The sequence below is a fragment of the Salvelinus namaycush genome, chromosome 21 (assembly GCF_016432855.1).
Source record: "Salvelinus namaycush isolate Seneca chromosome 21, SaNama_1.0, whole genome shotgun sequence".
Taxonomy (NCBI): domain Eukaryota; kingdom Metazoa; phylum Chordata; class Actinopteri; order Salmoniformes; family Salmonidae; genus Salvelinus; species Salvelinus namaycush.
The window spans coordinates 41,211,464-41,283,552 of NC_052327.1; the positions used below are offsets into that span (position 1 = coordinate 41,211,464).

Genomic DNA, 72,089 nt, shown 5'->3' on the forward strand with positions numbered 1-72,089 from the left:
CACCCCCCTATCCACATCGACGGGACAGTAGTGGAGAGGGTAGTAAGTTTTAAGTTCCTCGGCGTACACATCACGGACAAACTGAATTGGTCCACCCACACAGACAGCGTTGTGAAGAAGGCGCAGCAGCGCCTCTTCAACCTCAGGAGGCTGAAGAAATTCGGCTTGTCTCCAAAAGCACTAACAAACTTCTGCAGATGCACAATCGAGAGCATCCTGTCGGGCTGTATCACTGCCTGGTACGGCAACTGCTCCACCCACAACCGTAAGGCTCTCCAGAGGGTAGTGAGGTCTGCACATTGCATCACCGGGGGCAAACTACCTGTCCTCCAGGACACCTACACCACCCGATGTCACAGGAAGGCCATAAAGATCATCAAGGACAACAACCAACCGAGCCACTGCCTGTTCACCCCGCTATCATCCAGAAGGCGAGGTCAGTACAGGTGCATCAAAGCAGGGACCGAGAGACTGAAAAACAGCTTCTATCTCAAGGCCATCAGACTGTTAAACAGCCACCACTAACATTTAGTGGCTGCTGCCAACATACTGACTCAACTCCAGCCACTTTAATAATGGGAATTGATGGAAATGTATGTAAAAATGTATCACTAGCCACTTTAAACAATGCCACTTAATATAATGTTTACATACCCTACATTACTCATCTCATATGTATATGTATATACTGTACTCTATATCATCTACTGCATCTTGCCATCTTTATGTAATACATGTATCACTAGCCACTTTAAACTATGCCACTTTATGTTTATATACCCTACATTACTCATCTCATATGTATATACTGTACTCTATACCATCTACTGCATCTTGCCACTGCCGTTCTGTACCATCATTCATTCATACATCTTTATGTTCATATTCGTTATCCTTTACACTTGTGTGTATAAGGTAGCAGTTGTGGAATTGTTAGGTTAGATTACTCGTTGGTTATTACTGCATTGTCGGAACTAGAAGCACAAGCATTTCGCTACACTCGCATTAACATCTGCTAACTATGTGTATGTGACAAATACAATTTGATTTGATTTGATTTTTTATTTGATTTGCATTGTTTTAAGCTAAATTGGATTGTTCTAAAAGCATGCTGTCACTGTTAATAGCCATTCTATTCCTTGCAGAACATAGGTCATTGACGAACATTCAGATTCAGATTGTTTAATAGTCACATGTACAGGGTTGCAGGTGTGATTGCAGGGTACAGTGAAAATCCATTACATTATGCCTTAATGGAAGTTCAGTTCTTTTTTTGTTTGGTTTCTGTCTTTCTGTTTGTATTAATTTTTTGCTGTTTCAATGTTAATATAAGTTAGAGAGAGAGAGAGAGAGAACAATGAAGTGGACTTGAGTTTGAACTTGCACGCTCACTACTGTAATTTCCTGTGACCAGAGATACAATACCTGCCTTCCCCAGGCATCCCATCATACACAGGCCCTAGGTTCCCCATGTGACTGGGCTGAGGCACTCTCCAAAGGGCTCATAATCAGACACATCTCCCTACTGCCAGGTGACCTGGTCCAACACACCTCCCTTTGTTATCATTATTTTCCTACACTCAACTAGCCTAATGATGCTAGTCTTCTTTTGTTTCTACACAGACACATCGGTTGTTGAGAAAGTCGTTTATGCAGAATTCTGCAGAGTGAATGAGAGAGTGAAGAGAGAGTAAAGGGAAATGCATTGACAACCAACACGCTGAACTGACAGAATATGTAATATACTGAACAAAAATATAAACGCAACATGTAAAGTGAGGGTCCCATGTTTCATGAGCTGAAATAAAAGATCCCAGAAATGTTCCATACGCACAAAACGTTTATTTCTCTCTAATTTTGTGCACACATTTGTTTACATCCCTGTTAGTGAGCATTTCTCCTTTGTCAAGATAACCAATCCACCTGTCAGGTGTGGCATAACAAGAAGCTGATCAAAAAGCATGATCATTACATAAGTGTACCTTGTGCTGGGAACAATACAAGGCAACACTAAAATGTGCAGTTTTGTCACACAAATCAATGCCACAGATGTCCCAAGTTTTGAGGGAGCATGCAATTGGCATGCTGACAGCAGGAGGGTCCACCAGAGTTTTTGCCAGATAATGACATTTTTATTTCTCTACCATAAGTCGCCTACAATGTCGTTTTACAGAATTTGCCGGTATGTCCAGCCGGTCTCACAACCTCAGACCACTTGTAACCAAGCCAGCCCAGGACCTCCACATCCAGCTTCTTCACCTGGGGGACTGTTTGAGACCAGCCACACGGAAAGCTGATGAAACTGAGGAGTATTTCTGTCTGTAATGAAACCCTTTTGAGGGGAAAAACTCATTCTGATTCTGTGCCCCTGCCCAGTCATGTGAAATTCATAGATTAGGGCCTAATGAATTTATTTGAATTGACTGATTTCCTTATATGAACTGTAACTCAGTAAAATTTTTGAAATTGTTGCATGTTGTGTTTATAGTTTTGTTCAGTATAGATGAATTAATAAAATCATCTTGGACACACGTCTTTTAGGATAGGTCTGAACGGCCTTGCTTTCAGGAAGAAAGATTAATTAAAACACGCAAAAGAGTTGGGTCAGCATGAATGGAAATGAAAAAGAAGTGTATAGACTTTTCATATATGCTGTTTTATTTCATCTCTTTAGTGTCTTGAGCAGCAAACTGGTACAGGCATCGCCGTGTTAAGTAGGGGTGCTGAGGGGTGCTGCAGCACAAGCAGAAAAATAACAAATAAATATATATGAATAAAAAAAGTTGTTTTTGAAAAATTATATTTTTTCACAAAAGTAGTGCTGGGCCAATTAATAGTCCTGTATTAGAGGACCGATATAGCCGTCTGCAGAGCGAGCAAAACTTTTTTAATTCAATCCCCATCCATCCATCTATTGGCCAGCATGCCCTCTCTCCCTCTCTCCTTTTCGATATCAGGGGAGTTCTTTGCTTTAGAATGAGATGAGTAATGTGGTAGAGTTTTGTAGATTGGGAGTAAAATGGGCTAATCCTGCCGAGTATAGAATCTGACAATCGCTAGAGTGACAAATTAGAATGTACTATATTATAAACTGGGTGGTTTAAGCACTGAATGTTGATTGGCTGAAAGACATGGTGTATCAGACCGTATACCAGGCTGATGACAAAACATTTATTTTTACTCTTCTTATTACGTTGGTAAGCAGTTTATAATAGCATTAAGGCACCTCTGGGTTTGTGGTATATGGCCAATATACCACGGTTAAGGGTGCTATCCATAAGAACAGCCCTTAGCCGTGGTATATTTGCCATATACCACACCCCCTTATTGCTTAATTATTTCATGGTAAGTGTTCACTGAGTATACAAAACATTAGGAACACCTTCCAAATATTGAGTTGCACCCCCTCTTTGCTCTCAGAACTTCCTCAATTTGTCAGGACATGAACTCTACAATGTGTCCAAAGCACTCCATAGGGATGCTGGCCCATGTTGACTCCAATGCTTGACACAGTTGTGTCAAATTGGCTGGATGATCTTTGGGTGGCGGACCATTCTTAATGTTTTGTATACTCTGTGTATATCCTTCTATTTAAAAGCATACCAGGTATGGATGCTGCAAATTGTTTTATCTCAGTTCCATATATATGTGTGATTTCATTGTCATACACACGCCTACTCACAGGTGTGCAGTCCATATTGGTTTACATGATACTGCTTTTAACCCTTGTGTAGTCTTAACATTCTGTCCCAAGGATAAAAAAATTACCCACCTTCACTAAACCCCTAAAATAAACCAGCTTAATTGAATTTTAAACCATAAATCTATTTTGCATGAAGAAACAACCTGTCATTCATCACAAACTTTGTGAATATCAGGATTTTCCCTCTTCACAATGCAAAAATACTGCATTTAATCAGTGGACACCACTAATTTTTATTACAACACACCTATCATAATTGTTTTCTTTACTGAAGTAGAGGTTCATTATTATTATTGCTAAAGGTACTGCATAGGTGTAAACATACATTTTTTAGGAAGAGATAGCACTTGTGTAGCCTAAGAAAGTAGCAGAAATGTGCAGAAAATCGTTTTGAATGCATTTATTTGAAGGGAAAAGTCTTGAACTTTTTTGGCAACATAGTGATATATTCTTATATACTGTACAATGAGTAATTCAACTACAAAATACTAGTCTTCTGCCATTTTTTGAGCCATTGCCCCCCCCCATCAAGGTGTATAAACAACAACAATAAATAAGAATAAAATAAGATAATAGATACAAAACAAAAATGTGAAGAACTCAATCAACTCTAATTAACACATGTAGGACAGTATGCAAGTGTGTGTGCAAGGACTTTGCAGATGTATTTGTCACATGTGCAGCACATAGTATTTGTTTTCCAGTCCTTCTTTGGGGGGCAGAATTGGCATCTCCTCCTCTTGCCTGCCCCAGCTGCTGCCTCAGGTGGATCAGGACAAGATTCAGCCCCGTGAAAAGCTTTCACAAGCGATACAGAGGCTGCTGTGCAGGGGAGGCACTCCCTTCTTTGAATGTCTGAGGTTACAAGTGCCTTTCCCAGCTGCTCCAGGAATTCCCTCCTCTTGTTCCGATTGTCAGGCATCCAGGTAGGGTTGATCTTGTTCTGTATCATTGTATGAGGACAGATCAATGATGTTATGGAAGATGGCCAGGGGCCAGCGGGCAGTCATCCTCCTGCAGCTTTAAGTTCCAATCACCTTGTCCAGGTTGTCCACGCCTCGTTTGTTGTGGTTCTAGTCCAGGATGATGGCTGGCTTCCTGTACTCACGATCACTGATCTCAGCCGTTTTGTGCAGTGTGCTCAGGAGGACCACATTCTTGTTCCTCTTTGGGAGGTAAGAAATGAGAGTGGTGGCAGGGGTGAAGGTAAACTTTGATTAGAAGGCATCTCTCTCCCCTTGTTGCGAGGAGTGCAGGGGGGAGCTCAGGCTTGTTCTTTCTAACTGTCCAACCTTGGTTATCTTCCTCTTCAGGAGCTGCTGGCTGAGTTCAATCAGTAGCACACATAATCTCCAATTCTCATTGTGTGTGTGTTTGTGTGTCTTTGTGGTTTTTGTGGTGTGCAAATTATTTTACATCTGCTGGGTCAAAATGACCCTAAAACAATCTTTCTACCCTGGTGGTGTACAGCTTCCATGGAAATATGAACAAAGGTGATGTTTCACTTTTTCTAATGTTGGGGTCACTCTAGGAAAAGTAAAACAATTTCAAGTTGAAAAAATATAATTTAGGGGGTTTTCTCTGCTGTTAAACATAGTGGCGGTGTCACGCCCTGGCCTTAGTTATCTTTGTTCTCTTTATTATTTTGGTTAGGTCAGGGTGTGACAAGGGTGGTTTGTGTGTTTTTGTCTCGTCTAGGGTGTTTCTACTGTCTAGGTTTTTTTTTGTATATTTATGGGGTTGTGTTCATTCTAGGTGTTTATGTAAGTCTATGGTTGCCTAGATTGGTTCTCAATTAGAGGCAGGTGTTTATCGTTGTCTCTGATTGGGAACCATATTTAGGCAGCCATGTTCTTTGGGTATTTTGTGGGTGATTGTTTCCTGTGTCAGTGTTTGTGCCACACGGGACTGTTTCGGTTAGGTCACGTTTATTGTTTTTGTATTTGTGTTCATGTTCAGTTTTCCATATTAAAACATGGACACCTACCACGCTGCGTATTGGTCCGATCCTTGCTACACCTCTTCAGAGGAAGAAGAGGATGACAGCCGTTACAGGCGGGTCATTTTCTACCCTTAAGATAACACAAATGTTAATGAGTATTCACAGAATGTAAACAAATGTGGCATCACATCAATACTGTATCCTGGGTGGAACGGTCACACACATCTGATCATAATCAAGTCAGTTAAATACATAAACATACCTGAATCCACACTTTAGAACTGTTTGGCTTCTCTGCCACTGTTGACAGGCTCTGCTATTCTCATCCCCATCATCTCTGCTCCCCACTCTGTGAAGGCAGGGGACACAGCAGGATGGATTTGGCACAGAGGCCACACTCCTTGCCCCAACCCTGTCACAGTTTCCCAAAGAGGAGGGGGTAAACTGCTAATGTGTGTCAGAGACCACAAGAAGATATACAGCATGTTTAGGACCCTCTAATTTGCCTGACCATGTGCCCTGATGTGGAAAAACTTTTCATGCCCTCATTACTTGATATACAGTGGGGTCTGACATTTTTGACACCCTTGATAAAGATGACCAAAAATGATTGTTTGAAATAAATAATTCAAACACAGAGCTAAATTGTATGCTAAAACTGTTTTCGAAATTATATTATTTTATACTAATACAATTGCTCAGAAACAATTTTTTAAAATTAGTAATGATTGCTTTCTCTCAAAAAGGTAGGGGTCAAAATGATTGACTCCCCTGTTTTCAATAGATTTCAATTTCTCACATTGGGAAGATAACAGCACTGAGCCTTTTTCAAAAATATTTTATAAGTTGGAGAACACGTTGGGAGGGATCTTAGACCATTAATCCAAACAGAGTCCTTCAATGATCCTTGCTATCCTTAGTATGTGCTTATAGACTGTGCTCTTCCATTGAAACCGTGTGGTTTGAATTGGTCCAGAGACTGAGATGGCCATTGCAAAATGTAGATTTTGTGGCCAGTTAACTATTTCTTTGTGGATTTTGACGTGTGCTTGGGGTTATTGTCTTTAGGCTAAAATGTCCTGGTACTTGGTAAAGTTCATGATGCAGTTGACCTTAACAAGGGCCCAAGGACCAGTCTAAGAAAAATAACCCCATAACATCAAAGATCCACCACCATATTTTACCTTAGGTATAAGGTACTTTTCTGTTTGCTTCTTTTTTTTCAACACCAAACCCACCACTGGTGTGCGTGGCCAAATAGTTATATTTTAATGACATCTGACCATAGCACCAGTGCCAATCCAAGTAGTGCCAATGCCTTTTATCAAACTCCAAGCGGTGCTAAGGTCAGAGTACCAGAGTACCAGGACATTTTAGCCTAAAGCCTGGTTGCCTCTGCCAGGAGGCTGACATGCAAGTGGATCTTCCAGCAAGACAACAACCCCAAGCACTAATTAAAATCCACAAAGAAATGGTTAATTGACCATAATATCAACATTTTACAATGGCCATCTCAGTCTTCGGACTTGAAGCCCACTGAAAACCTGGGGTTTGAATTAAAGAGGGCAGTCCATAAGAGCACACAAAGGATATCAAGGATCTGGAAAGATTCTCTATGGAAGAATGGTCTAAGATCCCTCCCAACGTGTTCTCCAATCTCATAAAACATTTTAGAAAAAGGCTCAGTGTCGTTATCCTCATGTTGTTTGAGATTTTTTTTGTATAACTTTTTAACAAAATTGATTTCTCTGAGCAATTGTATTAGCATAAAATAATATAATTTCCCATTTAAAAAAATAAATATTATTATTTATTTTATGTATTTTTTCACTAATCTTTATCAAGGGTGCCAATAATGAAGGACCTGGCTGTAGCGGTCAGTGTCTCTGGATGTGTTGTAATGTTGAGGATGTGTTGTAATGTACCCCTGGATCGAACCAGGGTCTGTAGTGACTCCTCTAGCACTGAGATGCAGTGCCTTAGACCGCTGCGCCACTCGGGAGCTCTGTAGGTAAGTGATCACCTGAAAAGCTGCTGACAAGAGCTCAGCTGGAGATTGAAGGGTGTCTGTGGGCTGGGAAAAGAGGGGCTGGAAGACAGGAGTGATTGAGGTGGGGAAGGTAAGAATCAAAGTGGAATCAAGGCACCCTGACATGCTGGGCATGCCCAGCGTTGTCTGGTCTATATCTCTCTCCACCAATCTCCTTTCCTTACCCTCCAACCCTTTCTCTTCCTCTTTCCCTCATACTCTCCTGATACTCTTCCTCTCCCTCTCTCCCCCACCCCCCTCCTTCCAGCAGGATATGCCTGCCAGCAGTTCTGTCCATTATCTCGACTCCATTAGCCTTGCAACATCTAGTACCTCAGAGTCAGACGGCTGTGTGATGTTTCCCCCATCTTGTCCATATGTGATCTTGACAGCATGGCTGTGTCCACAGGTAGAGAGGGGGGATGGGGAGATGTAATCAAGGCATTTGCCTCATCCGTCACGCTTCCCCCTGCACTATAGTGCTGTCTGAAGGTCTTTCTGCCCATTACATTGTTTTCTTGCCTTTTTCCCCTCCACTGAAATGTCACAGGGAAAAAGGCACACAACATTCACACCCATAAATTATGCAGCCTACATTACTCCATCCCCGTCCCTGAGAGTGGAGGGGACATGGCAGAGGAGGCCTTACACTCAAGGGACACCAGGAGCACAGACAAATACCACAGAGTGTATCACATGCGCAAACACATTCACTCACGCGCACACACACACACACACACAGAGAGAGAGATACAAGCCTCTCACCCCTAATGCACAAATATAAAACATGCATAGAAATCTACCATTCCAAAATAACTTACCACAGAGAAACGTCACATACACATGTATGTACAGCATGCCCACAACTAATTCAAATTCACATTGGAAATCATGGCAGTTACACACCACCACACTCTGTCTGTGAGGTCACATATTTCTATAGCGATGCTTGGGAAGATATAAATAAAAGCAGACACGCCATATTAACTGTGGTAAAGAGGCATCTGTACTCCTACACACAAACTGTATTGAACACACTTGTGAGGGCATGCATGAAGACAAAAGGCTGATAGACAGATGGAGCATCAGAGTGGGCCCTGAATGGAATGAATTAGATTTTATCACGCCAGAAGGGCAGGTCACACCGCCAGGCACTTTGACAAACACAGTGGTCTGGAAAGGGATTAGAAAGAAAGGTCAGGGAATGCAGGAGTGAGACAGGAAGGAGAATTAAGTCATCACATGCTATCTGAAGTTCAAACAAAGCACCTTCCGCCCACAGCCTTATCTCCTCGGCAGCAGACACACTGGCAGCTCACTTTTTCTGTCTGACCAAATCAAAGCAAGACAAAGCATCAGCTGGATATTAAACCCCTGTTTCTCATTGGTGTTTCTTTCTCTCTCCCTCTCTTTACTCTAGTACCACTCAGAGCTCCTTTCGATGTATCACCTTCCTCCCAGCACAATACCAGTGTATCCACATGCTCCCTGTGCTCTCCGTGGACATATTCTCAGCAGCAGTTGTTTGAAAGCCTCCCACACGTGTGGATGGCCTAAGAGAGAAAGACACACGCACAGAAAGAGAGAGAAATGGGAAGAAGGAGAGAGAGAGACAGAAAGGGGTGGGAGGGAGAGAGAGAGCATCAGAAAGGGAAGAGCATACAGACATGATGCACTCCCATATGTTACCCTAGGAGGCAGTGTTGTCTTTAGTTTGAGGGGAGCGTGGATGAGAGCGAGAGAGGTAGCTTCTGCTCCTGCCACCTCTCTTGTGTTTGAGAAGACATGATCACTAGCCACAGACAGTAACCATAGTTACATCACTGATAACAGTAATAAACCTAGTTTGCACCTGAAATAAGGATTGTTAGTTGTCAGCGCACCCGTAAGCTATCCAATGAGAATAAGTTAAAGATTAATTTTCTGTTTGACATGGGCAATCATGGTGACCTTCGTCTTAGAATTAGTATTATTTTAGTTTTGGAATAAAACAGCAAATTGGTAGGCTCAGTGACCATCATTTGTTTGAAAGTGAGAAATGGAGAAATGAAAATGTATGAAAGTAACCAATGAGTGAGAGAGAAGACAGGAGAGACACGATATCATCAAAGGCAGAGTTATTAATATTACTTTATGGTTACAGCAAGTAATTCAGCTGGTGCCTGGTATTATATGATGTAAAGAACATCCATTTTGCAGAGAAAGTTAAACTCTTTAGTGTTGTGGGTGACACTATAGCATGGTGACTCTATAATATAACATCAGGTAATCACTACTATACAGTGTGTGCTACACCTGCATTATTCCTATAATTTCCTCATTCAGGTCTTGGGTTAATTACACATTGCTACTGTATTTTATCACCCATTAACTTACTTATGTACTGTGTATTAGCGCAATTGCTTGAGAGCGTCATTGGGTCAGCTGTGCTCTGTGTCAGTCCATTATGGTCTATTACTATAGCTTCTCCTAAATGACCATTCAGGTCATCAGTTTGAGGCTAACATAATGTAGTGAAGAATGTGTCACCAGAGTACCATGTCAGGGGTAAACTCACTCACAAGGCCTCGTGCAGAGAGCTGAAAACCTGTGATTATATTTTTATTGCGGAGATTGTACAACTGAATTGAAAACCTTCCCCCCTCTTGTTCAATTACCCTCTCTCTCTTTTTCTCTCTCTCTATCTCTCTCTCTTTCCTCCCCTTGTAAAGCTTTGGTGCCATGGCAGAGTGACAGGCCTTAGTTCTCACTGATCTGTGAGCACGAGCGACAGCCACTGATCCTGTTTGGAGTGGTGCCATCCCAGTGCTAACCATGCCCAGAATATCTCTAGCAGAGAGAGTCATTGAAAAGGATCAACATTTAGCTACGTGCAGAGGGGAGACAGGCTGATATGGTAAGGACTCAAACAGGGGAGGTGGGTGGCGTGGCAGTTGGTGAGGAGGGATGCTGCTGCTGGGGATGGTGCCAGCTGGAACGTGACTTACCTTAGCAGGGTCCAATCCATTTCACATCAGCTGGGTTTGGTATCTACTGCTGCGATCCGGGACCAGGCCACAAACAGTTGACCTGGAAGGTGAGACATTTTTCAGGATACACATAACACCTAATGGCAGGCTAGCTGATACACATAGCCTGGCATGGTAATAAACTGTGTTTATACAAATAAATATTTGCAACTGTTACCCATGTGGCTGACATTGGGGCCCTAGCTACCTACCATCACCGGTCATGTTTTTTTTATTTTATTTTTTATTTCACCTTTATTTAACCAGGTAGCGACCTGGCCAAGATAAAGCAAAGCAGTTCGACACATACAACAACACAGAGTTACACATGGAGTAAAACAAACATACAGTCAATAATACAGTAGAAAAATAAGTCTATATACAATGTGAGCAAATTAGGTGAGATAAGGGAGGTAAAGGCAAAAAAAGGCTGTGGTGGCGAGGTAAATACAATATAGCAAGTAAAACACTGGAATTGTAGATTTGCAGTGGAAGAATGTGCAAAGTAGAAATATAAATAATGGGGTGCAAAGGAGCAAAATAAATAAATACAGTAGGGGAAGAGGTAGTTGTTTGGGCTAAATTATAGATGGGCTATTTACAGGTGCAGTAATCTGTGCGGTGCTCTGACAGCTGGTGCTTAAAACTTATTGTCAATAGGGGGGCGCTGTTTTCACTTTGGAAAAAATCGTGCCCAATTTAAACGGCCTCGTACTCTGTTCTAGATCATACAATATGCATATTATTATTACTATTGGATAGAAAACACTCTGAAGTTTCTAAAACTGTTTGAAATAAATCTGTGAGTAAAACAGAACTCATTTGGCAGCAAACTTCCATACAGGAAGTGAAAAATCTGAAAACGAGGCTCTGTTTCAGGGCCTGCCTATTCAACTGGCTTTTATTTATCGATATGTATGCACTTCATACGCCTTCCACTAGATGTCAACAGGCAGTGGAAGGTTGAATGGGGTGTCTAGCTTGATCTGAGGCCGAATAAGAGTTTTTGGAGTGACAGGTCCGGTATTTTCTTTGTCTTCGACGGCGCGCGGGGGAGCTCGACATTGTCTTCTGAAAAGCGTTCGGTATACACAGCGAATATCTCCGGCTCTGATTTTATTTGATACATATGAGAAAAACATCATAAAGTAGGTGCTTTTGTGTGTTTGGCTATTGTGGTAAGCTAATATAATTCTATATTGTGTTTTCGCTGTAAAACACTTAAAAAATCGGAAATATTGGCTGGATTCACAAGATGTTTATCTTTCATTTGCTGTACACTATGTATTTTTCAGAAATGTTTTATGATGAGTAATTAGGTATTTGACGTTGGTGTCTGTAAATATTATGGCTGCTTTCGGTGCAATTTCTGATTGTAGCTGCAATGTAAACTATGATTTATACCTGAAATATGCACATTTTTCTAACAAAACATATGCTATACAATAAATATGTTATCAGACTGTCATCTGATGAAGTTGTTTCTTGGTTAGTGACTATTTATATCTTGGTCGAAATTGTGATAGCTACGTATGCAGGAAAAAAATGGTGGGAAAAAAAAGTTGTGTCTTTTGCTATCGTGGTTAGCTAATAGAAATACATATTGTGTCTTCCCTGTAAAACATTTAAAAAATCAGAAATGATGGCTGGATTCACAAGATGTGTATCTTTCATCTGGTGTCTTGGACTTGTGATTTAATGATATTTAGATGCTAGTATTTACTTGTGACGCTATGCTAGGCTATGCTAGTCAGCTTTTTTACTGATGGGGGTGCTCCCGGATCCGGGATTGTGATGAAGTAGAAGTTAAGCTCGTCTGGAGGTTAGTTAGCACAGTGTCCAAAGAAGGGCCAGAAGTATACAGAATGGTGTCGTCTGCGTAGAGGTGGATCAGAGACTCACCAGCAGCAAGAGTGACATCATTGCTGTATACAGAGAAGAGAGTCGGCCCAAGAATTGAACCCTGTGGCACCCCCATAGAGACTGCCAGAGGCCCAGACAACAGGCCCTCCGATTTGACACACTGAACTCTATCAGAGAAGTAGTTGGTGAACCAGGCGAGGCAATCATTTGAGAAACCAAGGCTATTGAGTCTGCCGATGAGGATGTGGTGATTGACCTGGCCAAGGCTTTCGACTCTGTCAATGAATACGGCTGCACAGTATTGTTTCTTATCGATGGCGGTTAACTTCTTCTGGCTGCAGGGGCAGTATTGAGTAGCTCTGATAAAAGGTGCCCATTTCAAACGGCCTCGTACTCAATTCTTGCTCGTACAATATGCATATTATTATTACTATTGGATAGAAAACACTCTCTAGTTTCTAAAACCGTTTGAATTATATCTGTGAGTAAAACAGAACTCATTTGGCACAAACTTCCTGACCAGGAAGTGGAAAGTCTGAAAACTATGCTCTGTTCTAGGTCCTGCCTATAAATGGGCATGATACGTATTAGTATACATGCACGTCATACACCTTTCCCTAGATGTCAAGAGGCAGTGAGAGAAGAAATGGAGTGTTTATCTTGGTCTGAGGTGGAATAAATCCTCTTGGAATGACGTGTCACCCATTTCCTGTTTTCTGGAAAGCGCGAGGATGGACCTGGAATTGCCTTCTGAAAAGCTGTCGTTATAGGCGACTACTATCTCCGGCTTTGATTTTATTTGATACATGTGACAATATCATCGTAAAGTATGTTTTTTCAATATAGTTTTATTAGATTATTGAAATTTATTCGGGACGTTAGGCGTGTTGCGTTGTGTGCCTTTGTTCAGGAAGGAGAGCTTCGCGCCACTTGGCTAGTGCGCTTGCTAATTCAAGAGGGAAAAAGGACGTTCTAAATCCAAACAACGATTGTTCTTGACAAAGGACCTCTTGTACAACATTCTGATGGAAGCTCATCAAAAGTAGGACCCATTTCATGATGCTATTTCATATATCTGTCGAACTGTGTACTATTAGTTTTGCACCCAGGTTTTGGGCACTCGCTCGCCATAACGTAAGCCTTATGTCGTAATGAAGTTATTTTTAGAATTCTAACACTGCGATTGCATTAAGAACTAGTGTATCTATCATTTCCTATACAACATGTATTTTTTAGTAATGTTTATGAATAGTTATTTGGTCAGAATATGTGAGTGTCAGAAAAATATCCGGACGTTGTGGGAAAAAGCTGCTACGTTAGCACAATGTATAACCACTGATTTCAGCTCTAAATATGCACATTTTCGAACAAAACATAAGTGTATGTATAACCTGATGTTATAGGACTGTCATCTGATGAAGCTTATCAAGGTTAGTCAAAAATTATATATCTTTTGCTGGTTTGTTACGATCGCTAACTTTTGCTGCTGGTAAATGGCTTGTGTTTCTGGCTATTGTGGTAAGCTAATATAATGCTATATTGTGTTTTCGCTGTAAAACACTTAAGAAATCGGAAATATTGGCTGGAATCACAAGATGCCTGTCTTTCATTTGCTGTACACCATGTATTTTTCAGAAATGTTTTATGATGAGTATTTAGGTATTTGACGTTGGTGTCTGTAATTACTCTGGCTGCTTCGGTGCTATTTCTGACGGTAGCTGTGATGGTAGCTGCAATGTAAAACTGATTTATAGCTCAAATATGCAAATTTTTCGAACAAAACATAGATTTATTGAATAACATGTTATAAGACTGTCATCTGATGAAGTTGTTTCTTGGTTAGTTAGGTTGGTTTTGTGCATGCTACCTGTGCTGTGAAAAATGTCTGTCCTTTTTTGTATTTGGTGGTGAGCTAACATAAATATATGTGGTGTTTTCGCTGTAAAACATTTTAAAAATCGGACATGTTGGCTGGATTCACAAGATGTTTATCTTTCAAATGCTGTATTGGACTTGTTAATGTGTGAAAGTTAAATATTTCAAAAATATAGATTTTGAATTTCGCGCCCTGCACTTGAAGTGGCTGTTGTCATATTGTGCCCGGCTTCGGGCTTGCAGCCCAAAGAAGTTAAGCATGTCCCAGTTTAGCAGTATGAGCTCTGAAGATAGATGGGGGGCAATCAGTTCACATATGGTGTCCAGAGCACAGCTTGGGGCAGAGGGTGGTCTATAGCATGCGGCAACGGTGAGAGACTTGTTTTTGGAGAAGTGGATTTTTAAAAGTAGAAGTACAAATTATTTGGGTACAGGCCTGGATAGTAGGACAGAACTCTGCAGGCTATCTCTGCAGTAGATTGCAACACCGCCCCCTTTGGCCATTCTATCTTGTCAGAAAATGTTGTAGTTAGGGATGGAGATTTCAGAGTTTTTGGTGGTCTTCCTAAGCCAGGATTCAGACACGGCTAGGACATCCGGGTTGGCAGAGTGTGCTAAAGCAGTGAATAAAACAAACTTAGGGAGGAGGCTTCTAATGTTAACATGCATGAAACCAAGGCTAGTAAGGTAATCTAACCAAAAAACTCATCATAAACTTTGCTAAAAAATACATGTTGTACAGCAAATGAAAAAAAAAACTTTAGTACAAAGCACAGCATGCAATAATCTGAGACAGCGCCCAGCCATTCTCCGCCATGTTGGAGCCAACATATTCCACAAAAATACGAAATAACATCATAAATTTTCTCTTAACTTTGATGATCTTCCATCAGAATGCAGTGCAAGGAGTCCTAGTTCCACAATAAATCGTTGTTTTGTTTTAGAATGTCCATTTCTTCTGTCGAATTAGCAACTTTGGCTAGCATGGTGGAGCGCACATGTCCATGAACTCTTGGCGCATGGAACGAAAAATTCTAAAAGTCATAATAAACGTCGAATAAACTGGTCAAACTCAGTTGAAAATCGATCTTTATGATGTTTTTCTCATATGTATCCAATAACGTCCAAGACGGAGCATTTCGTTGTGTCTACCTAATGCATTGCAGAAAACAATATGGTGCTCTCTGGTGCGCAGAAAAATACTGCCAATATGGCGGACCTGTCACTCCAAAAGCTCTCATTCGGTCTCACATCAAGCTAGACACCCCATTCAACATTCTACTGCCTCTTGACATCTAGTGGAAGGCATATGAAGTGCATACAGATCCATAAATTAAAGGCAATTGAATAGGCAAGGCCTTACACAGAGACCCATTTTGAGAATTTTCACTTCCTGTTTGGAAGTTTGCTGCCAAATCAGTTCTGTTTAAATCACAGATATAATTCAAACAGTTTTAGAAACGTCAGAGTGTTTTCTATCCAATAGTAATAATAATATGCATATCGTATGATCTAGAACAGAGTACGAGGCCGTTTAATTTGGGCACGATTTTTTCCCAAAGTGGAAATGGCGCCCCCTATTTCCAAGAGGTTTTAAGGAGAGGCATGCTTAGCCGAGTGATCATAAGGATCCAATGAGTAGTGAGGTTGGTTGGGGTCACGGCGATTCAGACAGCTAGCCGGGCCATGGGTAGCAAGCTGGCAGAAGATGGAGGTCTGTTTTTAGCCACCTCGTGCGTTTCCGTCGGTAGATTAGTGGGGTTCCGTGTGGTAGAGGGGACCAATCCAATTGGCAAAATAGTTATAGTTATAGTGGCCCAAGAAAATTGGCCGATAGACCTATTCAGATAGCAGCCGATAAGACCGCTAACGATTAGCGGGCCGCAGATGGGCGTTCAGGTTACGTCGCGACGGAGGGGCCAGTTGGATAACTCCCTCAGGCAGATAACGTCGGTAGTCCAGTCGTGAAGGCCCAGTGGGGCTCCGCATCGGCAGTAAAACAGGTCCGGATAGGTGATTGTAGCCCAGGAGTGGCTTATGGAACTCTTCAGCTGGCTAGCTCCGGAATAATCAATGTTTGCTCCGGGACCAACGTTAGCCAATAGTCACTCGGATAGCAGCTAGCTAGCTGCAAGATCCAGGTGTAAATGTCCAGAGCTTGCGGTAGAAATCCGGGGATATGGAGAGAAAATAGGTCCGGTATACTCTGGTCTGAGTCGCGTTGTACAAAACTGGCAATAGCTTTTCGAGCTAAAGGATAGCTGATGACCGCCAACCGTGGTTAGCTGAATATTAACGTTAGCCAGCTAACTTCTGGCTAGCCTCTGTTGTGGTTTCATATTTGAGATGAAAAATACTTTTAAAAAATTGGTGAGGCGGGTTGCAGGAGAGTGTTTTGAAGTTGAGTTTTTAGAAAATATATATATAAAAAGATATGCGAAGAAAATATGTAAATATATTTATACACTGGACATGACAAGACGAGGACAAAGGACGTCTGACTGCTATGCCATCTTGCAATTGAATTGAATGTAAATGATGCTACCTGAGACAAGGCATTCTCTTTTTGCTTTAAATTCTAGCCCTTTTGCAACCAAGTCATTTCAACACATGTGGTCTTATGCGGCTCTTATCAAAAGTAGTGCACTATATGAGGAATAAAGATCTCTCTCTTTATAACAGGGAGTCTCAGTTATGGGCAATGCTGGGTTGGGTTGCAAAGTGGCAATGTTAGGTTGGGTTGCAAAGACCATACTCTTAGAATTGACAAGTAATTCCTTAATTTCTTGCCAGGGTATGCCTTATCTTTAAAGGGGACATTGCAATGCCATCACAGATATGTACACTAGTTGCCTACATTCAGCTGAGCTAAACATGCAGTGTACCTCTGGAGCATTAGCTAACAGGGTTGTTAAAAGGCAGTGTTAATCAAACCACTGAGATCACGCTGTGTTACACACTCATTCACAACGCTCCTCATTACTTTCCTATTACCCCAGCAGTGTCTTCAGACCCTCAAAGACTCTCTGACGTTAAAACCTATGAGGTGAGGAGGAGCACAGGGATATTTCTGGTCCTCTAGAACGCCTCAGAAGCCTCTCTCTTACTCTGATTGATGACCATCATTACACAGATTTTTTAATGTTTTGAAGGACAGGAGAATCTAGGAGAATACATGTCAAACACTGTACTGAGTTTATGTCTAGGGCTGCTCATTGGGTTAATTTCATTCGCATTCACTCACTCATAGACGGGAACCAGTGTCAACAAACGTCAAATATATCATGTACTGACATTAAGGTCTGAAAAGCACTCACCCATCAGGTCATGAGTATTTTTTGGATGCCCTAAAAAGATTATGATCACTTGCCCAAAAATGTAAAGTAGCTATTTTCACCTATACACAGGGGAAGAACCAGAAAGACCAGACTTTTGGTGGTTGACAGTAAAAAAGCCACAGAGCAGGCCACAGAACAGGCTCAACTTGTGTGACTGCTCAGGTCACTTGCCCCAGGCAACAGGGTAACCCTTATTGTTCAATCCCTGCTATATGAACAATGTATATGGCAAACCCTTGTCACAAGTTGTGACAACCAACAAAACCAACAACAGTTAGTGACAATAAAGAAAACTCTTGGTTGATACTGCTTGACACTTAAAAGGAAATTTAAACGTCATATTCATCATCTCCAGCACCTACCCCAACATCAACATACAGTACGTGAAAATGGCACGTTTCTATGTTTTGTGGAAAAAAATGATAGCAGGAGATAAGTGTTTCTGACGACATCATCAATGTGCATCATATGATTTTAACCAATTATGGGTAGGCATTGCCTACTAATTGGTTGATAATGTCATTGGAAACACTTATTTTCCTCTTTCTTTTTTATTGCAAAATATAGAAATGCACCCTTTGCACATACTGTATTATGATGTTGAGGTGGTGTGGTTGAAAAATTGTGAAATTTCCCTTTAAAACATTAAGGAGTTGATGTGACAACACTGGTTGGATGTTTAACTATTGCAAGCAATCACAACAGTTTACACGCAACATCCGTTCTCATCAGTGGTATGACAATGATCAATTTGTTTACTTAACTAGACATGCTTGGATTTTGTATGTAATTCCAGCACTGCGCTAAGCAGTACATCTGAACCATTCTCTGATTAGTGCAAATAAATCATGTCCACACTGTTGGCAACTTCATCACAACTGAACCAAACTGTAAAATCCCAATAAGTATTGTCTTTATGGAACAACAGTTGTCAATAGACATTACCGTCAGGCGCTCAAGCCATTAGTCTCCTGCAGGGCACTGATTTGGTGGGCCAGCTGTGAGGATACAGCACTGTGTCTCTTTGGTGAGATCCAACGCCTCAAGGCATAGGGAGGGAGGGACGGGGGGAGGAACGTCATAGAGAGAGAGATAGAGATGGTGTGAGAGACAAAGAAGTAGAGAGAGATAGAGGCAGAGTGAGAGGAGTGAAATGGAGAGTAAGGGTGAATAAGGGCTGTTGTGCTGAACAAAGTGTGGTATGGCACCCCCACAGATGTGTTTATTAATGAGCTTGCTGGCGTTTAATTTCCCTGTCACCTTGGCGACCCCATATCGAGGAGACAAGCGGCGCAGTGGGACCGCCACAGCAGTGCCGTCTGGGAACAGGGGGCACCGTCACCAGCACAGCCTGCTGGAAGAGACAGGGACTTCTTAGGATACTGACTTCTGAGGGCTGGAGAAGGTTGGGCGCTGCAAGAGAGGAGGCCTGCTGACTCAAAAGTGTTGCTGAGGGAAATGACTGTGGAACGGTTGGGTGGAGGGGATGAAGAGTAGGATGAGGTTGAGGGAAATGACGGAGCTGTTTGAGTTGAGGATGAAATCAATTTTTATTTGTCACGTTTCGTAAACAACACGTATAGATTAACATTGAAATACTTACTTACGGTTCCTTTTCCAACAATGCAAAGTTAAAGATGTTTTAAAAAATATTTATACAGTGCCTATATATATACTGCACAGTGCCTTCGGAAAGTATTCAGACAACTTCACTTTGGTCAGGTCAGATTACCTGTTTTGAACAATGGATGCCAACAATGGACAGAGAGCAAGAGGAGTAGGAGGGAGAGGAAGAGGACGAGTGCAAAGAAGAGAAGGAAGGAGAGCCATCTCTGATGAGATTAGGGCAACACTTGTTGATCATGTGATCAACCACAGTTTGACCATGAGAGAGGCTGGACTGAGAGTCCAGCCCAACTTGAGTTGATTTACAGTAGCGTCCATAATTCGAACCTTCAGAAATGAGAACAGGTATGCAACTATCTAATGACTATTTTAGCATTACAGTAATGTACTGTAAAATAAGTATGGCTGCATAGTATTGCATAAACATTTGTAACTCTAAGCCATCCATTTACTGCACTGCATTGAATGAATGAGGTTGGTTATCATGCTGTACTACATTTTTTGGTACATTGTTTACAGTTCCTATGCTGAACACATACTGTGTTTGAATTCTGTACAGAGTGGAAAGGCAAAGACATCATGGAGGATGAGGATGCTTGTTTACAGATGTACAAGAGACTGCAATTATAAATATGGTTTTGGCCAACAATGCAATTAGGATTCGAGAGATAAGAGAGCATATCTTGAATAATGACACCATATTTAACAACATCAATGCTGTAAGCCTGTCGACCATACAACTCATCCTCCAACGGCACCGAGTGACGATGAAACAACTTTACAAGGTGCCATTTGAGAGAAACTCTGACAGAGTCAAGAATATGCGACATGACTTTGTAGAGGTATGTATGCAACACTACTTCCAGTACTTCAGACATATCATATTTACTCATCTGTATATCATTTTGTCTGTTACAGAGAGTATTGGAGCTGGATGCCCATGTAATTCGGTATTCATTTATTTATGTGGAGGAGGTTGGCTTCAACCTCACCAAAACCAGGCGCCGCGGAAGAAATGTAATAGGACAGAGGGCAAATACCAATGTCCCTGGACCGCGTGGGGGTAATATAACTATGTGTGCTGCCATCACTCAAAACGGGTTCCTCCATCACAATGCCACACTGGGTCCGTACAACACCGGCCATATGCTCACTTTTCTGGATGCAATTTACACAATGCTTGTCCCTGATCCAGATCAGGAGCCTGCTAGATTTGTGGTTTTATGGGACAATGTTAGTTTTCACCAGGCTGTTCTGGTCCAAAACTGGTTTGCCACCCATCCACAATTTGTAGTTTTGTACCTACCCCCATATTCACCTTTTCTAAATCCCATAGAGGAATCCTTCTCAGCCTGTCGCTGGAAAGTGTATGATCGCCAACCCTATGCCCGCATGCCGCTTCTCCATGCAATGGAGGACGCATGTGGGGACATAGAGGTTGCCTCTGTCCAAGGTTGGATACACCATGCTAGGAGATACTTCCCTTGATGTTTGGCAAGAGAAAACATATCTTGTGATGTGGACGAAGTATTGTGGCCAGACCCAGGACGGAGAAGAGATGACGCGTAGCTTAGCACTGGTGACTGCCCCCCCCCCCCCCTACCAATTCCTGGACTGCCCCCCCGGCACCCCACACACACAATTGTGTTCTTTACTGTATTCTATAGAATATACTTTTGGTTTACATATGTTTATGGTTTTGTTGTATGCTACTGTATACAACAGTAATGTTTGGCCTAATAAATATTTTCTGTTTCTACATTGCATTGGTGTTTACAGTGTACTTGTTACCCCTCTCAGCAGATTACTTTGAATGTAGAACATTGTATTGAAATGTAGATATAAGCCTATGAAAGACCAAAGAGCTTTAGATTTAGAACAACAGTGTTTACATGGTATATCCAAAAATGTACTATTATGAAAGCAGTGTTTGCCATTTGATGCAAATGCTTCATTCTGACATGTGTTTATGGCATTTTGAATGCAGTGTTACATTTTGAAGGAGATGTGAAGCATTTTGCATTTTGTGTGTGCAGGTTTGGGAATTGTGTGTAGAGTTTTGAAAAAAGGAGACACTTTTGAAAACGTGTGTAAGCAGTTGGAAAAAACTGTAAATAGAACAATTTCCTCAGCAATCTACACACAATATCCCATAATGACAAAGCGAAAACAGGTTTAAGAAATGTTTTAAGGTCCCAAAGAACATAGTGGCCTCCATCATTCTTAAATGGAAGAAGATTGGAACCACCAAGACTCTTCCTGGAGCTGGCCACCCAGCCATGAAACTGAGCAATCGGGGGAGAAGGGCCTTGGTCAGGGAGGTGACCAAGAACCTGATGGTCACTCTGACAGAGCTCTAGAGTTCCTCTGTGGAGATGGGAGAACCTTCCAGAAGGACAACAATCCCTGCAACACTCCACCAATTAGGCCTTTATGGTAGAGTGGCCAGACGGAAGCCAGTCCTCAGTAAAAGGCAAATGACAGCCCAATGGAGTTTGCCAAAAGGCACCTAAAGACTCTCAGACCAGAAACAAGAATATTTGGCCTGAATGCCAAGCGTCCCATCTGGAGGAAAGCTGGCACCATCCCTACGGAGAAGCATGGTGGTGGCAGCATCATGCTGTGGGAATGTCTTTCAGCGGCAGGGACTGGGATTGAGGCAAAGATAAATTAACCAAAGTACTGCTCCAGAGCGCTCAGGACCTCAGACCGGGGCCAAGGTTCACCTTCCAACAGGACAACGACCCCAAGCACACAGCCAAGACAATGCAGAAGTGGTTTCTGGACAAGTCTCTGAATGTCCTTGAGTGGCCCAGCCAGAGCCCGGACTTGAACCCGATCTAACATCTCTGGAGAGACCTAAAAATAGCTGTGCACCAACGCTCCCCATCCAACCCGACAGAGCTTGAGACGATCTGCAGAGAAGAATGGGAGAAACTCCCCAAATACAGGTGTGTCTAGCTTGTAGTGTCATACCAAAGAAGACTCGAGGCTGTAATCGCTGCCAAAGGTCCTTCAACAAAGTTCTGAGTAAAGGGTCTGAGTAGTTATGGAAATGCTATATTCCCATTTTTTGTATTTTTATTGTTAGCAATCTTTTTTCTTTTTTTAACGTTTTTGCTTTGTCATTTTGGAATATAGTTTGTAGATGAGGGGGAAAAAACTATTTAATACATTTTAGAACAAGGCTGTAACAAAATGTGGAAAAAGTCAAGAGGCCTGAATACTTTCCGAAGCTACTATATGTACATATAGGTAGTGGTAAAGTGACTAGGCAAAAGTATATATAATAAACAGTAGCAGCAACTCATGTGGTGAGTGTGAAAGTATGTGTGTGTGTATATGGCGTTTGTATGCGTGTGTGGGCGTATCGATTGTGTGTGTTGGGGTGTCAGTGTAAGTATGTGTGGGTAGAGTCCAGTGTTTGTGCATAGAGTCACTGCAACAGAGTTAGTGCAAAAAAGGGTCAATGCGGGTAGTCCGGGTAACCATTTGATTAATTTCCTGTTTAGCAGTCCTATGGCTTAGAGGAAGAAGCTATTCAGGATCCTGCTGGTTCGAGACTTTGTGCCCTGGTACCGCTTGCCATGTGGTAGCAGAGAGAACAGTCTATGGGCCTTCCTCTGACACCTCCTGGTATAGAGGTCCTAGATGGCAGGGAGCTCGGCTCCATTGATGTACTGGGCCGTACTCATCACCCTCTGTAGTGCCTTGCGGTCGGGTGCCTTGCAGTTATCATACCAAGTGGTGATGTAGCCAGTCAAGATGCTGTCATTGCTGAAGCTTTAGACATTTTGGAGGATCTGAGGGACAATGCTAAATACTTTCAGCCTCCTGAGCGGGAAGAGGTGCTGTCGTGCCCTCTTCACAAGTCGTGCCCCCTGCCCTCTTTGTGTGTGTGTGGACCCTGTTATTTCCTTAGTGATATGGATTAGCTCCTTTGTCTTGCTGACATTGAGGGACAGGTTGTTGTCCTGGCACCACACTGCCAGGAGTCTTACCTCCTCCCTATATGCTGCATCATCATCATCATAGGTGTTCAGTCTTACCACCGTCGTGTCGTCAGTAAACTCGTGGGTGAATGGGGAGTACAGGACGGGACTACGCACACACCCCTGAGAGGCCCTCATGTTGATGGTCAGAGTGGCGGATGTGTCATTGCCTACCACCTGGGGGTGGCCCATCAGGAAGTCCATAGAGATTGCTTCCTCTGTGGATCTGTTATGGCGGTTGGCGAATTGGAGTGGGTCCAGGGCACAGTGACTATGGTTGTCTACTTAAAACAAGTTGGTATTGCAGACCGGGTCAGGGATAGGTTGAAACTGTCAGTGAAGACACTTGGCAGCTGGACAGCGCATGCTCTAAGTACACGTCTTGGTTTTCCGTCTGGCCCCGTGGCCTTGCGAATGTAAGCTGTTTAACTTCTTATGGCTGCAAGGGGCAGTATTGAGTAGCCAGTTAAATCGTGCCCATTTCAAACGGCCTCGTACTCAATTCTTGCTCGTACAATATGCATATTATTATTACTATTGGATAGAAAACACTCTCTAGTTTCTAAAACCGTTTGAATTATTTCTCTGAGTGAAACAGAACTCATTCTGCAGCACATTTCCTGACCAGGAAGTGGAATGTCAGAAATCGATGCTCTGTTCAACTTCCTGCCTATACATGGGCATGATACGTAAGAGTCTACGTACACTTCATACACCTTCCCCTGGTTGTCAAGAGGCGGTGAGAGAAGAAATTTCGTGTTTATCTTGGTCTGAGGTGGAATTAAAGCTCTTTGTATGACGTGACCGTCCATTTCCTGTTTCTGGAGCGCGCGAAAGGGGACATGGATTTGCCTTCTGTTTAGCTGTCGTTATGGACGACTAACATCTCCGGTTTAGATTTTATTTGATACGTGACCATATCATCGTAAAGTATGTTTTTTCAATATAGTTTAATCAGATTATTGAAATTTTTTCGGGAGTTTTGCCGTGTTCCGTTCTCTGACTTTGTTGACGTTGGAGAGATCCGTGCCACTTGGCAAGTGCCCATGCTAAATCAAGAGGGAAATTTGCCGTTCCAGATCCAAACAACGACTGTTCTGGACAAAGGACACCTTGTCCAACATTCTGATGGAAGATCACCAAAAGTAAGAAACATTTTATGATGCTATTTCTAATATCTGTCGTGCATGTGAACTGGTCGTCGGCGCCCAAGTGTTTCTGGCTATTGTGGCTACGCTAATATAACGCTATATTGTGTTTTCGCTGTAAAACACTTGATAAATCGGAAATATTGTCTGGAATCACAAGATGCCTGTCTTTCAATTGCTGTACACTATGTATTTTTCAGAAATGTTTTATGATGAGTATTTAGTTATTTGGCGTTGGTGTCTGTAATTTTTCTGTCTGCTTTCGGTGCAATTTCTGACTGTAGCTGCAATGTAAACTATGATTTATACCTGAAATATGCACATTTTTCTAACAAAACATATGCTATACAATAAATATGTTATCAGACTGTCATCTGATGAAGTTGTTTCTTGGTTAGTGGCTATTTATATCTTTATTTGGTCGAATTTGTGATAGCTACTGATGGAGTAAAAAACTGATGGAGTAAGAAAAGTGGTGTCTTTTGCTAACGTGGTTAGCTAATAGATTTACATATTGTGTCTTCCCTGTAAAACATTTTAAAAATCGGACATGTTGGCTTGATTCACAAGATGTGTACCTTTCATATGCTGTATTGGACTTGTTAATGTGTGAAAGTTAAATATTTAAAAAATATATCTTTTGAATTTCGCGCCCTGCACTTTGAGCTGGCTGTTGTCATAAGTGTACCGACGTCGGGCTTGCACGCCAAACAGGTTAAAGATTTTACTCACATCAGCTATAAAGAGCGAGATTACAAAGTCGTCCGGAACAGCTGGTGCTCTCGTGCATAGTTCAGTGATGCTTGCCTCGATGCGAGCATAGAAGGCATTTAGCTCGTTTGGTATGATCGCATCGCTGGTAAGCTCGTGGCTGGGTTTCCCTTTGTAATTTTTGATAGTTTGCAAGCCCTGCCACATCCGACAAGTGTCAGAGCTGGCGTAGTAGGTTTTGATTGTAGTCCTGCATTGGCGCTTAGCCAGTTTGATCGTTTATTAGAGGTCGTAAGGGGATTTATTATAAGCGTCCGGATTAGTGTCCCGCTCCTTGAAAGTGGCAGCTCTAGCCTTTAGCTCAGTGCGGATGCTGCCTGTAATCTGTGGCTTCTCGTTGGGATATGTACGTACTAGGGATGCAACGGTACACAGTATGTTGTCGAACCGTTCGGTACGCCCCCTACGGTTCAATACGCACACGTGAACCGCGGAATTTTCAATAATTTCCAAAAGTGCTTATTGCACTGCAGACTACACGCACGTCGTACATTCAGATCCATAGAACCAGACGTGCAGTTTGTGAACAGGCTTGGCAGGCATCTGCTTGGGGCCACAGGCCGTTAGGGGTCTCCTGAGGGCTGACAAACTTTACTCCGCAACAATGTCTCAAAATGTGGAAACCACAGTGACCGCTACCCCCTCCCCCTTAATCAATCAAGTTTATTTTATATAGCCCTTCGTACATCAGCTAATATCTCGAAGTGCTGTACAGAAACCCAGCCTAAAACCCCAAACAGCTAGTAATGCAGGTGTAGAAGCACGGTGGCTAGGAAAAACTCCCTAGAAAGGCCAAAACCTAGGAAGAAACCTAGAGAGGAACCAGGCTATGAGGGGTGGCCAGTCCTCTTCTGGCTGTGCCGGGTGGAGATTATAACAGAACTATGCCAAGATGTTCAAAAATGTTCATAAGTGACAAGCATGGTCAAATAATAATCATGAATAATTTTCAGTTGGCTTTTCATAGCCGATCATTAAGAGTTGAAAAACAACAGGTCTGGGACAGGTGGCGGTTCCATAACCGCAGGCAGAACAGTTGAAACTGGAATAGCAGCAAGGCCAGTCGGACTGGGGACAGCAAGGAGTCACCACGCCCGGTAGTCCCGACGTATGGTCCTAGGGCTCAGGTCCTCCGAGAGAAAGAAAGAGAGAAGGAGAAAATTAGAGAGAGCCAAGATTTTCAAAATGTTCATAAATGACAAGCATGGTCAAATAATAATCAGGAATAAATCTCAGTTGGCTTTTCATAGCCGATCATTAAGAGTTGAAAACAGCAGGTCTGGGACAGGTAGGGGTTCCGTAACCGCAGGCAGAACAGTTGAAACTGGAATAGCAGCAAGGCCAGGCGGACTGGGGACAGCAAGGAGTCATCATGCCCGGTAGTCCTGACGTATGGTCCTAGGGCTCAGGTTCTCAGAGAGAGAGAAAGAAAGAGAGAACGAGAGAATTAGAGAGAGCATACTTAAATTCACACAGGACACTGGATAAGACAGGAGAAGTACTCCAGGTATAACCAACTGACCCTAGCCCCCCGACACAAACTACTGCAGCATAAATACTGGAGGCTGAGACAGGAGCGGTCAGGAGACACTGTGGCCCCATCCGAAGATACCCCCGGACAGGGCCAAACAGGAAGGATATAACCCCACCCACTTTGCCAAAGCACAGCCCCCGCACCACTAGAGGGATATCTTCAACCACCAACTTACAATCCTGAGACAAGGCCGAGTATAGCCCACAAAGATCTCCACCACAGCACAAACCAAGGGGGGGCGCCAACCCAGACAGGAAGATCACGTCAGTAACTCAACCCACTCAAGTGACGCAGCCCTCCTAGGGACGGCATGAAAGAGCACCAGTAAGCCAGTGACTCAGCCCCTGTAATAGGGTTAGAGGCAGAGAATCCCAGTGGAGAGAGGGGAACCGGCCAGGCAGAGACAGCAAGGGCGGTTCGTTGCTCCAGAGCCTTTCCGTTCACCTTCACACTCCTGGGCCAGACTACACTCAATCATATGACCTACTGAAGAGATAAGTCTTCAGTAAAGACTTAAAGGTTGAGACCGAGTCTGCGTCTCTCACATGGGTAGGCAGACTGTTCCATAAAAATGGAGATCTATAGGAGAAAGCCCTGCCTCCCGCTGTTTGCTTAGAAATTCTAGGGACAATTAGGAGGCCTGCGTCTTGTGACCGTAGCGTACGTATTGGTATGTACGGCAGGACCAACTCGGAAAGATAGGTAGGAGCAAGCCCATGTAACGCTTTATAGGTTAACAGTAAAACCTTGAAATCAGCCCTTGCCTTAAAACTTCTTAAGGACAGGGGGTGCTGTTTTCACTTTTGGGGAAAATCGTATCCAATTTAAACGGCCTCGTACTCAATTCTTGCTCGTACAATATGCATATTATTATTAATATTGGATAGAAAACACTCTCTAGTTTCTAAACCCGTTCTAATTATTTCTCTAAGTGAAACAGAACTCTTTTTACAGCCCATTTCCTATCCGGAAGTGAGATTTCCAAAAGCGAGGTCTCTCTTCAAGAGCTTGTTTATAAAAGGGCATGTCACTTATGACTGTAGAAACACGTCATACACCTTCCCCTGGGTGTCATGCGGAAGTGAGAGCAGAAATGACTTGATTATCTCGTTCTGGGATTGAATACAACCTCTTGGAGTGAGAGGTCCGCCATTATTTTTTTTTGGAAGGCGCGAAGTTGGACCTGGAATCGCCTCCTGGAAAACCGTCGTTATAGGTGAATATGATCTCCGGCTTCGATTTTATTTGATACATGTCACAATATCATCCTAAAGTATGTTTTTTCAATATAGTTTAATTATATTATTGAAATTTATTCGGGACTTTAGACGTGATGCGTTGGAGGAATTTGTTCAAGAAGGAGAGGTTAGCGCCGCACGGCCAGTGGGAAATAGTTCGTTCTGGATCCAAACAAAGACGGTTCTGAACAAAGGACCCCTTGTACAACATTCTGATGGAAGATCAACAAAGATAAGGACCCAATTTGGGATGCTATTTCATATATCTGTCGAACTGTGCTATCGCTACCGTTTGCCTTGAATCAATGCTGTTGTGTGATAGCTATTGTAGTAAGCTAATATAACGATATATTGTGTTTTCGCTGTAAAACACTTCAAAAATCGGAAATATTGGCTGTATTCACAAGATCTTTGTCTTTCATTTGCTATCCACCATATATTTCTCTGAAATGTTTTATGATGAGTAATTAGGTAGTTGACGTTGGTGTCTGTATTTACTCTGGCTACTCCCGTGCTATTTCTGACTGTAGCTATGATGGTAGCAGTAATGTAAAACTGATTTATAGCTCAAATATGCACATTTTTTGAACAAAACATAGATTTATTGTGTAACATGTTATAGGACTGTCATCTGAGGGAGTTGTTTCTAGGTTAGTTAGGTTGGTTCTAGGTTAGTTAGGTTGGCTTTGTGCATGCTACCTGCATGCTACCGGTGCTGTGAAGAATGTCTGTCTGTCTTTTGTATTTGGTGGTGAGCTAACATAAATATACGTGGTGTTTTCGCTGTAAAACATTTAAAAAATCGGAAATATTGGCTATATTCACAAGATCTTTGTCTTTCATTTGCTATCCACCATATATTTTTCTGAAATGTTTTATGATGTGTAATTAGGTAGTTGACGTTGGTGTCTGTATTTACTCTGGCTACTCCCGTGCTATTTCTGACTGTAGCTATGATGGTAGCAGTAATGTAAAACTGATTTATAGCTCAAATATGCACATTTTTCGAACAAAACATAGATTTATTGTATAACATGTTATAAGACTGTCATCTGATTAAGTTGTTTCTTGGTTTCTTTGGTTTGTTCTAGGTTAGTTTGGTTGATTTTGATTTTGCTACCTGTGCTGTGAAAAATGTCTGTGCTTTTTTCTATTTGTTGGTGAGCTAACATAAATATATATTGTGTTTTCCCTGTAAAACATTTAAAAAATCGGACATGTTGGCTGGATTCACAAGATGTGTATCTTTCATTAGCTGTATTGGACTTGTTAATGTGTGAAAGTTAAATATTTCTAAAAAAATATTTTTTGAATTTCGCGCTCTGCCTTTTCAGTGGAATGTGGGAGGAGTTCCGCTAGCGGAACGGGGGGGCGAGACAGGTTAACAGGAAGCCAGTGTAGGGAAGCTAGCACTGGAGTAATATGATCAAATTTCTTGGTTCTAGTCAGGATTCTAGCAGCCGTATTTAGCACTAACTGAAGTTTATTTAGTGCTTTATCCGGGTAGCCGGAAAGTAGAGCATTGCAGTAGTCTAACCTAGAAGTAACAAATGCATGGATTAATTTTTCTGCATCATTTTTGGACAGAAAATTTCTGATTTTTGCAACGTTACGTAGATGGAAAAAAGCTGTCCTTGAAACAGTCTTGATATGTTCGTCAAAAGAGAGATCAGGGTCAAGAGTAACGCCGAGGTCCTTCACAGTTTTATTTGAGACGACTTTACAACCATCAAGATGAATTGTCAGATTTAACAGAAGATCTCTTTGTTTCTTGGGACCTAGAACAAGCATCTCTGTTTTGTCCGAGTTTAAAAGTAGAAAGTTTTCAGCCATCCACTTCCTTATGTCTGAAACACAGGCTTCTAGCGAGGGCAATTTTGGGGCTTCACCATGTTTCATTGAAATGTACAGCTGTGTGTCATCCGCATAGCAGTGAAAGTTAACATTATGTTTTCGAATAACATCCCCAAGAGGTAAAATATATAGTGAAAACAATAGTGGTCCTAAAACGGAACCTTGAGGAACACCGAAATGTACAGTTGATTTGTCAGAGGACAAACCATTCACAGAGACAAACTGATATCTTTCCGACAGGTAAGATCTAAACCAGGCCAGAACTTGTCCGTGTAGACCAATTTGGGTTTCCAGTCTCTCCAAAAGAATGTGGTGATCGATGGTGTCAAAGGCAGCACTAAGGTCTAGTAGCACGAGGACAGATGCAGAGCCTCGGTCTGACGCCATTAAAAGGTCATTTACCACCTTCACAAGTGCAGTCTCAGTGCTATGATGGGGTCTAAAACCAGACTGAAGCATTTCGTATACATTGTTTGTCTTCAGAAAGGCAGTGAGTTGCTGCGCAACAGCTTTTTCTAAAATTTTTGAGAGGAATGGAAGATTCGATATAGGCCGATAGTTTTTTATATTTTCCGGGTCAAGGTTTGGCTTTTTCAAGAGAGGCTTTATCACTGCCACTTTTAGTGAGTTTGGTACACATCCGGTGGATAGAGAGCTGTTTATTATGTTCAACATAGGAGGGCCAAGCACGGGAAGCAGCTCTTTCTAGGTCCAGAGTATGACTGTGGCAGTGAGTAGGTCCAGAGACATGTTGGACAAAACCCACTGAGTCGATGATGGCTCCGAAAGACTTTTGGAGTGGGTCTGTGGACTTCTCCATATGAATATTAAAATCACCAAAAATTAGAATATGATCTGCTATGACTACAAGGTCTGATAGGAATTCAGGGAACTCAGAGAGGAACGCTGTATATGGCCCAGGAGGCCTGTAAACAGTAGCTATAAAAAGTGATTGAGTAGGCTGCATAGATTTCATGACTAGAAGCTCAAAAGACGAAAACGTCATTTTTTTTTTTGTAAATTGAAATTTGCTATCGTAAATGTTAGCAACACCTCCGCCTTTGCGGGATGCACGGGGGATATGGTCACTAGTGTAACCAGGAGGTGAGGCCTCATTTAACACAGTAAATTCATCAGGCTTAAGCCATGTTTCAGTCAGGCCAATCACATCAAGATTATGATCAGTGATTCGTTCATTGACTATGACTGCCTTTGAAGTGAGGGATCTAACATTAAGTAACCCTATTTTGAGATGTGAGGTATCACGATCTCTTTCAATAATGGCAGGAATGGAGGAGGTCTTTATCCTAATAAGATTGCTAAGGCGAACACCGCCATGTTTAGTTTTGCCCAACCTAGGTCGAGGCACAGACACAGTCTCAATGGGTATGGCTGAGCTGACTACACTGACTGTGCTATTGGCAGACTCCACTAAGCTGGCAGGTTGGCTAACAGCCTGCTGCCTGGCCTGCACCCTATTTCATTGTGGGGCTAGAGGAGTTAGAGCCCTATCTATGTTGGTAGATAAGATGAGAGCACCCCTCCAGCTAGGATGGAGTCCGTCACTCCTCAGCAGGTCAGGCTTGGTCCTGTTTGTGGGTGAGTCCCAGAAAGAGGGCCAATTATCTACAAATTCTATCTTTTGGGAGGGGCAGAAAACAGTTTTCAACCAGCGATTGAGTGCTGAGACTCTGCTGTAGAGCTCGTCACTCCCCCTAACTGGGAGGGGGCCAGAGACAATTACTCGATGCCGACACATCTTTCTAGCTGATTTACTCGCTGAAGCTATGTTGCACTTGGTGACCTCTGACTGTTTCATCCTAACATCGTTGGTGCCGACGTGGATAACAATATCTCTATACTCTCTACACTCGCCAGATTTAGCTTTAGCCAGCACCATCTTTAGATTAGCCTTAACGTCGGTAGCCCTGCCCCCTGGTAAACAGTGTATGATCGCTGGGTGATTCGTTTTAAGTCTAATACTGCGGGTAATGGAGTCGCCAATGACTAGGGTTTTCAATTTGTCAGAGCTAATGATTGGAGCCTTCGGCGTCTCAGACCCCGTAGCGGGAGGAGTAGAGACAAGAGAAGACTCAGCCTCAGACTCTGACTCGCTACATAATGGGGAGAACCGGTTGAAAGTTTCTGTCGGCTGAATGAGCGACACCAGTTGAGCATTCCAACAGCATTTCCCTCCAGAAGCCATGAGAAAGTTGTCCGGCTGCGGGGACTGTGCGGGGGGGTTTATACTAACGTTACTATCTGTACTTACTGGTGGCACAGACGCTGTTTCTTCCTTTCCTACACTGAAATTACCCTTGCCTAACGATTGCGTCTGAAGCTGGGCTTGTAGCACAGCTATCCTCGCCGTAAGGCGATCGTTCTCCTGTATATTATGAGTACAACGACTGCAATTAGAAGACATCATGTTAATGTTACTACTTAGCTTCGGCTGTTGAAGGTGCTGACGAACCATGTCCAGATAAAGCGTCCGGAGTGAAAAAGTTGAATGAGGGAAAAAAGTTGCGATGGAAAAACTAAAAATATAAACGGTAATTAAAAAGAAAAAAAAAAAAAACGTAAAGTTGTCAGCTAGCAAAGTAAAGTTGGCAGCAAAACGCACAGCAAAAAAACGCACAGCAACACGTCTGCAAATTCAACAGGAAGTGACTCGTGCCCGGTATTTCACTGGGCACCTTAAACAACCAATGGACAATTTGCAATGTCATCTCAGTAGGAAACCTCCCTAAACGGGCCCCATGAAGAGATGGGAAACTAAAAACAAATATTATCTCAGCTCCAACGTGCCAATGGCGAGCGCTAGCGAGACAGAGAGAAGCACATTTGAAGAGGCATCACCGTCTTTCAAATCCGCTGTGTGGGAACATTTTGGATTCCAAATCAAATTTTATTTTTCACATACACATGGTTAGCAGATGCTAATGCGAGTGTAGCGAAATGCTTGTGCTTCTAGTTCCGACAATGCAGTAATAACCAACGAGTAATCTAACCTAACAATTCCACAACAACTAATTTATACACACAAGTGTAAAGGAATGAAGAATATGTACATAAAAATATATGAATGTGTGATGGTACAGAACGGCATAGGCAAGATGCAGTAGATGGTATCGAGTACAGTATATACATATGAGATGAGTAATGTAGGGTATGTAAACATTATATGAAGTGGCATTGTTTAAAGTAGCTAGTGATACATTTTTTCATCAATTTTTACATTGTTAAAGTGGCTGGATTTGAGTCAGTATGTTGGCAGCAGCCAGTCAATGTTAGTGGTGGCTGTTTAACAGTCTGATGGCCTTGAGATAGAAGCTGTTTTTCAGTCTCTCGGTCCCTGCTTTGATGCACCTGTACTGACCTCGCCTTCTGGATGATAGCGGGGTGAACAAGCAGTGGCTCGGGTGGTTGTTGTCCTTGATGATCTTTATGGCCTTCCTGTGACATCGGGTGGTGTAGGTGTCCTGGAGGGCAGGTAGTTTGCCCCCGGTGATGCGCTGTGCAGACCTCACTACCCTCTGGAGAGCCTTACGGATGTGGGCGGAGCATTTGCCGTTCCAGGCGGTGATACAGCCCGACAGGATGCTCTCGATTGTGTGTCTGTAAAAGTTTGTGAGTGCTTTTGGTGACAAGCCAAATTTATTCAGCTTCCTGAGGTTGAAGAGGCGCTGCTGCGCCTTCTTCACCACACTGTCTGTGTGGGTGGACCAATTCAGTTTGTCCGTGATGTGTTCGCCGAGGAACTTAAAGCTTACTACCCTCTCCACTACTGTCCGATCGATGTGGATAGGGGGGTGCTCCTTCTGCTGTTTCCTGAAGTTCACGATCATCTCCTTTGTTTTGTTGACGTTGAGTGTGAGGTTATTTTCCTGACACCACACTCCAAGGGCCCTCACCTCCTCCCTGTAGGCCTTCTCGTCGTTGTTGGTAATCAAGCCTACCACTATAGTGTCGTCTGCAAACTTGATGATTGAGTTGGAGGCGTGCATGGCCACGCAGTCGTGGGTGAACAGGGAGTACAGGAGAGGGCTCAGAACGCACCCTTGTGGGGCCCCAGTGTTGAGGATCAGCAGAGTGGAGATGTTGTTACCTACCCTCACCACCTGGGGGCGCCCCGTCAGGAAGTTCAGTACCCAGTTGCACAGGGCGGGGTCGAGACCCAGGGTCTCGAGTTTGATGACGAGTTTGGAGGGTACTATGGTGTTAAATGCTGAACTCTAGTCGATGAACAGCATTCTCACATATATATTCCTCTTGTCCAGATGGGTTAGGGCAGTGTGGTTGCAATTGCGTCGTCTTTGGACCTATTGGGGCAGTAAGCAAATTGGAGTGGGTCTAGGGTGTCAGGTAGGGTGGAGGTGATATGGTCCTTGACTAGTCTCTCAAAGCACTTCATGATGACGGTAGTCATTTAGCTCAGTTACCTTAGCTTTCTTGGGAACAGGAACAATGGTGGCCCTCTTGAAGCATGTGGAGACAGCAGACTGGGATAAGGATTGATTGAATATGTCCGTAAACACACCAGCCAGCTGGTCTGCGCATGCTATGAGGACGCGGCTGGGGATGCCGTTTGGGCCTGCAGCCTTGCGAGGGTTAACACGTTTAAATGTTTTACTCACGTCGGCTGCAGTGAAGGAGAGTCCGCAGGTTTTGGTAGCGTGCCGTGTCAGTGAGACTGTATTGTCCTCAAAGCGTGCAAAGAAGTTGCTTAGTCTGTCTGGGAGCAAGACATCCTGGTCCGCGACGTGGCTGGTTTTCTATTTGTAATCCGTGATTGACTGTAGAACCTGTCACATACTTCTTGTGTCTGAACGTTGAAATGCGACTCTACTTTGTCTCTATACTGACGCTTAGCTTGTTTGATTGCCTTGCGGAGGGAATAGCTACACTGTTTGTATTCAGGCATGTTTAAGGTCACCTTGCCCTGATTAAAAGCAGTGGTTTGCGCTTTTAGTTTCGCGCGAATGCTGCCGTCAATCCACATTTTCTGGTTTGGGAATGTTTTAATAGTTGGTGTGGGTACGACATCGCCGATGCACTTGCTAATAAACTCGCTCACCGAATCAGCGTATTCGTCAATGTTGTTGTTTGACGCAATGCGGAACATATCCCAGTCCACGTGATCGAAGCAATCTTGAAGCGTGGAATCAGATTGGTCGGACCAGTGTTGAACAGACCTGTGCGCGCGAGCTTCCTGTTTTAGTTTTTGTCTACAGGCTGGAAGCAACAAAATGAAAATCAGCTTTTGCGAAGGGAGGGCGGGAGAGGGCGAAACAAAATACTGCATAGTTTCCTAGGAACGCGAAGCGAGGCGGCCATCTCTGTCGGCGCCTGGAATGAATACGATGGAATTCAATACGATGACGAGGGTAAGAAGACCCGGCTACTCGAGTGGAAACACTTCTAACATGATGTTATCATAACTCAAGGTGAGACCCAGATGCAGACACAGGAGGCAGGTGGTTGGAGTCTTAGATGTTTAATAATCCAAAAAGGAGTAGGCAAGGGAATGGTCGTGGACAGGCAAAAGGTCAAAACCAGATTAGAGTCCAGGAGGTACAGAGTGGCAGGCAGGCTCGAGGTCAAGGCAGGCAGAATGGTCAGGCAGGCGGGTACAGAAATAGGCAAGAGTCAAAACCGGGAGGACTAGAAGAAGGAGATATAACGGGAAAAACAGCTGGTTGACTTGGACATACAAGACGAACTAGCACAGAGAGACAGGAAACACAGGGATAAATACACTGGGGAAAACAAGCAACACCTGGAGGGGGTGGAGACAATAACAAGGACAGGTGAAACAGATCAGGGTGTGACAGATGTGTCATTTAACTCGCCATTACCCGGCCGTATCCCTTGCAGGTGGAGTTTGAGCAAGGAGAGTCCACTTGTTAGCGAAAACACAACAATCTCTCGCGGCTGCCTTCCAACAACAATTTGCGACAAATTCAGAAAAACATAATGAAATAATGAAAGCAGTGGGAGTATTCAAAGCCAAAGATTTGCAGCCCTAGTCGGTGGTTACTGACTCTGAATTCCGTTACCTAATGAAAAAATGTAACCACGTTACAATGTCCCCTCTCGCACACATTTCAGCAGCAAAGTAATTTCCAAACTATGAATCATCACGGAGAGAAATTGAATACGAATTGACAAAGACACCCTATCTAGCTCTCTCCACAGATAGTTGGACCTCCAGAGCAACTCAAAGCTACCTCACTGTGACGGTTCGCTGTATACTAGATTGGGAGATGAAGAGCTACGTGTTGCAAACCTGTTGAGAGTCATACAAGTGCACACTTTCTTAAATATAAAGATACCGTGGCCCACAAACCGTGATACATACCGAACTGTGGGCCCACTGCATCCCTAGTACGTACGATCACTGTGGGGACAACATCGTTGGTGCACTTATATAATGAAGTCGGTGAGTTATATGGTAACTCCTCAATGTTATTGGATGAACATATTCCAGTCTGTGCTAGCGAAACAGATCTGTCGCTTAGCATCCGCTTCATTGGACCACTTCCGTATTGAGCGCATCACTGGTACTTCCTATTTGAGTTTTTGCTCGTAAGCAGGAAGCAGGAGGATCGGTTATTGTAAGATTTGTCAAAGGGGCAAGGGAGGGCCTTGTACAGTATGCGTTTCTGTGTGTAGAGTAAAGGTGATGTAGAGTTTTGTCGCCTCTAGTTGCACAGGTGACATGCTGGTAAAAATTTGGTAAAACAGATTTCAGTTTCTCTGCTTTATAATCACTGGTTACGAGAGAAGCCGCCTCTGAATGTGCATTTGCTTGTTTGCTTATGGCCCTATACAGCTCATTGAGTGTGTTCTTAATGGCAGCATCGAAAAATATCTTGGTAAATAGCAAGGTCTGCAGCTTAAGTAGAAATCTTCAGCCAAATCAAGGTTATTAATCGGTGTTCTGATGTCCAGAAGCTGTTTTTCATCATTGGAAATTATGGCGGAGACATTATGAACAAAAAAAGTTTAAATCAGTGTAAATAAATATATAGCTGAAGTCGGAAGTTTGCATAAACTTAGGTTGGAGTCATTAAAACTCGTTTTTCAACCACTCCACAAATTTCTTCGTAACAAACTATAGTTTTGGCAAGTCGGTTAGGACATCTACTGTGTGCATGACACAATAAATGTTTCCAACAATTGTTTACAGACAGATTATTTCACTTAATTCACTGTATCACAATTCCAGTGGGTCAGAAGTTTACATACACTAAGTTGACTGTGCCTTTAAACAGCTTGGAAAATTCCATAAAATGATATCATGGCTTTAGAAGCTTCTGATAGGCTAATTGACATAATTTGAGTCAATTTAAGGTGTACCTGTGGATGTATTTCAAGGCCTACCTTCAAACTCAGTGCCTCTTTGTTTGACATCATGGGAAAATCAAAAGAAATCAGCCCCCCAAAGAATTGTAGACCTCCACAAGGCTGCTTCATCCTTGGGAGCAATTTCCAAATGCCTGAAGGTACCACGTTCATCTGTACAAACAATAGTACGCAAGTATAAACACCATGGGACCACACAGCATTCATACCGGAAGGAGACGCGTTCTGTCTCCTAGAGATAAACGTGCTTTGGTGCAAAAAGTGCAAATCAATCCCAGAACAACAGCAAAGGACCATGTGAAGATTCCGGGAGGAAACAGGTACAAAAGTATCTCTATCCACAGTAAAACGAGTCCTATATCGACATAACCTGAAAGACCGCTCAGCAAGGAAGAAGCCACTGCTCCAAAACCGCCATACAAAAGCCAGACTACTGCACATGGGGACAAAGATTGTATTTTTTTGAGAAATGTCCTCTGGTCTGATGAAACAAAAAATAGAACTGTTTGGCCATAATGACCATTGTTATGTTTGGAGGATAAAGGGGGAGGCTTGCAAGCCGAAGAACACCATCCCAACTGTGAAGCACGGGGGTGGCAGCATCATGTTGTGGGGGTGCTTTGCTGCAGGAGGGACTGGTGCACTTCACAAAATAGATGGCATCATGAGGAGGGATAATTATGTGGATATATTAAAGCAACATCTCAAGACATCAGTCAGGAAGTTAAAGCTTGGTGTGATAATGGGTCTTCCAAATGGACAATGACCCCAAGCGTACTTCCAAAGTTGTGGCAAAATGGCTTAAGGACAACAAAGTCAAGGTATTAGAGTGGCCATCTCAATGCCCTGACCTCAATCCTATAGAACATTTGTGGGCAGAACTGAAAAAGCGTGTGCGAGCAAGGAGGCCTATAAAACTGACTCAGTTACACCAGCTCTGTCAGGAAGAATGAGCCAAAATTCACCCAACTTATTGTGGGAAGCTTGTGGAAGTCTACCCAAAACGTTTGACCCAAGATAAACAATTTAAAGGCAATGCTACCAAATACTAATTGAGTGTATGTAAACTTCTGACCCACTGGGAATGTGATGAAAGAAATAAAAGCTGAAATAAATCATAATCTCTACTATTTTTCTGACATTTCACATTCCTAAAATAAAGTGGTGGTCCTAACTGACCTAAAACAGGGAATTTTTAGTGGGAATAAATGTCAGGAATTGTGAAAAACTGATTTTGAATGTATTTGGCTAAGGTGTATGTCAACTTCCGACTTCAACTGCACATAATAGCAGAACTGGTCAGGAGCCTGCAAGACGGCGGCTATCCACTGCAGCGGTGTCTTAAAATGGGGGACGATGAGGCTAAGGGAAATTGCTATGGATTGGTGGAGTTGAAAGCATGAGGAGGAATATGAGTTAATTTTTGACTATTAAAGTAAGTCAGAGAAGTCAGACTTGGCTGAAGACAAAACTACAGGTTGTAAAGTAAAACTGCTAGACAGGGGAGACATGCTGAAATTATGATGGTAAATAAAGGTGTTAGCAGTACACTGACTGTAGAAATAGTAACTAAAGGAAGTGAATATACGTATATTACTTACACAAGGTTAAAGGTTCAATGCAGCTGTATTTGTCTAAATATCAAATCATTTCTGGATAACAATTAGGCAACCTGTATGATGATAATTTTTTAAATTACATTGGTAAAACAGAAACAAAATACCTTGTTAGCAAAGAGCAATTTCTCAAGCAAGTATTTTGATAGGACTGTCTGGGAGTGGTTTGTGTGGGGAGGGGAAAACTGAGAACAAGCAGTTATTGGCAACGAGGTTTAGAACTCTTTCTTATTGGTCTATGTCTGGGTTATTGGTCTGGGTTGGCACCCCCCCTTGGTTTGTGCTGTGGTGGAGATCTTTGTGGGCTATACTCGGCCTTGTCTCAGGATTGTAAGTTGGTGGCTGAAGATATCCCTCTAGTGGTGCGGGGGCTGTGCTTTGGCAAAGTGGGTGGGGTTATTTCCTTCCTGTTTGGCCCTGTCCGGGGGTATCATCGGATGGGGCCACAGTGTCTCCTGGCCCCTCCTGTCTCAGCCTCCAGTATTTATGCTGCAGTAGTTTGTGTCGGGGGGCTAGGGCCAGTTGGTTATATCTGGAGTACTTCTCCTGTCTTATCCAGTGTCCTGTGTGAATTTAAGTATGCTCTCTCTAATTCTCTCCTTCTCTCTTTCTTTCTCTCTCTCCGAGGACCTGAGCCCTAGGACCATACGTCAGGACTACTGGGCATGATGACTCCTTGCTGTCCCCAGTCCACCTGGCCTTGCTGCTGTTCCAGTTTCAACTGTTCTGCCTGCAGTTATGGAACCCCTACCTGTCCCAGACCTGCTGTTTTCAACTCTTAATGATCGGCTATGAAAAGCCAACTGACATTTATTCCTGATTATTATTTGACCATGCTTGTCATTTATGAACATTTTGAACATCTTGGCCATGTTCTGTTATAATCTCCACCTGGCACAGCCAGAAGAGGACTGGCCACCCCTCATAGCCTGGTTCCTCTCTAGGTTTCTTCCTAGGTTTTGGCCTTTCTAGGGAGTTTTTCCTAGCCACCGTGCTTCTACACCTGCATTGCTTGCTGTTTGGGGTTTTAGGCTGGGTTTCTGTACAGCACTTCGAGATATTAGCTGATGTACGAAGGGCTATATAAAATAAACTTGATTGATTGATGTCACCAGACAGACCAAAATTCCATCCCACCAAAACAGACTAAAATCCCAGGAATATCTCATCACACTGGGCTTTTAACAAGATGCACATAACACACTCTAAAGTCAGAAATATTTGTGCCATACCATTCCCAGCTAGCTGCTGGATGAACTAACATGCCAATAAAAATGGGAAATGGTGAGTAAGGACAATGGTGACAGCTATAGAACATGAACCCATAGTTAACCTGAATTCAATCCATGTCAATATGATGTCAGAGTAGCAGTGGGTGATCAGGAAGCCCAGTGTGAGTCCTTTATGTCCCTGCTCTCAGGCCTGGGCCCATATCCACAAAACGTTTCCAAGTAGAGCATTGGTCGTAAATGCTGAGAATAGAGACATTTTGCTCCTACTCTTGTGGGTAAAAATAAAAGCTATGCATGAAGCCTCTTTAGTCATGAGAATCACTCCTAGTCGACAGATAGTTAGGACACCTCATGAGCTGTGCTAATCAGTTAAGTGTTTCCATCAGGTGTGTTGATAATAGAAAAATGCAGAGAGTCAGTGATTCCTGTGTCACATGCAATTGCTTTTGGGTTGTTAAAATAATGTTTAGATATTTCATCAATCGATACAAAATCTAAACCTACATGTAACAGTATCTCTTGCACTTTTGACAATTTCATGAGGCATATTTTACATGGTATGACTAAATACCACTAGGCTAATAAATGAACATGTTTTTCTTTCGATTATTTTAGTACCTACATGTTATTTCAAGTTAGCAACTAAATTGGGCAAGCCTATAAATTGTGCAAATAATGGCATCTCTAGTGCTCATGTTAACTTTGATTGTGTTCGCTGAAAATTATAGACCTTTCGAAACGTTGTATGCAGCGTTTTATGCAACCTTATCGCCAAGTGACTTGATGCCTACTGTGCCTAAGCGATTTCGAGTTGTCAAATGGGAGTGACGTCGAGTGTGTTGATAACGATAATATTGTGAAAATTCCACTTGTAACAATTATCAACATTTTATAAAAAAGGGTTATGCATGCCAACAAATTAGGCAATAATTAAGAGTAGGCATGTGATCGTCAGGTCAGGTGAAAATTATATACAACTTTTTACCAACATTATGCAACATTTGATGTTCAGTCACATTCACTGTCGTCTGAAGGGTGCTATATAGAGTTCACATCTGGCGATTGGTTATTCCCCATTTTTCGCAACAATAAATATCTTTATTTTGCGGAACCTCAAAGTGTCGTGATTACCAGCTGACATGAACTTTTATGAGGTGATTTTACTCCTGGCTCAGAGATTGTCTGTTCAGTGTCTTAACATCATCCTAAAACTACTCCGAGCTGGGAGTTTTTTTTTGTCTTAAAACAGGTTTTAACAAGATTCCTAGGACCTTTTCTGAGATGCTTTGTGGATACGGGCCAAGGTCAGGGGCCATTTCCTTCTGCTCATTAGGCCCTGCAGGCTGGACACCATTAGGTCCCTCCCTTTCCAGCCGCGCTCTGCGCTGCAGCCCTGGTGGCTGTCAAATTGACATTTCACCAACAGAAAGATGAACAAGCTGTTTGGCAGCAGGTGTGCCATTAAATCTCACCATTGTTCTGCCCTCCCCATGCTCATTCACAAAGTACGGAAAACCTCCACCGAAACGTCCTTCCCCTCCCACCCGCTGCCACCCCTTCATTGGGAAAGCATTAGCTCACTGCTGGCTCAATTAGGCCTATAGTTCTGAGGTGGACATAATGACTGCAATTAGGGACACCTTCAGAGCCAGACAAATCAGCCCGTTCAGCAGCTACAGGAATATGATGCTGTTAAGGTCACCGGCAGTCTGCGTGCGTGAACAACATACCAAGCATGGTTGTCACCAACATTACTGGTTTTCTCTGTTTTAGGATGCACCTGAAACACCATGCCCAGTGATAATGGTAAGTGAAATGGCATCCCCTATGACAAATGCATACTAAGAGTGGAGATTAGGTGAAGAGGAATGCATTATGTCTTTAAATTAATGTAGAATGTTTTAGTCTGAACATGTTTAGAATGCTTGATCAGGCCAAAGCTAATCACTAGTCTTTAGGAGTCTGATATTCCAATGGTGAACAGTGGATCATTTAGAAACTAATCTGGTCGAGCCCTCTCTCTTTTCCGTCTCATTTTATTTTACCTTAGAGGCATCATCTCTTTAATCATCATCGCCATCATTGTAATTACCATTCACATCATCATAATCCTAAAGACATTAAACAGTCTGCCGCTAATTCTGCATGACAAAGAGCTGGGGCCTCGATAGCTAGCCTCACTGCCTGACTGACTGACTGCACTCTGTGGTAAGCTAAACGAGTGATGCCAAACTGGTTTTCCAATCACAACCGAGGAGGCAGTGTTGAAGAATTAATGACAGAACTCTGACCAATCAACTTCCACTCAAACAGGAATAACATGTAGGTCACTAAATCATCCAGATCACTCACATTTTTCCAACTAGAAAAATATTTTTATTTATTTTTATTATTGTGTTTTACTCCTACAGTTTTAAAATAACTAACTCTGTGAAAATGCCAATCCTTTGCACCTTGTGTGTGTTACCCAGACTCAACGGGATTCAGTTTTAATTTGTATTAGCAAAATAGCTTATTGGATCATTCATCTTATAATGATGGCAGTCTACTCGCACTCTAAATGAAAGCTTGACCCGTGTGTATTGTAAAATGGTGGATGGGAATTTAGATAATGGGGTATTGGTGAACAGAAGCGTTGCAGAGTTTGGATAAGAACAGCTGTTTATTTCCTGAAGCTCAGCCAAAAGCCAAAACCCTAGGGTGAATCACTTTCCCCTATAGAGACAGTGGGTTATAGGGCCTGAAGTTAAGAGTCTCTACTGCTGGTCTCTACCTCTGTCACAATTCAATGAAGCTTTATGTCTGTTTTGTTTGGCCAGCTACAGTAGCATGTTTGTACTAATCAACCAACTCAGACTTTCTCATCACGGTCTTCCTCAAATTATGGGCATGTTCTGTCCATATGAAGCAATGAATGTGTGGGGAATCTCTAGCCATCCTACATGTTATTAAAATGTTTCTGGGTTGCCAGGCTCCATATCTGTCACTCACCTACTGTAGCTGGAGAATTGGCGTGTTCCTGCCCTCGTCAGGCATCCTGGGCCAAATGCTGTCACTGTGTAAAACGAGACCTGAGAGAAACACTCTGCAGTGATGGAACAGTGCCTTATGAGATGCAGCAGAGGTGATAGGCTGTGAGTGTGATACAGATACAGGCCAATGGAGGAGGTGAGCAAGGAGGTAAATGTTCTGTACAATAAAATAAAGTGCTAACATTGTAGCTTTACACACCCTGCTTTGTACTTCAGGTGGTTTGCTACGGGCTGTCTATACTGGTGCGTCAGTTTAATAAATGTATGTATGCTGCAAATAGTATCTAGGACACTGTGTGAGTACTTCAATAGTTGTCCATAGATAAACATAAGGGTCACTTTCAGTGGCGGTCAGTGCTGTTTTAATGAGCATGGCCTTATTTCTATTACAGCAAATTGGATGACTGTCATTCATATTCCATTCACCCAGCTCAATGTGACATCGATAGGTTTAGGCAACTACATGATACTCGTATTTTTCCTGTACCCATCATGAGGTTGCTACAACCTAGCCTATGAATGAAAGTTTACAACGTAGGTGCACACAGGTCGAGAGAATTTTGAGTAATCAAGGTGACAGACAGAGACACGTTCAATACCGCCTTGCACACTTTTGCAATGACTACACACTACAATTTAGGGTGTAATCATTAGTCCAACAGTTGAAAATTAGAGTTTCTATTAGACAAATTCAAGTATGTTTATCCCCGTTTCATTCCTTTTGCTTCTGTTTAAGAAACGTTTTTCAACAGAATCGGCAAAACGAATACACTCCTGACACACACGCAAACACAGTTCACTTTCATAACAGCCACATTAGAACACCATGATCACTTTCCTCGTTTGATATATAATTGATTCTCGCAACTGTCTATGCGCTCTCCTCCTCTCAACTTTTTCATTTGCTTGTGGACTTCAGACGCCTCACAAGTCCTCTACCGGCAGCTTCATTAAATAGTACCCGCAAAACACCAGTCTCAACGTCAACAGTGAAGAGGCGAATCCGGGATGCTGGCCTTCTAGGCACCTTCACCGATGATGTGCTTTTGAAAGGGAGGTTCGTGAGACAATGCTTTGCTTCAGTCACCATTGCTTCAGTCACCATCACAACCATGAACTATAGACACACTGAATACATTCATGAATAAAGTTAACATACTGTTTAAGACCAATGGACTGGTAAGACTTCAGGAGATCAGCATGTCATTACAAGTATGTATGCAGAAAACTCAGTAACAAAAAAACTAACTATTTTATAAATCAAAGACTTTATGTAAAGCAGAAACTTCATGAAATTAAAATATGGGACATTGGGAATCACCAGCAATGCCCCTACAGCTTCTCGTTTCTTACGCACACACTCATCCTTACAGTATGTTGATTATAGTGCCCTTTGGTGGAGCCAGTCTCTCCCATTGGTGATAATACAGCCTCACACTCTCCACATGTTTGCCCCTTGGCCCCACCAGTAGCAGCTGGCAGGGAACTATGATGAAGTTGGACCCTTTCCTTCCCATTTACCCTCCAAGACATCTAATCTTTGTATTTCAGGTATAAAAAGATGGTCTGCCAACCATTCAGCACAGCTCCAATTTCCCCTCTCACAATACCGCTCCTGATGTTTCAAAGTCACCAGAAGTCCATTTCATACAGTGTGGCTACGGAGAAATAGAGAGAGAGAAAACGAAATTGACTTTGCTCCTCCAACCGCAGTATATGGTTATATGAAACATGCAATCATACCCACTGTCGAGGAGTTGGTGGAGTCTTATAAGGTCTGTAGTCTTTCTGGCTTCTAGGTGCTGGAGAGTCATCATTCCAAAGTAAATGTGACAGCTTGGATAGATGTTGATTTATGGTGGCCCTCTTGCCCTCTGCACCCCTATCTTTCTGCCATCAGACGACATTTGCAAAGTTCGGCATGGGTATGAAGTGCCATCCACCCATGCATTCCACTCTGAAACTAGTAGATAGAGTGGTGACAAATTCAAAATTGTGAACAAATGTGGACAGCTACATCTTTTTTTATCAATATAGAAAATCTAATATAATTTACTTGCACTTGTTTTTTTTTGTGAACTACCATCACTTGCATTATACAGTACGTTATTGTAGTCTTCTTGAGATACTGTAACTCTCTTTCATTGCCTTTTTTTTCTATGTACAGTATATGATGGATTGCAGTGTAGCTTTTCAACAAAGTGTCAAGGTAGTTCACCACTATGTTTGCAAGAATGAAACACAAGTAGTCAGTTCAAAAGCTCTCCAGAAAATACCGCACTTGTTCAGGGTGTCAGATACAGTACTGACGGTCACACTTTCAATGAACTTTAGGGCATTCATAAACACTTCATAAGGGTATTTCAAGTTAGATATTTAGGCCAATGATGCATATGACCGGGGCAAAAATGCTGCTTCCAGGCAAGTTCAAATATACAGTACCAGTCAAAGGTTTGGACACACCTACTCAATTTTTTTACATTGTAGAATAATAGTGAAGACATCAAAACTATGAAATAGTATATATGGAATCATGCAGTTAGCAAAAAAGTGTTGAACAAATCAAAATATATGTTATATTCTTCAAAGTATTAACTATCAAAATAAAGAGAGTCGCACACTCCATTCAGGGTGACCCTGAGAAGGCTAAGTGATGCCGAAATGTTAGTAAATACCCAATACATTACTGGGAGTTTATATATGGAGTGTGCGACTCTATTTATTTTGATAATTTATTTAATTTATAGTTTATTCGCCTTAAGTCAGCACCTCCACACAAACACATTTTTCTGGGTGTGCGCCAGCTCATGTTTTTTATTCTAATATTCTTCAAAGTAGCCACCCATTGACTTGATGACAGCTTTGCACACTCTTGGCATTCTCTCAACCAGCTTCATGAGGAATGATTTTCCAACAGTCTTGAAAGAGTTCCCACGTATGCTGAGCACTTGTTGGCTGCTTTTTGTTCACTCTGCGGTCCAACTCATACCAAACCATCTCAATTGGGTTGAGGTCAGGTGATTGTGGAGGCAAGGTCATCTGATGCTGTACTCCATCACTCTCCTTCTTGGTCAAATAGCCAAATAGCCCAACCTGGAGGTGTGTTGCGTCATTGTCCTGTTGAAAAACAAATGATAGTCCTACTGGTGCAAACCAGATGGGATGGAGTATTGCTGCAGAATGCAGCGGTAGGCTTGATTACCAACAACGGTGAGATGGCCTACAGGGAGGAGGTGAGAGCCCTTAGAGTGTGGTGTCAGGAAAATAACCTCTCACTCAAAGTCAACAAAACAAAGGAGATGATCGTGGACTTCAGGAAACAGCAGAGGGAGCACCCCGCCATCCACATCGACGGCACAGTAGTGGAGAAAGTGGAAAGTTTTAAGTTCCTCGGCGTACACATCACGGACAAACTGAAATGGTCCACCCACACAGACAGTGTAGTGAAGAAGGCGCAAAAGCGCAAAAGCCTCTCTTCAACCTCAGGAGGCTAAAGAAATTTGTCTTGTCACTTAAAACAATCGAGAGCATCCTGTCGGGCTGTATCATCACCTAGTACGGCAACTGCACCGCCCTCAACCGCAAGGCTCTCCAGAGGGTAGTGCGGTCTGCATAACGCATCACCGAGGGCAAACTACTTGCCCTCCAGGACACCTACAGCACCCAATGTCACAGGAAGGCCAAAAAGATCATCAACATCAACATCCACCCGAGCCACTGCCTGTTCACCCCGCTATCATCCAGAAGGCGTTGTCAGTACAGGTGCATCAAAGCTGGGACTGAGAGACTGAAAAACAGCTTCTATCTCAAGGCCATCAGACTATTAAACAGCCATCACTAACATAGAGAAGCTGCTGCCAACATACAGACTCAAATCTCTGGCCACTTTAATAAATGGACTTAATAAAGGTATCACTATTCACTTTAAATAACGCCACTGTTTACATATCCAACATTAATCATCTCATGTATATACTGTATTCTATACCATCTACTGCATCTTGCCTATGTTGCACAGCCATCGCTCATCCATATATGTATATGTACGTATTCTAATTCATCCCTTTACATTTGTGTGTATAAGGCAGTTGTTGTCAATTTGTTAGATTACTTGTTAGATATTACTGCATTGTCGGCACTAGAAGCACAAGCATTTTGCTACACTCGCATGTGTATGTGACCAATTAAATTTGATTTGATAGCCATGCTGGTTAAGTGTGCCGGGAATTCTAAATAAATCCCTGACAATGCCACCAGCAAAGCAACCCTCACACCAACACACCTCCTCCATGCTTCGCAGTGGGAACCACACATGTGGAGATCATCTGTTCACCTACTCGGCATCTAATAAAGACAGGGCGGTTAGAGTAAAAAATCTCAAATTTGGACTCATCAAACCGAAGGACAGATTTCCACTGGTCTAATGTCCATTGCTCGTGTTTCTTGGCCCAAGCAAGTCCCTTCTTATTATTGGTGTCCTTTAGTAGTGGTTTCTTTGCAGCAATTCTACATTGAAAGCCTGATTCATGAAGGTCTCATCTGAACAGTTGATGTTGAGATGTGTCTGTTACTTGAGCTTTGTGAAGCATTTATTTGGGCTGAAATCTGAGGTGCAATTAACTCTAATGAACTTATCCACTGCAGCAGAGGTAACTCTGGGTCTTCCTTTCTTGTGGTGGTCCTCATGAGAGCCAGTTTCGTCATAGCGCTTGATAATTTTTGCGAATGCACTTGACGAAACATTCAATGTTCTTGACATTTTTCAGATTGACTGACCTTCATTTCTTCAAGTAATGATGGACTGTCGTTTCTCTTTGCTTATTTGAGCTGTTCTTGCCATAATATGGACTTGGTCTTTCATCTATTAAACACCCCTTCCTTGCTACAGCACAACTTATTGGCTCAAATGCATTAAGAAGGAAATCAATTCCACAAATTAACTTTGAACAAGGCACACCTGTTAATTGAAATCCATTCCAGTTGACTACCTCATGAAGTTGGTTGAGAGAATGCCAAGATTGTGCAAAGCTGTCATCAAGGCAAACAGTGGCTACTTTGAAGAATCTCAAATATAAAATATATTTTGATTTGTTTAACACTTTTTTACTACATGATTCTATATGTGTTATTTCATAGTTTTATTGTCGTTACTATTAATTTACATTGTAGAAAATAGTAAAAATAAAGAAAAGTCTTCAAATCAAGTCAAATGTTATTTGTCACATGCGGCGAATACAACAGGTGTGTAGGCCTTACCATGAAATGCTTACTTACAATCCTTTAACCTGTTTGGGCTGCAAGGGGCAGTATTGAGTAGCCAGATAAAATGTGCCCATTTCAAATGGCCTCGTACTCAATTCTTGCTCGTACAATATGCATATTATTATTACTATTGGATAGAAAACACTCTCTAGTTTCTAAAACCGTTTGAATTATTTCTCTGAGTGAAACAGAACTCATTCTGCAGCACATTTCCTGACCAGGAAGTGGAATGTCTGAAATCGATGCTCTGTTCTTCTTCCTGCCTATACATGGGCACAAGACCTATTAGTATACATGCACGTCATACACCTTCCTCTGGGTGTCAAGAGGCTGTGAGAGAAGAAATGAGTTGATTATCTTGGTCTGAGATGGAACACATCATCTTGGAATGACGTGTCCACCATTTTCGGTACTCTGAAGGGCGCGAGCTGGACGGTGGGATTGCCTTTTGTTTCGCTGCCGTTATAGGCGACTACAATCTCCGGCTTTGATTTTATTTGATACATGTCACCATATCATCGTAAAGTATGTTTTTTCAATATGGTTTCATCAGATTATTGAAATTTTTTCGGGAGTTTTGCCGTGTTCCGTTCTCTTCCGTTTGTTGACATGGAGAGTGTCGTGCCACCCGGCTAGCGCGCTTGCTAAATGAAGAGGGAAAGTGTCCGTTCTGAATCCAAACAACGACTGTTCTGGACAAAGGACACCTTGTCCAACATTCTGATGAAAGATCAGCAAAAGTAAGACCCATTTTATGATGTTATTTCATATATCTGCCGTAGTCGCCGGCGCCCAAGTGTTTCTGGCTATTGTGCTAAGCTAATATAACGCTACATTTTTTTTCCGCTGTAAAACAAGATGCCTGTCTTTCATTTGCTGTACACTATGTATTTTTCAGAAATGTTTTATGATGAGTAATTAGGTATTTGACGTTGGTGTCTAAGTTTTATGGCTGCTTTCGGTGCAATTTCTGACTGTAGCTGCAATGTAAACTATGATTTATACCTGAAATATGCACATTTTTCTAACAAAACATATGCTATACAATAAATATGTTATCAGACTGTCATCTGATGAAGTTGTTTCTTGGTTAGTGGCTATTTATATCTTTATTTGGTCGAATTTGTGATAGCTACTGATGGAGTAAAAAACTGTTGGAGTAAAAAAAGTGGTGTCTTTTGCTACGTGGTTAGCTAATAGATTTACATACATTGTGTCTTCCCTGTAAAACATTTTAAAAATCGGACATGTTGGCTGGATTCACAAGATGTGTACCTTTCATATGCTGTATTGGACTTGTTAATGTGTGAAAGTTAAATATTTAAAAAAATATATCTTTTGAATTTCGCGCCCTGCACTTTGAGCTGGCTGTTGTCATAAGTGTACCGACGTCGGGCTGCAGCCATAAGAAGTTAACCAACAATGCAGTTCAAGAAATAGAGAAAATATTTACCAAATAAACTAAGTGAAAATAAATAAATAAAATGAAAATGTAACATGAGAAGATTACATAACAATAACGAGGCTATTTACAGGGTTTAGACCTGAGCCAACTCCCTGTGCTTACCGTGGAGAGCGTGTGACCGGTCAGGCACCGTGTCTCCAGTGTGCATTCACAGCCCGGTGCGCTCTGTTCCAGCTCCCCGCAGTTGCCTTCCTAGAGTGGGCATTCAGCCAGGACGGATTGTGCCGGCTCAGCGCTCCTGGTCTCCGGTGCGTCTCTTCGGCCCAGGATATCCTGAGCCAGCTCTATGCACGGTATCCCCAGTTTGCCAGCACAACCCAGTGTGGCCTGTTCCAGCTCCCCGCACCTGCCGTGCTACAGGGTGTATTCAGCCAGGACGCGTTGTGCCAGCGCTACGCTCCAGACCTCCAGTGCGCCTCCACGGCCCAGTATATCCTGCGCCGGCTCATAGCCCAGTGCGCCTTCATAGCCCAGTGCGTCCTGTGCCAGCTCTCCACACTCACCGAGCTAAAGTGGGTATCCAGCCAGGACGCGTGGTGGCAGCTCCACGTACCAGGCCTCCAGTACGTCTCTTCAGTCCGGTGAGACCTGTTCCGGCTCCATGGCACGAAGCCTCCAGTGATGATCCATGGCACGAAGCCTCCAGTGATGATCCATGGCCTGGAGCCTCCAGTGAAGATCCATGGCCCGGAGCCTCCAGTGATGATCCATGGCCCGGAGCCTGAAGTGATGATCCATGGCACAAAGCCTGCAGTGATGATCCATGGCACGAAGCCTCCAGTGTTGATCCATGGCCCAGAGCCTCCAGTGATGATCCATGGCCCGGAGCCTGCAGTGATGATCCATGGCACAAAGCCTGCAGTGATGATCCATGGCATGAAGCCTCCAGTGTTGATCCGCGGTCTGGAGCCTCCGGCGACGGTCCCCTGTCCGGAGCCTCCGGCGACGGTCCCCAGTCCGGAGCCTGCGGCGACGGTCCCCAGTCCGGAGCCCGCGGCAAAGCTCCCCAGTCCGAAGCCCGCGGATGACGGTACCCAGTCCGGAGCCCGCGGCAACGGTCCCCAGTCCGGAGCCCGCGGCGACGGTCCCCAGTCTGGAGCCCGCGGCGATGGTCCCCAGGCCGGAGCATCCGGCGACGGTCCCCAGGCCGGAGCTGTCACGCCCTGGCCGTAGAGAGATTTTTATTCTCTATTTTGGTTAGGTCAGGGTGTGACTAGGGTGGGCATTCTAGTTTCCTTATTTCTATGTTGGTGTGGTTGATTCCCAATCAGGGGCAGCTGTCTATCATTGTCCCTGATTAGGGATCATATATAAGTTGTCATTTTCCTTTTGGGTTTTGTAGGATCTTGTTTTCTGTATAGTTTCTTAGCCTTACAGAACTGTGCGCTTTCGTTTTCGCTTTTGTTATTTTGTTTGAGTGTTTTTTGAATAAACGAATCATGAACACTTCCCACGCTGCGCTTTGGTCTACGCTTCCTACCACCATCGAGAACCGTAACAAATAATCAATATTTTTGCTCTTTATTTAACCATCTTTCAAATAAAATGTTATTTGTTTATTGAAAATTGTGAATAACTCACCACAGGTTAATGAGAAGGGTGTGCTTGAAAGGATGCACATAACTCTGCAATGTTGGGTTGTATTGGAGAGAGTCTCAGTCTTAACTTCTTTGGGATACCCCCCCCCTTCTCTCAATTTCCGCCTGAAGACATACCCAAATCTAACTGTCTGTAGCTCAGCCCCAGAGGCAAGGATAGGCATATTCTTGGTATCATTTGAAAGGAAACACTCTGAAATTTGTGGAAATGTGAATTGAATGTAGGAGAATATAACACAATAGATCTGGTAGAAGAAAATACAAGGAAATAAACATACGTTTTTTGTTTTTATTGTTGTTGCATCATCTTTCAACTGAACAAGAACAGGCAAACATTCAGATATGATGCTGGGGATAATTCTGATGCAGAACATAAGATGGCAACAGTATTAGAAAAAAGTTTCAAAACGATATCTTCAGGAACGAGTGAGCTACATGACATTGAGCATGTAGTCACCCAGGTGTCCCACACAAGTTGCCCAAATGTACCCAAATGGCCAAATTGGTACAGTGATACATTTTGAACTAAATGACTATATACAAAATACTAAAATGCTATTCTAACACACACCCCAACAAAAAATAATAATAATAATATAAAAATTTGAAAATTTGAAAAAAAATAAAATAACAAGGGTAACTATTTACACACATTCAAAGTATAATATACAATATTGTGAAGACCCTCAGTCCTCTACATAATATTGTTCTGCTGATGCCATGCCCAATAGCAGTCTCTTTCTGCTGTAAAGCAGAGGGTTACTGAACAGGTGGTGCAGGTGATAGGGCATTTCCTGTGACAAAGGGCACAACGACGTCTCCCCACGGTGCCCTTTTTTCCCTGAGGCACATTCATGCCTGCAGAGATGAATCTGGGCAGGTGAACAGCAGAGGTAGAGGGGCCAGAAGGTGCTGCAGTAGACTTGCTGTAGCAAGCAAGCTCCTGGATGAGCAGCTCTCGGAAGGCTAGCTGTGAGATGTGGGGCTGTCCACGGCTCTTAGCCATTTCCTTCTGGAGGATGAAGGAATTCACCACAGCAATGTCAATGAAGTGATAGAAAAATGTCTTGTAAAGGCAGTTGATAGAGGGGAGCAGTTTTCCAGTAGTCTTTCAGGGTTTTCAACTTCACAATACCCATGTAAATGACCATTGACAGGAAACAAAAAAGATCTGACATGGAAATGGGCTTCCATCCCTCTTTCTTGCCTGCCTGCTTCTTAGCACCATACTTGTTAGTGTTCAACACCAGGGAATCAACAACAGATGAGGTGAAAAACAGCTGGAAAAGCTGCATGGGGCTATACTTAGATGTCATATCCAGCTTTGGGCCTAATGGCCTCTTTGGTCTGAATAATGGATGTGGAGGCGCCACATCCTCCTCCAGCACAGAGTGCCAACGACCCTCCTCCTCTCTGATTGCAGGTGTATCTCTTCCCCACCGCCGCTTCTTTGTCACACCTGGCAGGGCGGGGGTAGATGTGGAGCCGGAGACAGCAGGGGTCCGGCTAAATGAACAAGCTCCCCTGGGGGATGGGCAACTTGGCAGTGGGGGCTCCCAATCAGAATCGGAGGGACTGTGAAATAAAGACACAGACACACAGATTATATATTGAGTAGTGAAACAAAATCATTTTGGGGATCTGTGGTTCTATTCCATGTTTAGATCAAATAAATGTAAAATATCTCATATATACAGACACACAGATTATATATTGAGTAGTGAAACAAAATCATTTTGGGGATCTGTGGTTCTATTCCATGTTTAGATCAAATAAATGTAAAATATCTCATATATACAGACACACAGATTATATATTGAGTAGTGAAACAAAATCATTTTGGGGATCTGTGGTTCTATTCCATGTTTAGATCAAATAAATGTAAAATATCTCATATATACAGACACACAGATTATATATTGAGTAGTGAAACAAAATCATTTTGGGGATCTGTGGTTCTATTCCATGTTTAGATCAAATAAATGTAAAATATCTCATATATACAGACACACAGATTATATATTGAGTAGTGAAACAAAATCATTTTGGTATTATTTTCAAACAACAGCATGAGAGTTACTTACCAATCGAGAATTGCATCTTTTCCATACAAAAACATGTCCTCAAATTGGGAGTCCAAACTTGACACACAATCTGATACATCTTCTTGTAAATCTGTGTCACTTTCTCTAGCAATCTCATCAATAATTGCATGTAGATCTGTATAGCTGGACTTTGCCTTTGATTTTCCAGATTTACTCGCCATAATTATTTCAATAATATAGAGGAAAATGATCTTGACTCAATACTGCTAACGCGCAAACAACGTGGCTCCTCGGGGTAGAAATTTCAATGGCGAATGTTAGCGCAAACAACGTGGCTCCTTCGGGTAGAAATTTCAATGGCGAATGTCTGCGTAACGCGTGACTTTCGTTCAAGACCGGGTCTTCCCAGATATAACCATTAGATATTGTTGTTTACCTCGGCTCATTGGCTCTCTACCAAACTAGATTTCAAGACGATCAGTGGTCATTGGGCCAAAATACAGTCAATCAAAGAAGCACTGGTCATGTCATAGGCGCTCAATGAGGTCTTTGTTTGGTGTGTTCAAATCAGTTCTTTTCGGTCAATATGTCCCGTAGAAATAACCATCATGTATGGTTGTGTTACTAACAAACAGAGGATTACAATGAAACCCACCTTGACTAGATACATGTACATCTAGTGTGAGTAATTACATCAACTGTTTCGTCGAAAGTTGAAGGAGTCGAAACTCATGACACAAGCCGTTTACAAAATGTGTCGTGTTATGCTATAAAAAAAAAAAATATCGAACAAAATGACCATTCATTGTGAAGATTGGACCTTTTGTATTACCAAAAGAAGAAGATTTTTACAGGTAATTGATAATTTTATTGCTATTTCTGACTTTTGTGACGCTACTGTTTGGTTGGAAAATGCTAGTTATACTTGTGTGTCTGGCGCGCTGTCGTCAGATTATCGTAAGGTATGCTTTCGCCGAAAAGCATTATTGAAATCTGACACCACTGTTGGATTAAGAAGTAGATAAGCTTTTAAATGATGTTAGATACATGTATTTACAAGAACGTTTAATACTACGAATGGTGTATTTAGAATCTTTGCGCTATGCTATTTCACCGGATGTTAGCCAGATGGGACGCTAACGTCCCAGCTAGCCTAGAGAAGTTAAATCATTTTCCACACACAGTCTGTGCCTGTATTTAGTTTTCATGCTAGTGAGGGCCGAGAATCCACTCTCACATAGGTAAGTGGTTGCAAAGGGCATCAGTGTCTTAACAGCGTGATTTGCCAAGGCAGGATACTCTGAGCGCATCCCAATCCAGAAATCTAGCAGTAGCTTCTGATTAAATAATATTTTCACAGAACCGCTTGTTGCAATTTTGATGAGGCTCTCTTCAGATATCGGTAAGTGGACTGGAGGCAGTGCATGACAGGGATAACGAATCCAGTTGTTTGTGTCATCCGTTTTGGGAAAGTGCATGCGTAATTGCACACCCAACTCACTCAGGTGCTTCGCTGTATCACAAATTTAACAAGCTTGAATTCATTTGCACAGAAAAAAATCATAGAATCATGGAAAGACCTGTGTGTTGTCCTTGTTAATGCAGACAGAGAAGAGCTCCAACTTCTTAACAATAGCTTCAATTTTGTCCCGCCCATTGAATATAATTGCGGAGAGTCCCTGTAATCCTAGATTCAGATCATTCAGGCGAGAAAAAACATCACCCAGATAGGCCACTCGTGTGAGAAACTCGTCATAATGCAAGCGGTCAGACAAGTGAAAATTATGGTCAGTAAAGAAACTTTAAGCTCGTCTCTCAATTCAAAAAAAACTTGTCAATACTTTGCCGCTTGATAACCAGCGCACTTCTGTTTGTTGTAAAAGTGTTACATGGTCGCTGACCATATCATTGCATAGTGTAGAAAATACATGAGAGTTCAGTGGTCTTGCTTTAAGAAAGTTAACCATTTTCACTGTAGTATCCAAAACGTCTTTCAAGCTGTCAGGCATTCCCTTGGCAGCAAGAGCCTCTCGGTGGATGCTGCAGTGTACCCAAATGTCATCAGGAGAAACTGCTTGCACGAGCGTTACCACTCCACTATGTCTCCCTGTCATGACTTTTGTGCCATCAGTACAGATATTGACATGAGCAGCAACTACGTTTGGCTACATACGGACCGTTAGTGGAATTCCCGAGAGAGAGTAACGGTTAATGTGATTGGAGGTAAATTATTTGACTAGGCTACCTGTATTTGACATTGTGTTGTTATTTCGCTAAACACTAGATGGTTTCATTTATTTTTGGCAGTGAAAGGAGGCTACTCAGGTGAGAAAAAACGTCACCCAAATGTATAGCCCCATTGGAAAATATAAATGGACTCTTTGAAAATGTGAAGAAATAAAATTGTGATTCACATTTTTATTTGGAGTACCCCTGACGGCATTGCATAAATAAATAAATAATGAACAGCGAGTAGCAGCAGTGCACCTTGCTGTTTATTATCTATCTGTGTCAATGTAAATAGTCTGGGAGGCCATTTGATTAATTGTTCAGCAGTCTTATGGCTTGGATCTGGGGACCCATGCCAAATCTTTTCAGTCTCCTGAAGGGGATAAGGTGTTGTCGTGCCCTTTTCACAACTGTCTTGGTGTGTTTGGACCATGATAGTTTGTTGGTGATGTGGACACCAAGGAAGTTGAAACCCTCAACCCGCTCCACTTCAGCCCCATCAATGTTAACAGTTGCCTGTTGGGCTCTCCTTTTCCTATAGTCCACAATTAAGTCCTTTGTCTTGCTCACATTGAGGGAGAGGTTGTTGTCCTAGCACCACACTGCCAGGTTTCTAACCTCCTCCCTAAAGACTGTCTCATTGTTGTTGGTGATCAGGCCTACCACTGTTCTGTCATCAGAAAATGTAATGATGGTGTTGGAGTCGTGCTTGGCTACGCAGTCGTGGGTGAACAGGGAGTACAGGAGGGGACTAAGCACGCACCACTGAGGGGCCCCAGTGTTGAGGATCAGTGTGGCAGATGTGCTGTTGCCTACCCTTGCCACCTGGGGGCGGCCCGTCAGGATGTCCAGGATCCAGTTGCAGAGGGAGGTGTTTAGTCCCAGGGTCCTTAGCTTAGTTAGGAGCTTTGTGGGCACTATGGTGTTGAACACTGAGCTGTAGTCAATGATCAGCATTCTCACATAGGTATTCCTTTTGTCCAGGTGGGAAAGGGCAGTGTGGAGTGCGATTGAGATTGCATCCTCTGTGGATCTGTTGGGGCGGTATGCAAATTGGAGTGGGTCTAGGGTTTCCGGAATGATGGTGTTGATGTGAGCCATGACCAGCCTTTCAAAAGTACGTGTGTGTTATTTCATAGTTTTAATGTCTTGACTATTATTCTACAATGTAGAAAATACTAAAAATAAAGAAAACCTTTGAATGAGTATGTGCATCCAAACTTTTGACTGGTATTGCAGCTGTGGCTAAAAATAGCTCTGAATCAGATTGAAAGGCATTAAGTCTGCACACCACTGAGACATAATAATCGCCAAATGAGCTGCTAAAGCATGTTGAATATGACTGTGGAGATTGTTGAGCCTCCTATTAAGTGCTAGACTCATATTTATAGCCTCTAAATTATTTCCAAGTTTCTCCAAAATGTAAGTAGAACACTTTGTCAGTTGAAGCTGATGGGAGGTCAAACAGCCAAACAGTACGTTCCTCTGAGAGCGTCTCCTACTCCATTTTTGGATCTTTGCTGTCTTCAGATAAAAGTCTACATCCTCAGTCTGGAATTGAAACAGTTACGCCTAATATCGAGGAAAATGATCTAGACCCACCCTTGAACTGATTTGACATTGCACAAAGTTAATTACTTGGTAATCATTTGAAGAATAGGCTGGCTTTGCCAATAAAGAGAGTCATAAGACTGATAACACAGTCAATGCTGGTGTAATTACTACATTAAGATGCTGGTCCCGGCCATAGCATGTCTTTTTATTAGCTGTTCAAAGGGTTCAAAATGTTTGGTGTCTCGAGTGAGAGGAGCGTTGAGCGTGGGCATTACAGTATATGAAATGGTTGCCACAACACAAAAACACTAACACATCACAAGCAGTGAATCAGAGACACCCTGTAGCTTCCTGAACTGTGAGCCTGAGGAGTCTAACTGTCGTCTGCTGAACTGAACCGCCCTCCTCCTGGAGAGCTAATGGCAGTGCAGGCTTTTGCGCCAGCCATACTATAACTCACCTGAGTCTGCTTATCAAGTCCTGAGTGGTAGAATATTAGTAGTATCAGGTTTGTTAGAGCAGGGCTCTAACAAATACTGTGCCTTATAGCCATTAAAGCTTATTTTGCTAACAAAGTGATGATATACTGTAGTTGGAGTCGGAAGTTTAAGTACACCTTAGCCAAATACATTTAAACTCAGTTTTTCACAATTCCTAGTATATTCCTTTTTATATTCTTTAGTAAAAATTCCCTGTCTTAGGTCAGTTAGGATCACCACTTTATTTTAAGAATGTGAAATGTCAGAATAATAGTAGAGAGAATTATTTATTTCAGCTTTAATCTCTTTCATCACATTCCCAGTGGGTCAGAAGTTTACATACACTCAATTAGTAGTTGGGAGCATTGCCTTTAAATTGTTTAACTTGGGTCAAACGTTTTGGGAAGCCTTCCACATCCTTCCCACAATAAGATGGGTGAATTTTGGCCCATTCCTCCTGACAGAGCTGGTGTAACTGAGTCAGGTTTGTAGGCCTCCTTGTTCACACACACTTTTTCAGTTCTGCCCACAAGTTTTCTATAGGATTGAGGTCAGGGCTTTGAGATGGCCACTCCAATACCTTGACTTTGTTGTCCTTAAGCCATTTTGCCACAACTTTGGAAGTATGCTTGGGGTCATTGTCCATTTGGAAGACCCATTTGCAACCAAGCTTTAACTTCCTGACTGATGTCTTGAGATGTTGCTTTAATATATCCACATAATTTTCCTCCCTCATGTAGCCATCTATTTTTTAAGTGCACCAGTCTCTCCTGCAGCAATGCACCCCCACAACATGATGCTGCCACCCCCGTGCTTCATGGTTGGGATGGTGTTCTATGGCTTGCAAGCCTGTTTACTGTGGATATAGATACTTTTGTACCTGGTTCCTCCAGCATCTTCACAAGGTCCTTTGCTGTTGTTCTGGGATTCATTTGCACTTTTCGCACCAAAGTAGGTTCATTTCTAGGGTACAGAATGCGTCTCCTTCCTGAGCGGTATGAAGGCTGTGTGGTCCCATGGTGTTTATACTTGTGTACTATTGTTTGTACAGATGAACGTGTTACCTTCAGGCGTTTGGAAATTGCTCCCAAAGATGAACCAGAATTGTGGAGGTCTACAATTTTTTTTCTGAGGTCTTGGCTGATTTCTTTAGATTTTCCCGTGATGTCAAGCAAAGAGGCACTGAGTTTGAAGGTAGGCCATGAAATACATCCACAGGTCCACCTCCAATTGACTCAAATGATGTCAGAAGCCTCTAAAGCCATGACATCATTTTCTGGAATTGTCCAAGCTGTTTAAAGGCACAGTCAACTTAGTGTATGTAATCTTCTGACCCACTGGGATTGTGATACAGTGAATGAATCAAGTGAAATAATCTGTCTGTAAACAATTGTTGGAAAAATTACTTGTGTCATGCACAAAGTAGATGTCCTGCCCGACTTGCCAAAACCATAGTTTGTTAACTAGAAATTTATGGAGTGGTTGAAAAATTAGTTTTAATGACTCCAACCTCAGTGTATGTAAACTTCCGACTTTAACTGTATGTATTTTGCTTTTAAACCTATTCAGAAGCAAAAAATCCATGTAATTTTGCAAATGTGCTCCGCTTCTGTACAAAATCTAAAATGTTACTTTCAAAAACCTCTGCCTGCCTGTCTGCATGGGGTTGATTTTAAACCTATTTCAGGATGGAACGAGAAAAGAGGCAAAAATAAATCTGATTATAAAAGGAATCTGATTTAATTGAACTGGAGATGTTTTGCATAAGGCATTGTTCAATTGCGCTTGCGGACAGTGTTTCCCATACAACATTTCACATTTACCTCACAAAGTGCAAAATAACATTAAAGCAACAGAGAAAGCAGCGGAGCACATCTCCAAACAACAAGACGCTGCTTTGTTTTCACCCGTGATTCATGTGTTGATTTCCAAATGGCGAGCCATTCAAAGACTTGGGCAGCAGTGCTTATTAGTGCGTAAATTAATCTCCAGCAGAGAGAATTTGAATACAGTTTGTAATCTGGAAGGGAATGACTTGGTACACATTAATGGAAATCAAATGCATAATATATTTTAGAGGTCATCACTATCTATGAGGAGGTCTCCAGAATCTCACAAAAATAATTTCAATGTCTCTACTGTGAACAACACGGGTCAATCATTATAAAAAACAGTCAAACAACAAACCACTGCCAGAAAATCCTGAATTGATATGTGGATTAAAACAGCAATGTAACTCATATGATCCATTGACCCGATTATTTGATTCTGCATTTATTAAATCAGAGTTTTACTGTAAGTGTGAATCTTAACTGTCAATTCAGCCCTAAAACAATTATCACAGTGACACATCGACCCCTAACTCCCTCCCGTCTACTGAAACAGACTAAGGGAAGCTTGGCTGCAGTTTTACCATGTTTTACATTGTTGTGATTAATTGTATGTCACTCAATCAATCGATCTGTTCCTTTTCTTCCTCTCCCTCTCCATCCCTCTCCAGGTGAACATGCCTTGTGTGTGCCCTGCCAGCTTGTGGCCTTGTGTCCTGCCAGCGCTGTCTGGCTGGTTATTCATGGCAGCAGGTGCTCTTCCTGACATTAGCGGAATGGGTCTCCAGCTTCTGTCCTCCAGGGCCTTAGGAACAGGGGACTCATGACTCCACTGCACCTGATCTCCTCCCCTTGCACCACTGGGCCGGTACCAGGCCGCTGATTATGCAAAGCTTCTACCATGCAGATATGTTTTTGGGGGAATGTAGCTTCTTTTGAAGGAAAAACATATTTACGGGAACAAAGTTCCACATCACACTGTCATTTTCCCTTTGATGTTTTATGCACAGCGTTCCTTGGAGAGTGTTTGGGTGGTAGAGCGAGAGGGGCTCTGAGGAAATGCATTTTTCATAGACCACTTATAACGGGAAAAGTGCCAACACGGGTTAATTTTGACCCCAAGTGGTCAAAACCTTCTTTTTATCCTTCTGAGATTTTAGGACTTTATCAACCAACTAGTTACTGACCCAAAACATAATAATTGACCATGCTTTTTGTGTTAATATGGATGAATGAAAAATTATCTTTATTTTCTATACTAGTGGTGCATGGCTAAGTTTAAAATGTTGCCTCAATAGTGCATTTTGTGATAAAAGCACCAAATGTTGCACAGAGGTAGATATATGTACCCTGACAACCCCAGATTTTTTTTACGTACATTAATTAATCTCCAGTCAAGAGAGAATTTAAATACAGTTTGTAATCTGGAATGGATTGATTTGGTACACATGAATAGAAATCAAATGCACAATATATTTTAGAGGTCATCATGCTCTATGAGCAGGTCTTCAGAATCTCACTTAAAGCATTTAAATGGCTCTACTGTGAACAACACAGGTCAATCATACAATAAGCATTCAAACAACAAACCACTGCCAGAAAATCCTGAATTGATATGTGGATATAAACAGCAATGTAACTCATATAATCCATCTACCCAATTATTTTATTCTGCGTTTATTAAATCAGAGTTTTACTCTAAGTGTGAATCTCAACTGTAAATTCAGCCCTAAAACAATTATCACAGTGACACATCGACCCCTAACTCCCTCCCATCTACTGAAACAGACCAAGGGAAGCTTGGCTGCAGTTTTACCATGTTTTACATTGTTGTGATTAATTGTATGGCGCTCAATCAATCGATCTGTTCCTTTTCGTCTCTCCCTCTCTATCCCTCTCCATGTGAACGTGCCTTGTGTGTGCCCTGCCAGCTTGTGGTGGAGGGGGGGGGGGGGGGGGGGGTCGTGGCAGCCATTATAACTTAAAAAGATGATTATATATTTAGCTTCCAGTCAATGTTTCTATACCCATTTGAGAGTATCATCTTTCAGCTGCAATTAGAACTGAGTTGACAGCCCATAGTGTTCCAAAGTTAGAGCAAAAATTCTGATGGCACTGGCGCCAATGTTGCCTATATCACCAAAAACGGTGGCCATCTTAGGTTGTACCGGTATGTCAGATTAGCTCAATCGCCAATTCCTCAGCGTCTGAAAGTCACATAAACAACGCTTTCTGTAAGGACAGATGCTGGGAGACGAGAAGCAAGTATAGGGAGTGAACATTAAATGAATAACTGACAAGAAACAAACAAGGACAGCGTCTGAACAGGGGAAACATAACAACAATAATGCTGACGTGGGGAACAAACTGAGAAACAGACAGATATAGAAGGGCAATCAACAAAGTGAAGGAATCCAGGTGAGTCCAATATTGCGCTGATGTGCGAAATGATGGTGACAGATGTGCGTAATGATGGGCAACCTGGTGCCTTCGAGCACCAGGGAGGGGGAGTGGGAGCAGGCATGACAGCTTTCAATGAATAACAAACATGTTCATGACAAGTTGCTATGGATGAAATTTATTAAAATAATATATGCTTATTTTGGGGGAAATAAAACCAATTACTTGTGTTACAAAAGGAAACGTGTTACCTGCTTGACAGACACTAACCACATTTCCATCCACAGTATTCATGCGAATAAAGTCCTACCGTATTTTTTTTTTAAATCACGACTGCTGTGGTTGAAACAGGAAGCTTTGGGATAATTTACAGATGACGACAGATCATTAGTTAATTCGACATGGTGGGATATTTTTGTCTGTAAAATCTATTCTGCAAGAAATGGCGGTGAAAAAGCCATTTATTGAGCAAATACTGATATAATACGCATCATATCAAAGCAAAGTTGGAGTCTCACGATGATATGGTGTGTGGTACTCCCACCACAACTTGGGAAACCATGCAGTTTATTAGGCTACAGCTGAAGTAAGTTTGAATGAACTTCACAGGTTGTTGAAAGTGCATGCTATGAGCTTGATGCTCCTTTCCAATAAATATCAAGGGTCTTATTCTGGTGACATGATGATTGATGCTTGACTGCCATTTGACAAATACAAATATTCTCTTTCTTATCCATAATAATCTCATCATGTACACTAGCCTACCCGCACTGTATCTGTGAGCTGTTGGTTAGAGAACATGTGCCAAGACCAGAGTAGGCACATTTGCTATTTAACCCAACAGTTTTGAAAATGCAATAGTAACACATTGAGATGGCACTGTCTAGAGCATATCGGACTGTTAGCTAATGGGCCCATCGGCCAATTTCTCTGGCCAATACACCTATTTTGCCAATTGGCCTGGGCCTCTTTTACTCAACGAAGCCCTGCTTATCCGTCACGACTGGACTACCGACGTAATCTGCCCGAGGGTTTTTTTCCAACAGGCCCCTCCGTCGCGACGTCCCCTGAAAGCCCATCTGCTAGCCGCGGCCCACTAGCTGTCTAGAGCATATTGGACTGTTAGCTGAATAGATCCATCGGCCAATTTCTTGGGCCACTATACCTATTTTGCCAATTGGACCTGGACCCCTCTGCTACTCGGAACCCTACTAATCCATCACGACTGGTCTATCGACGTCACCGCACGAGGAGGCTAAAACAGACTTTCCTCCATCACGACGTCCCTCTAAGGCTCTTCTGCTAGCTTGCTTTCCCAGGCCTGCTAGCTGTCTGAATCGCCGTGTCTCCAGCCAGCCCAACCACTCACTGGACCCCTATGATCATTCGGCTACGCATGCATCTCCCTAATATCAATATGCCTTGTCCATTACTGTCCTGGTTAGGGATTATTGTTTTATTTCACTGTAGAGCCTCTAGCTCTGCTCAATATGCCTTAACCTTTCATTGCTACTCCTCCCGGATCTGGGATTTCTGTCATTAAAAACCCTGACTAGCATAGCGTAGCCTAGCGCCAGAGGGTAATCATAAAATATAATTTCATGAAATCACAAGTGGAACATTGCAATACACAGCTTAGTCTTTTGTTAATCCATCTGTCGTCTCAGATTTTGAAATGATGCTTTACAGCGAAAGCAATACATGCATTTGTGTAAATGTATCGATCGCTCGACAAAACAATAAGAACAGCTAACGTCAGGTAATTCGGTAACAACAACCAGCAAAGCAATCAAATGAGTCGTTTACCTTAGTTGTTTTTTGGTTGGTTTCACTCACGAGACTCCCAGTTAGACAGCAAATGTTCCTTTTGTTCCATAAAGATATGTTTTATATCCAAATAACTCAGTTTGTTTGATGCGTCATGACCCAGGAATCCACTGGAAAAAGCGTTCGCGACAACGGCGAAAAAAATTCCAAATGATATCAATAATGTCCACATAAACATGCCAAACGTTGTTTCTGATCCAACTTCATTGTGTTTTTCACATATCTATTCGATAATAAATCAACCGGGACAGTTGGCTTCTCACTAAAGCTAGAGAAACAATGGCTACCTTTTCAGATTTACGCATGATTCACCCGGAGAGCCCCCACCTGTCCACTTACTCAATGTGCTCTTGCGAGCTCATCCTTCAAAGTAAAGGCCTGAAACTACGTCTAAAAGCTGTTGACACCTTAGGGAAGACATAGAAAAAGAGGTCTTATTGATGAGACTTCACATATGCAATAGGAAGGCTTTGAAACACAGAGCTCTCAAAATTAGTGCCACTTCCTGCTTGAAATTTTCTCAGGTTTTCACCTGCAATAAAAGTTCTGTTTAACTCACAGACAAAATTCTTACAGTTTTGGAAACTTCAGAATGTTTTCTATCCTAATCTGACTATTATATGCATATTCTAGTTTTGGGGGATGAGAAATAGGCAGTTTAAAATGGGTACGCATATTTTGCCATATGTTTAAATTGCGCCCCCTATCAAGAAGAAGTTTTAACCAACCATTTAGTTCCACCTCCCACATTTGCGGTGACATCACCTGGTTTAAACGTCTCTAGAGACAATATCTCTCTCATCATTACTCAATGCCTAGATTTACCACCAATGTACTCACATCCTACCATACCTTTGTCTGTACATTATGCCTTGAATCTATTCTATTGCGCCCAGAAACCTGCTCCTTTTACTCTCTGTTCCAAACGTACTAGACGACCAGTTCTTATAGCCCTTAGCCGTACCCTTATCCTACTCCTCCTCTGTTCCTCTGGTGATGTAGAGGTTAATCCAGGCCCTGCAGTGCCTAGCTCCACTCCTATTCCCCAGGTGCTGTCATTTGTTGACTTCTGTAACCGTAAAAGCCTTGTTTTCATGCATGTTAACATTAGAAGCCTCCTCCCTAAGTTTATTTTATTCACTGTTTTAGCACACTCTGCCAACCCGGATGTCCTAGACGTGTCTGAATCATGGCTTAGGAAGACCACCAAAAACCCTGAAATTTCCATCCCTACTATAACATTTTCTGACAAGATGGAACTGCCAAAGGGAAGGGGGCGGTGTTGCAATCTACTGCAGAGATAGCCTGCAGAGTTCTGTCTTACTATCCTGGTCTGTACCCAAACAATTCGAGCTTCTACTTTTAAAATCCACCTTTCCAGAAACAAGTCTCTCACCGTTGCCGCTTGCTATAGACCACCCTCTGCCCCCAGCTGTGCCCTGGACACCATATGTGAACTGATTGCCCCCCATCTATCGTCAGAGCTCGTGCTGCTAGGTGACCTAAACTGTGACATGCTTAAAAACCTCTCTGAACCACCCATCCCGGATCCGGGATCATTGTCATCAGAAATGCTGACTAGCATAGCCTAGCCTAACGGGACAGGGATATCATATAATATAATTTTCATGAAATCACAAGTCCAATACAGCAAATGAAAGATAAACATCTTGTGAATCCAGCCAACATGTCCAATTTTTTAAATGTTTTACAGCGAAAACACAACATATATTTATGTTAGCTCACCACCATATCCAAAAAAACACAGCCATTTCTTCACAGCAAAGATAGCTTTCACAAAACCCACAAATAGAGATAAAATTAATCACTAACCTTTGAACAACTTCATCAGATGACAGTCATATGACATCATGTTATACAATACATTTATGTTTTGTTCGATAATGTGCATATTTATAGCCAGAAATCGTGGTTTTACATTGGCGCCATGTTCAGAAATGGCTACAAAATAGCGAGAGTATTTACAGATAGCCACGTGAAATACAGAAATACTCATCATAAAACTTTGATAAAGATACATGTTTAACATTTAATTAAAGATACACTGGTTCTTAATGCAACCGCTGTGTTAGATTTAAAAAATAACTTTAGTAAAAAGCACAGCATGCAATAATCTGAGACGGCGCTCAGCCATTCTCCGCCATGTTGGAGTCAACAGAAATACGAAATTACATCATAAATATTCCCTTACCTTTGATGATCTTTCATCAGAATGCTGTGCCAGGAATCCTAGTTCCACAATAAATTGTTGTTTTGTTTTATAATGTCCATTACTTCTGTCGAATTAGCAACTTTGGCCTGCATGTGTAGTTCACGTGTCCATCGAACTTTACGCAAATGAACGAAAACTTCAAAAAGTGATATTACAAATCGAATAAACTGGTCAAACTCAGTTGAGAATCAATCTTCAGGATGTTTTTCTCATATATATCCAATAACGTCCCAAACGGAGCATTTCTTCATGTCTATATAACTCATTGCAGACAAGGACATGACATGCCCAGTGTGCGTGGCCAAGAACTGGCAATATGCCTGACCAGTCACTCCAAAGGCTCTCATCCGGTCCCACATCAGGCTAGACGCTTCATTCCACGTTCTACTGCCTGTTGACATCTAGTGGAAGGCGTATGAAGTGCATACAGATCCATAAATATAAGACATTTGAATAGGCGATGCCTTTCACAGCGACACATTTCAGAATTTCCATATGAGTTCTGTTTTACTCACAGATATAATTCAAACAGTTTTAGAAACTTCAGAGTGTTTTCTATCCAATAGTAATAATAATATGCATATCATATGATCTAGGACATAGTACGAGGCCGTTCAATTTGGGCACCAATTCATCCAAAAGTGAAAATGTCGCCCCCTAGTTCTAAGAAGTTTTAACACCCCGGCCATCCTACAATCTAGGCTTGATGCCCTCAATCTCACACAAATTATCAATGAACCCACCAGGTACAACCCCAAATCCGTAAACACGGGCACCCTCATAGATATCATCCTAACCAATTTGCCCTCCAAATACACATCTGCTGTTTTCAACCAAGACCTCAGCGATCACAGCCTCATTGCCTGCATCCATAATGGGTCAGCGGTCAAACGACCACCCCTCATCACTGTCAAATGCTCCCTAAAACACTTCAGCGATCAGGCCTTTCTAATCTACCTGGCCCGGGTATTCTGGAAGGATATTGACCTCATCCCGTCAGTAGAGGATGTCTGGTTATTCTTTAAAAGTGCTTTCCTCACCATCTTAAATAAGCATGCCCGATTCAAAAAATGTAGAACCAGGAACAGATATAGACCTTTGTTCTCTCCAGACCTGATTGCCCTTGACCAGCACAAAAACATCCTGTGGCATTCTGCATTAGCATCGAACAGCCCCTGTGATATGCAACTTTTCAGGGAAGTTAGGAACCAATATACACAGGCAGTTAGGAAAGCTAAGGCTAGCTTTTTCAAGCAGAAATTTGCATCCTGTAGCACAAACTCAAAAGAAGTTCTGGGACACTGTGAAGTCCATGGAGAATAAGAGCATCTCCTCCCAGCTGCCCACTGCACTGAGGCTAGGAAACACTGTCACCACCGATAAATCCACTAAAATTGAGAGTTTCAATAAGCATTTTTCTACAGCTGGCCATGCTTTCCAACTGGCTAGCCCTACCCCGGTCAACAGCCCTGCACCCCCCACAGCAGCTCGCCCAAGCCTCCCCCATTTCTCCTTCACCCAAATCCAGATAGCTGATGTTCTGAAAGAGCTGCAAAATCCGGACCCCTACAAATCAGCCGGGCTAGACAATCTGGACCCGCTCTTTCTAAAATGATCTGCCGAAATGATTGCAACCCCTATTACTAGCCTGTTCAACCTCTCTTTTGTATCGTCTGAGATTCCCAAAGATTGGAAAGCTGCCGCGGTCAACCCCCTCTTCAAAGGGGGAGACACTCTAGACCCAAACTCTATCCTACCCTGCCTTGCTAAGGTCTTTGAAAGCCAAGTTAACAAACAGATTACCCACCATTTCGAATCCCACCGCACCTTCTCCGATATGCAATCTGGTTTCAAAGCTGGTCATGGGTGCACCTCAGCCACGCTCAAGGTCCTAAACAATATCATAACCACCATCAATAACAGACATTACTGTGCAGCCGTATTCATCGACCTGGCCAAGGTTTTCGACTGTCAACCACCACATTCCTATCGGCAGACTCAACAGCCTTGGTTTCTCAAATGATTGCCTCGCCTGGTTCACAAACTACTACTCTGATAGAGGTCAGTGTGTCAAATCGGAGGGCCTGTTGTTCGGACCTCTGGCAGTCTCTATGGGGGTGCCACAGGGTTCAATTCTCGGGCCGACTATCTTCTCTGTATACATCAATGATGTCACTCTTGCTGCTGGTGATTTTCTGATCCACCTCTACGCAGACGACACCATTCTGTATACCTCTGGCCCTTCTTTGGACACTGTGTTAACTAACCTCCACACAAGCTTCAATGACATACAACTCTCCTTCCGTGTCCTCCAAATGCTTTTAAATGCAAGTAAAACTAAATGCATGCTCTTCAACCAATCGCTGCCAGCACCTGCCCGCCCGTCCAGCATCACTTCTCTGGACCTTCTGACTTAGAATATGTGGACAACTATAAATACCTAGGTGTCTAGTTAGACTGTAAACTCTCCTTCCAGACTCACATTAAGCATCTCCAATCCAAAATTAAATCTAGAATCAGGTTCCTATTTCGCAACAAAGCATCCTTCACTCATGCTGCCAAACATACCCTCGTAAAACTGACCATCCTACCGATCCTCGACTTCAGCGATGTAATTTACAAAATAGGATGCAGTCTATCACAGTGCCATCCGTTTTGTCACCAAAGCCCCATATACTACCCACCACTGTGACCTGTACGCTCTCGTTGGCTGGCCCTCGCTTCAAACACGTCGCCAAACCCACTGGCTCCAGGTCATCAACAAGTCTCTGCTAGGTAAAGCCCCGCCTTATCTCAGCTCACTGGTCATCATAGCAGCACCCACCCATAGCACGTGCTCCAGCAGGTATATCTCACTGGTCACCCCCTTTCCTTCCAGTTCTCTGCTGCCAATGACTGGAACGAACTGCAAAAATCAATGAAGCCAGGGACTCATATCTCCCTCACTTGCTTTAAGCACCAGCTGTCAGAGCAGCTCACAGATCACTGCACCTGTACATAGCCCATCTGTAAATAGCCCATCCAACTAGCTCAGCCCCATACTGTATTTATTTATTTATCTTGGTCCTTTGCACCCCAGTATCTCTACTTGCACATTCATCTTCTGCACATCTACCATTCCAGTGTTTAATTGCTATATTGTAATTACTTCGCCACCATGGCCTATTTATTGCCTTACCTCCTTTATCCTACCTCATTTGCACACACTGTATATAGACTTTTTCTACTGTATTATTGACTGTATGTTTGTTTAAACCATGTGTAACTCTGTGTTGTTGTATGTGTCGAACTGCTTTGCTTTATCTTGGCCAGGTCGCAGTTGTAAATGTTTTTCACTAGCCTACCTGGTTAAATAATGGTGAAAAAAAAGCATTTAACTTTAGATTTTTATTCAGTACATGAATACTTAAGTGAAATATTACATTTTGTGTGCACTACATCATCACGCACTGATTTTTCTCCACTGCAAGTCCGTTTGGTGGAAAAAACACTTGAGCGTACATTTGGATAATTTCTTTATGGGGATTGTCGTGGAAATTCTAATCAAGTAAGGGAGAAGAGACTTTCAATTTCTTCAAACAATCAACCTTTAATATCAATGAATTATTCCAATAATTGCAATAATGGAGCTGGTCAAGTACCACCCGTAGGTGATCGTTGAGAGCCCGACAATACAGAGAACGCAGGGGTTTGTATAGAAACCCCAAAACTGCTTAGTCATGGTTTGTTCCACCCCTCGCTGGCAAATCGGGGCATCATAAGCTACCATCATAAGCTACCTTATTGTGGCTATGTATATCGGGTGTGTGGTGTCATAGCGCACAAACTCCTTTCTCTACCAAGCCAGCCTCTGTTTTCTTTATATCTCCACACAGCTGTGCCCTTGGAAGATAGTAAAAGAACAGGATGGACTGAAGAACTGTAGTAAATTTCAGAGTGCTTTGTCAAATGCCATGTGACCAAGTTACTCAGAATCAAAGATGACTGGGAACAATACAGGCCTATTCTGTTCCTTAAGTTTATCTCTATCCCATGTCCATGACCACCAGCTGCGGGGAGGGAACGTGGAAGAGTGGAACCATCCTTTCTCAGAAGCATAGCATTGGTAGAATAGAAATATCTTACTATTGTTAAGCATATAATTGTTAACTCTTAATATTAAACAAATCAGGAAAATAAGTCATTTTTCTCTCAGGATTTTTGAATATTCGCAAGTAAATCTGTCGCCAATTGGATGAAAAGCTCTTTTCAATCATTACCAATTTGGGGTAAGAAATTACCTCTGTTGGCGCTTTAGGGTTATAAATATGTTGGTGTTTTTAGGGGTTAAACACAACACAGCATTTCATCAATACATAGATGTTGACCTGTACTATTATGAAAGTTTGTTAACAGTACAGTTTTTGAGACCTTGTTGATTAGGACATTCAAAATAACTGACATGCAAACTCATCTCACTTCCAATTCCAGTGCTATGTGTCCACAACCAGGGCACAGCCCCCTCGTTTGGTAACCATGGGTTTATTTTGGTGTTGGGCTGTCTGTGATGTGACCTGGTTAGCTCGTTAGATCCTTCCATGAGGCGGCCTTTATCATATGACGGGCATATGCAACCTGATTTTACTCCCAACATGGCGTGCCCAGGATGCTAGGGGGCATCAACGGGCATCCAGGCGCAAGGCAAAGGATATTCACTTCAAAAAGCCCCAATTTCACTGGAGGCACTGGTCTGTTACATTTCTTGTCTGAATGTGCTGGTGATGATTCTTGTAGAGCGTCACAGGGCAGATTTGATGTGTTCTGGTCAATAGAGAATTCATAACAGTATTATCATACAGCCAAAATGTATTTTGTACATGTTATCTAGCTATAGCTGAGAGAGCCTGCAGCGGCATCGGACATTATTCAACATCTTCACAACTGTTTCACAGTATTCCTATCAAGCTATCTCTATGTAATTCCTGGCATAGCACATCACATAAACCAGGCTCCAGTGTTGATGAGCCTGAACTCAATAATGTTGTTTGATTTCATTTGCTCCCGCTTTCAATTCATTTCAGTGATCTGGTATGGCTTAATATGGCTTAATTACAGGGGAGATGGATGGTACAGTTTATCACAAAAGGCTTGATGCCAGAAAAACACACAAAAAAGCTACATATTTAGCGAAATAGCAAATTTTCATCTGCGGTCCCTGTTTGTTTAATATAGTGACCAAGTTCATGCAATTGCTAAGTGGTCAGAGGTCATCAGTTTTGACTGAATTAGATATTGAAAACAGTAAATCTAGTTTCCTTGATAGTTGAAGAACACTGGTTAGACTGCAGTCGGGCTCTCTGGGAAGGAACTCTATATTTTTCAGCATTAAATTATTGTTGTGCTATTTGTGATGATTTCAGAAACATGTTGAGAACACACTGTCTCCTTACTGACGGGTCTGCTTTTAAAAAGCCATCACAGAAATGTCAAACGAACAATTTGACATCTCACAGCAAAATGGCAAACATGCCAATGCAGAAATATTAGAGCGTGAAAGAGAGAGAGTCCATATGTTCTGGAAGACTGGGATGACAAGCAGTCCTCCACAAATGCATGTTGTCATCAGCAGACGTGTCATGTCTGACCTCATATTGAGCACCACAATGTGTCTACTGTGGTCAACACAAGTGCTCTGCTGTCACTTCTGGCCTGCTAGCCTCTGATCAACAGAGAACTGAGTGACCTCCTTCATTCATAACAGAGGAGTCATGTCCTGGCACTCCTCAAAACATCTCATCTGTATCTCCCTCTCTGATGCTCCTTCACCCTCAAGTGTATGGCTCAAGGTCCTTTCGGGTTTGCTGAGGAAAATTAAGAGTGGATCTCTATTGTGTGTGACATTTAAGATTATGCCAATGCTATGTTAATGTGTCCTCTGATCTTCATGTATTGAATCTACTCTGAATCTAATTGTATGAAGAATATAGATCTATTCATCTCTTGTTTACATGTTATGTGCT

General features: G+C 42.5%; 1 protein-coding gene across 1 annotated transcript; it reads right to left on the bottom strand.

The window, feature by feature from the left end:
- Positions 1-10,687: 10,687 nt before the first annotated feature.
- LOC120065909 lies at positions 10,688-54,069 on the bottom strand. The gene is made up of 5 exons (XM_039016953.1): positions 53,579-54,069; positions 52,800-53,069; positions 23,434-23,602; positions 19,019-19,112; positions 10,688-10,743 (listed from the first exon to the last, which is right to left on the bottom strand). Exons 1-5 carry the CDS (start codon positions 53,758-53,760, stop codon positions 10,688-10,690), a joined length of 771 nt encoding a protein of 256 aa, XP_038872881.1. The 5' UTR covers positions 53,761-54,069.
- Between the last annotated feature and the right edge of the window lie 18,020 nt (positions 54,070-72,089).

Excerpts from the sequence above, each read along its gene's own strand:
- LOC120065909 (XM_039016953.1), bottom strand. The coding sequence starts at position 53,760 with ATGGCGAGTAAATCTGGAAAATCAAAGGCAAAGTCCAGCTATACAGAT. Across the intron at positions 23,603-52,799 it reads AAGCTGGATATGACATCTAA|ATCCACAGAGGAAGCAATCT; the intron begins GTATAGCCCCAT and ends CCGCCATAACAG. Across the intron at positions 10,744-19,018 it reads CTCGATATGGGGTCGCCAAG|GTCAACTGTTTGTGGCCTGG; the intron begins GTGACAGGGAAA and ends CTCACCTTCCAG.